The sequence below is a fragment of the Wasmannia auropunctata genome, unplaced genomic scaffold (assembly GCF_000956235.1).
Source record: "Wasmannia auropunctata unplaced genomic scaffold, wasmannia.A_1.0 LD336116.1, whole genome shotgun sequence".
Taxonomy (NCBI): Eukaryota; Metazoa; Arthropoda; class Insecta; order Hymenoptera; family Formicidae; genus Wasmannia; species Wasmannia auropunctata.
Window position 1 is genome coordinate 2,314,328 of NW_012026774.1, and position 70,754 is coordinate 2,385,081.

Consider the following 70,754-nt stretch of genomic DNA (forward strand, 5'->3'; position numbering starts at 1 on the left):
TGTATACCGGATGGGGCTTTCTATGCGTGCGCTGTATACCGATTATTAAATACTATCATCGTTCATTTTTGTTATACGGAAACGCTTGTTTCCCAATAACGGCGAAGTAACGAGCTTAACAGCCACCGTAGCAGCGATAAACTATCGGCGATCCTCGAGGCAAGAAGACCGCCCCCCTTCTTGCCTCGGCAACCTTTTGCCATGGCTTTCCCATTGGTCCTGCTCCCTTTCACCGTCTATACACGGATGGCACGAGCGAACCGTCTCATTAGTCGAGACCTTATATGGCGTTCAATTAAGATTTTTACCGGTGTTGGGTAGGTAAATCCACATAATGAACACGAGTTGGCGACTCGAGAGGAGGCGCGGCGGGGAGGAGAGGCCTTTATGGGCGCATACACGGAGAAAGTTAGGTACATAATGCATGGCCTGTCCAGCCTATTTTTTTGCGATCGACCGATTTTGTTTATTTGTTCGGCCGATGCGTTTCTCGGGATTCTGATCTAGAAATTCATCGCGCGAAAGTATTCAGATATAATTTTCCATGAATGTATAGAATTTTTTGTTTAACACCTGGCTTTTAAATTATATATTTTATGCTAAACATTTTGCCGCGCTTCTGGAGATTTTATTTTGATATACATATTTTATTTTATACTTATTATATATGTATTTTATTTTAATATAAAGTATAAAAATGCAGCAACGACTTTCCTATTTAATAAAATTGGAAAGCTTGGTAATTTCTTTCTAATAAATTTAATAAACGACTAAATTTTGTTAACGAACACGTGTAATTAATTGAGGCATTATTAGGAGCGACAGTGAGTTGTTTTATGTGGAGATTTCCACTAGGTCAGTAGTTGTAATTGGCATCTCGTCAAATATAATATTCATCCGTGCATTCGTGGTCTGTCCTCTCCATATGACTCGCGATCCGGCACTTGCTCTTGTTCCCATCCACAGACTCGCGTTAAGTCCACGAGCCATGATCGGCTTAAACTCCATTCTCAATGTCTCGCGACGGTAATCTCAAGACGAAGTTTATCTTACTGCGCTATGCATATAACGACGGACACAATAGGATGCGCTATTCATGCTCGGAAGATTAAAAACATTAACTAAATTTATTGCAAGTTTCAGCATTCGCTGCGATTCTAAAATACTGCGAGCATTATGTACTAAGGAAAGAGGAAGCTAATATTTCCTGGCTGCGATTTAGGAAAGATTTATATTTTACAAAGTAACGTAAAAATTATTTTTTTTTGTTTTCACTTTTTTCCATCTACATTACGCTTTTTCATTATGAAGTTTTTTAAATAGACTCATCTACTGTATTATAGTTGCATAATACTGGTTCGTAGAATTTTCATGATGTTAAGCATTAAATATAATATTACTTAGAGCGCGTATATTTAATGAAATTCCACACTTTATGCACACTCACACACACTTTAGATCATATGCTCTGCCATACGCGCTTTACACGTTGGCCACTTCTCTTTTTCCCATGGATTGTTGTGTCCAGGCTTGCGCTTCGAGTTTCGATTCGTGTTTCAACAAACTTTACTTGATAGTCGAGGTTACACGTTTTCTCCGGCGGTGCCCCCGTTAGCCTCCGACAAAAGCGTCGGTCTCTAACTATTATTCGAGAACGTAGCGCGTTCAACCCGTCTCCCGGTCAAAATCATGTAGATGTATGTGTGTGCATGCGTGTGTGTTTATTTTATTATATATATACATATATACATACATATATATATATATATATATATATATATATGAAGCTATTACATATAGTAGAAAAGCAATTGGTGCGTTTGATCTATCGTCTCTCCCCTTCACTGTCAGCCTCCACACCAATCGCAAACTGTCGATTGCCATTCCTGCCCTCTCCGCGCCGTTTCCGCCATAACGTATATATACATCCCGGGCGATTTATTGACTTAGGTACTAATATGTACTTAGGTACATGTTAGGTACCGAGACCTACGGCAAACGCGTCGCAGCCTCTCGATGTTGCCTCCCGACGCACTTTCCGAGTTCCGAGTAACAGGCTGACGCGAAGGAAGCGGAAGCTTTGCGCGATCCGTGCAATGCTCATCTCTGCCTCTCGTTCTCCCCCCTCCCCTTCCCTCCCTCCCTCCTCTTGTGTGTATGTGTGTGCGCTCCGACTTAATGACTGAAACGGATACTGACTAACGACTACAAGGATGAAAGTCGGCGCGGAACGCTCGTCTCGCGTTCGCCCGCCTTACTCGTCGCGAGCAATCTGATATCACGAATTATCATGCGTTATTGCGTCGCATGTCGGCAAACTCCGTCGACGTCTTTACTTATATTCGCATCTCGGCTCCGCGTGCGTTTTACGCGGAAGACCGATCGATCATCGCCGTCTTACCGACTATCTCGGCCGCTCTAATTTCTCGCGTATGCGTTTGACTTGAACGCTTCCCCTGCCCTCCCCCCCCCCTCCGATTTAATTGAAAGGAAACTGAAAGAGCACGTTGTTAATCAGCTTTAAGGTCGAGGTAAGCACGATTTTCCAATACTCGTGGTATATACGCTGGTCTAGTCTTGGTTACAATTGAAGAGTTTATCTTCAATTTATTTTATTTTACGTTCCATAACTTTTTCAGGAAAATTTCGTAACGCGTAAATTAGTTGTCTTTTTTATATGAGTTTAGAATTGTTTTAGAACAATTTTTCAATATATAGATTGAAATATTTCACGATACAACCGAGGCATATAAAAGATTCGTCTTAAAAGATATATTCGTCAATATGAATACATCCTCTTAAAAGGTTTAAATCATGAATTTCTCAGCTCCCATCAATCTTCCAGCTACTGCCACATAATTCGCTATTTTTGTCACTATGTGCATTATATGTTTTTTTTTTATGGATTTAGAATTGCTTTAAAACAATTTCTTTACAACGTACAAAATGTGAAATATTTTAAGAAATACGATACAACCGAGGCTGTAACAGTAAAAGATTCGTCAATATGGATACATCTTCTTAAAAGGTTTAAATCGTGAATTCCATCGTGTAGCTCCCATTAATCTTTTAATTTCTGCGATATCATTTATTACTTTTGTCACCATGTGGATTATTTGCATTATTTGTTTTTTTAATATAAGTTTAAAATTGCTTCAGATATACCGAATATTTCGACTATCGATTTAATTGTATGGATTGTGAAATATTTTACGAAAAATTATACAACCGGGGCATGTCTTAAAAGATTTGTCAATATGAATACATTCTCTTAAAAGGTTTAAATCATAAATTTCTCAGCAAGCTTCCATCAATCTTTCTGCGACAGCATTTAGCATTTTCCTCACTACGTGCATTAGATCAGGAATACTAAACGCGTCTACGCGAGAGCATCGTTTACTTGCGCGATACAGCTTAATTCCCGAGCGTAGCCGAAAATCGATCACAAATTAGCTGCCAATGCGGCTCCCTCCGCTCTCCTCGCCACATGCACTTCCTCCTCTCCGCATGTATCAGCCAATATTTCATCCATCTAATGCACACTCTGCGCTCTCTCTCTCTCTCTCTCTCTCTCTCTCTCTCTCTCTCTCTCTGTCTCTCGCGATTCGACTAAGTTTCCGTTAGAAGCTAAGCGCGACGCCGCAATGCACAAACCACCCCGGAACGGAACGGAACGGAATTAATAACAGTAGAATTATTAAATAAGAAAAAGTTGCCTCTCTCCTATGTTTCCTTGGTGTACACGCTAGCTTCTCTCCGCATGGGTCCGCAAAATCTTGCGAAAGTACGAACGAGCGATAGTTAGTCACCGCGACTTGAATATTCATAGGTAAGGGGGATTGCCGAGGGACGCCCGCGCCGCGTCGCGCCGCGCCGCGCCGTGTGCGCGCTCCGTCCCTCGACGAGGGTTTATATTCATGAAAAGTCTGAAAAGCTTCGGTGGACATTACGCAATTTTAATACGTCGCCCTAGCTTCTACAAGAGAGATAGAAGGAGAGAGAGAGAGAGAGAGAGAGGACGGTGACTCCGAAAGAGCGAGGCGAATCTCCATGCACTACGGCGGCTTTGCTCCGTAAATCCGTATTACAAATTACGCGAAAGCACAGTATTAAACCTCGCTCGTTTTGGAATCTGCACTCTCTTTCTCTCTCTCTCTGCATTAGTATTTTATTTTTGTGTTTTAAATTTTATACATATATACGCCGAATATGCCATTTTTTCGCGGAACGTACATTTTTTGATAGGGGAGCCGCGTTTGTATCAGAGGTATTCGGTATTTCGGAAATCGGGCGAATCGATGATTTGGCGTGAAAAAGCTATGGGGAGAGAACAACAACGCGAAAAATAAATACCGTTATGTAACGCGGTGAAGCTCCTCTGTGAAAATATGACGGTAGAGCTGACAGATTCAATCTCGGGCTTTATCGCGTTTGTAAGGAGTGCGCACGTTAGAAATCGTTTTCCTCTCGCACTACGTCATTTCGAAGAATTATTTTTGGACATAAAGCGAGAGCGCGCATTCACTCGGAGAGATAAGCCGGGTTCTTTTTTTTTCTTTCATCATTAAAAGCCGTTCTACCTTCCTTCTTTCTTTTTTTCTTTTGCTTTTTTCGACCGATAGAATTTATTCGACAGCTTTTATCGGAATTTCCATTCAGTTAGACGGAGAGAGGCGTTCGTTGCGCGCGCGCACGCTCACTCTCATTCGTCATTCCTTTCATTAGCCATGATAAAGACGTTAAACGCCGGAGTTGTAGCCGCGTAGTAATTGCGGGAAGACGGCTGTCCCGGTATGTTGTTTTAACCGGACCCCATCTCTAATCTCTCTCGTTCTCGTCTTTCTTCTGTCCGACACAGTACGTCTTCGTGGTGATGGCGGTGCTCGTCCTGGAGGCCGGGGTCGGCGCGTTGGCGCGCCTCTACGAGGAGCAGGTTGGCCCCGAATTGAAGATGAATCTGAACCGCACCTTCCTCGAGAACTATTCTGTGCGATCCCGGGAGACCGCGGCCATCGACCAGATGCAGAGAGAGGTAAGAATCGAGTCTCCCTCCCTCCGTCCCGTATCTGCCGAGACATTTCTTATCCGCGTTTCTCAAACCGGGCCCGTGTATACGCCGCCGCGTTCGCGCTCGAAGAGTCAAACAATTGCGAACGAAATAGGACGTGCCAACCGGTATTCGCGCGATATCGCGAATACCGGTGGCACATTCTGGTCTCTCTCTCCTCGATATCAATTTTCCTCCCCTTCGTTGTCATTTTTATTCCCGTTGCATCTCTGCAGCTATAACGCGAACCCCTCCCCATTCCCCGCCCCAAGTAACGTTTTCGATGGTGCTTCACCGTTGCGGTGTTACCCAGAAATACGCAATATGATACCGAGGCGTCGAGTGTTTGCTGAAAACGTTTCGTATGGCTTGTCAATACGTAACACGATCGTCGTAGTGTGCAAATAGAGAGGACGTTCCCGAATCCGTCCGAGCGATTCTACTAATCAGTAGATATAACACGGCGAGCCAATTCGCACGAACGAGAGTTTCCCATGGCAGAAATATCTGATCCCTTCGATTAATTTAATTTAATTCGAATCGGTGTTCGTCATTGTTTTTTTCTTTTCTTTTTACGGTACGATGAGCGGCTCGTGCTTTTACACGGCATTTCCTTGATTGGAAGTAAGCCACACCCGCGTCATCTCGGGAGTTGTTCGACGTTAATTTACGAATGCAGTCGAAATGGCTCGGCAGCAGCAACGGCGGCGACGGCGGCGGCGGCTTTTGTGTGCCCGCGATATCACGCGGCAGGCGGACTTTTATTTATGTCCTCCGCCGACGATGGCACTCTCTTACGAGGACCTTACAATAGTAAATCATCGTTATCGCGTCGCGGAACAGTTTCCGCCCATTCGCTATAAATCGATTAGTGCCAGCAGCGAGCGGCTCGGCGGCTGGAAAAACTTCGCGGTTTCGTCTCATACTTTCTCGCGAGAGACGCGGCGCGAAGCGACGACGACGACGTCTTCCTTCCGAATGCGCTCGCGCGGCGTTTTCGCCGCGGGGCGGGGAGGATCCGAACGAAGATTTACCGTTGCCGGATCGAAGTTGTTCGTAATCGTAGGATTAAGTCCTGTGCTCGTTATATTTGCAGGATTATAAAATCGACGCGCGGGGATTATGCCGACCGCGTGCAATATTGCCCCCTCGTTTCAAAGGGACGGCTACCCCCGTCCTCCGTGTAGGAAATTAATCGCATGCGCGCGCTGTCTAGATCCACTTTATGCCGAGTGTACAGCAGCATCTTGATTTGGATCGGACTTGTAAGCGCGCCCTCGCGCACACGTGATGCGATTTACGGTGCCGATAATGGCGCGGCTGGCGAAGCTAAGTCGCTCCCGCTGCACCCATTGCCCCTGATAAATCGAGCCTCGCAATTTCAACCCTTCCGTCGGATCCCATTGGCCGCGCGACCGGAGGATTTTCGTTTCCATTTCTTCGCGCGGTGCACGCGACGGCGTTAACCCCTCGCATGCTCCTCTCCGTCCCCGCTTTCCTCCCGCCCGCCCGCCGAAATTGGCAAAACCGTCGGGCACATGCGGGAAATTCAGGATCCGCATTTTATTTATACACAGAGGATCTACGTGTATACAAGCATTTCATTCCGTTCGGGAAATCGAGTTTTACCGCGACAACCGCTCGGGAATTTTTAAGGCGACTCCGCGGAACGGAAATAAGTGTCTCGCATATACATGCATCTATATTTGGTGAACGCGCACGCGAAAATCATTTTGATACATCTCCCATGGAATATTCACTTAAAAATTTATTGATCTCCGCGCGTATTTCTCCATGCGTTTCTCTCTGTGCTCCCTTTAATTTGGATTTTATCTCATCATCGAGGGCAAAATCGAACGATTCTCTTATTTACGAAATCACGTTGTTACATGTTAAGCGAGCAAACCCGACACATTTTCTTGTTTGAATAAAGTACGCGCATCCTTCACGCGGTTTTTACGCAGTAACTTTTAGAACGAGATTTAGTACGTCGCACCTGATGTATGTACGTAAATGAATACACGTCTACGCGTCCAAATGCATTTTCGTGCCCTTTTTCCGAAGAAGAGGTTTCTTCTTTTCGAGCGTTGCGGGATCGAAAGAACCATCCGAGGCATCCATTCCAGAGGAGGGTAAACGGTCTCCGGAGGGTAAATAATTGGCCGCGGTCGTAAATGGTTGCAGCAAATGCTGCGAGTTCATCAAATATCTCTCTTCGATGTTTGTTTCTTATTCTCTCAATTTACTTGGTAAAACGAAATTTTTTTAAAAAAGGAGAGTTATTACAGCATTGGCCAAGCGTAAAACGCTCCTCACAAATTGACGTAAACTGTATTCTATATCTGGCCAAAAATAAATTAAAAACCAGTTAGTAAAATAAAATTCTTATTAAAAATAAGAAAACTAACGTTTAATTTTATAATATACAATTTTAATATTTTGCTGGTCCTCGTTTGGCTTTTATGATCGTCTTTTCCAAGAAAATGCAATAAATTAAAGGTACTTACTTATTGCATTATTGACTATGTATTTATATTTCGAAAATTATATCAAGATTTGTGTTGCAAAACATGGCTATTTAATAGAGAGATGAGGAAACGTCTCACGCTATCTCTTCTGTAGATATAGTCTAGCCTCCAGATTAGTCTAGTGCCTCCAAGACGACACAACCGGGACGGCCGAATTATGTGTGTTCAGGAAGGAAGGCAAAATTCGTTGACCGTAACGCCTGTGCACGTGTAAAGGATCCGTAGAAGTGTTTATCGCGACTAATGGTTCCGGCGCGCGATGAATCCCGCGGGATTACGTGCCCGCATTAAAGTTACCATTTAACTTGCTGCCGCCGCCGGAACACGTTTCTCACCTCCATTAATCTGCTCCCCCCTCTCCTCTCCTTCCCCTCTCGGCCCTCCCATCCCTCCTCTGTGACCCTCCACGCTCTCAATGACTCCGCGATGCGCCCCGGCGTATAACGCGTCCCGCTATCGTTATTATCGTACGCGGCTATTATCGTTGCTATCGCCGCTATCATCACGCGTTCTCCCCTTCCTGCCTTATATATATATCGCGTATACTTTATTGCGCACGTCGTAAACGGAACTGGAGAATAAGAAAGATGGGCCCGTGTCGTTACAAAACACAGCAAACTCTTAATGCAGTTTAAAAGCTCGTTACTTTCTTCTTTGGTACGTGATTTTTATAAAAAGTTTTATTTGTCATCGACACGTCGTCAAAAAAATACGCAGGTGTTATATACTTCATTATCGGAAGTATCGTATTTTTTAATGCATTCTTCTATGAAGATTTAATTCAATTTAATTTATAATTCAATTCGATTTAATTTAATTTAAAGTTACAAAATTTTTAATTATTGAACTCCCCTTTTTCCCCTTTTTCGCGGAGTAATTAAAAATTTCTTCAATAAAAACGGCTGAGAGGGAAAATTTACATAACGGAAGCGTAGCGCGAAAACTATTCGTCCCTGCTTTCTCCCTCCCAATATTATCGTGAGAGACATTATTATTGAAATTTGCAGTTCAAATGCTGCGGTGCCTTGAGATTCGAGGACTGGCTCGTGAGCGAGTGGCATAAGGACGAGGAGGTCCTCAAGAATGGCAGCGTCGTACCTGACAGCTGCTGCAAGACGCCAACGCTACTTTGCGGGAAAAGGGATCATCCCTCCAATATTCAGTACACGGTATGTCTGCCGCGGTTTCAAACTCCTCCTGCTTTCTCCTGCTGATTATCAGACGCGACATTAGCCTGTATTGAATGCCGTCCAATTTATTTTTTTTTTTTAGAAAGAAAGTTGTGAATCTCTCCCTAAAATATAATATTATTGTAAGATATTAAAAATAAAAAATTGTATTTTTACAATTTGCGAATTTGTATTTTTAACTTTACAATATCTGGCCATATTCTTGGACGCAGGGATTTTTTGATAAAAAGGGCCATTTTTATTTTTACATATCTAAAGTATAAGTAAGTCTCTTTCGTTTGTATGCCATGCTTTTAAACAATGAATTTGACACACGTCAAAAATTTTTAATGATCTCAGACTAATCTCGTCTCTGAGATCGCGCGCTACAGAAAAACAACTATGAAGAGAGAAGTAGGAATAGCAAATAAGCATGGCAAACACGATTTTAATTTCTAAACTCATCACAAATTCTAGACAGCACTCAGTGATAGTTAGATCACAATATAATTATAATATATAAATCTAATCCCCCCCTCAATAAATTGTCAAAAAATATGATGCGTATAATATAATATAGTAAGGGACTGTAATTTTTTGGAACAAATAAGCTTCCGTCCTATTAGCGAGAGAGTAGTTTTTAATATAACACCGGATCTCTATCATTTCAGGGCTGCATTTATAAGTTCCTGGAGACGACGAAGGACCACCTGATAATTCTGGGCGCCGTCGGACTCGGTCTGTCGGTCCTCGAGCTCTTCGGCATTGTTCTCGGCTCTTGCCTTTATATAAAGCTCAGGCACGACTTTGATGACTGAGAATTGCTTCAATGCCCCGAGGGCAACAACAACGGCCAGTCGTGGTGCAGATACATGCAGAACAATCCGGAGACCGTTTGATCGTCGGAGTAGGGGCGGGAGGACGCGCGATTACAGCCGCGGGATCGTACGGATGAAAGGGAACCGTCCACGACCGCGGGCCCTCGTTCGCCGCTCCCTCCTCCCCCCCTACGCGCTCAGAAAGGTATCAACAAGTGAAAACGGTGTGGCAACGATAAAGAAACCGAAGACGCCGTCTTCGTCGCTCGTTGCCTCTCGCTTCCCGCGGACTTTGCGCGAATTACGGACAATCGAAGAGGGAAGCGAAAGTTCAAAGGTAAAAACAAGGTAAATTGTAGAAAAAGAAAGAGAATCGACCCGACGTCTCGGAGTCGCGGTCTGAAGGCGCAAAGGCGCGCCTCTGATCGTTGAATACTTGCGCAACGGAGTTGGATTTAAGACCGCGTCGTTATCCGCATTGCCGGCGATATTAAATAGATCCTTACGAAGACGGGTGCCATTACGAGATTTCAAAGAAATGAGAAAAATCGGAAATGCGCGGTATCACGAAGATTGCTTCTCTCGAAATCGATCGGCTTCGTTCGTGCCTTCGTAATGATTTATCTCGCAATGGGGCTCTACGCCGCGTCTTCGTTGTATGTATATTCGTCTCGGAATTTCCACGAGCGGCAAAAATGCCGACGGGTTTTAAATCCGGCTTTAGTGCCTTCTCAAAGTTCTTGCGTTCCCACGCGAGAGATTACAAAGAACGAATGAGCCACACTTTTGATAAACGCACGAACGCGCGTGGGCGCGCATTCGCGGTATAACGCAGGACCAGTATAATTATCCCGAGTATGTATCTCCCTCGCGATCGGCGCGGGCCGATCGGCTGGCGCGACTCCACGACTAGCCGAAAACCTTTGTAGTTGTCTCGCTGTCAATATGACGTTTGAATATTTTCTGTGGTATTTTCTCCCGAACAAAAAAGAGAAAAAAAAACGAGGATCCTTTTTTATAGCGCATCGTCAGCTCGTTGACGTTAATCATACGTAGCTCTACTAATCTCCGCCGCCTCAAAAACGGAGCGCGGCGTTAATATTTTACAAAATATCGGCGATATATCTCGCACGAGCGCGCGAAGGCGCTGTTCGACTCCACTCGATACTGCCACTTGCAAATTTGCACAATTTTCAATCGCGATCCGGAGCACCGATTGCATCGTTGTAAGAGCCATGACAAAAAAAAACCGAAACTCTCGCGCGTCGAGGGAGAAGCCACGCGACTGCGTCTTCTCCAGCGTAACCAAAAAAAAAAGAAGAAAAAGGATCTGATCGAGTCGAGTTAATGTCAATTTTCACTGCGATCGGATCATCGAGTTTTAGCTTGCGTCTCTATTTTTTTTCTCTTGGCTCGCGTTGACGGATAAATAATCGAAAGATGCCGTGAACACGATGACGGGATCGATCTGTGTATCCGTGCAGCGAAGACAAGGCGAAAATCGACTTGAAACTAGAACTATAAGTAAACAGTGCCTTGATGATATTGTTAAGCACAGAGATATTTTAGAGTACACACGTAAAAAAAAAAAGAGAGAGAAAGGAGAGAAAAAAAAGACGTCGAGGCGGTGTAAATTGTTAAAGAGGAACCATCGAGAGAGAATGGAAAGGAGAGACTTTAGCGTGTAACAAATTTCACACACATACACAAGCAGCATGTATATATCCGTTGCTTCGCAAATGAGTACAAGCCTTTGCACATTATTTATGATAAACGCTTTCGTCCGCGTAAAAAAAAGAAGAACGAGAGCGCGCCGCTCGAATCGGCAATTGTAAGCTATATCTACATACAGAAATTTTCTCGCCGGCCTACGCGCCGACGACAGGTTCCCCCCCGTTCTCTGCCCTATCGTGTATCCCCGCGCGCGTTACGAATTTTGATACGCAATTTATTTCGCGATCACGACGCGACGGCCGCGATCGTTGGCGATCGAAATCTTGCAATTGCGGATTCCACCGACGTTCTCGCGCGCTCAAGAAAGTCCAAAACATATTTTACTACTGTACCAGGCGCGTCATACGTTATTTTAATCGTAATATTATTGTCCTCTCTTTGCTATTATGTATACATATATTATCGACTATAGCGTCTAGGCGGACTTTATATATATTGTACATATCAAACGCTATTCTGTTACAAATAAATGTTTAAATCGTACCTTTAATGTTATTTAAATCCTTCTCCTTTGGAGTGTTGGCTGAACACATTCTTTGTACCCGGAATCGAGGCTCGAGTCGACGGGCATCGGTAAGTATTCAGAAAAGGGAACAATTATTCTCTAGAATATTTCTGTTTTTCAAGTACTTAATAACATTCACAATCAGTCTGCTCTTCTGCGCGATCGCGCGGAAGAGCTTCACGTGCGTTTGTCTCGTTCGACAGTGAAAGTCATTCCTCGAATGTCATCTCGGGGATTCCGCGTCGCTCGCGTATTGCACCATCGCTTCGAGGTGCGTCAATAGCATGTTGTCCCGCGTTCCAAGAGCGACGAACAGCCAGGCGAAGACCGCGAGCAAATCTTTCGATATCGTTACCTTCTGCCAGCCGTTCAGTTCCTCGAGGAAAGTTTCCTGCATCGTATTCTGAAAAGTCGATCGTACATATAAGAAACGCAAATAAAGAGTGTATCCCTCTCACGCATGTGTATCCCCTCGCTGGCGGTACGTCACGACGTACTTACGTTTGACCACGTTTCATTGATGCCACGATAATGTATTAAAGCTAACTGATCGTCCACCTTCGACGACGCATGGTGGAGTCCAAACGTTATCAGATAAAGCGGAATGGCGATCGCGGTTTTCGCGTGATCCGTGTAAATCTCGCGCAAGTGATCCGTATCGAGCCGCGCCAGATCGAATCTAGAACCGTCAATATCTTCCCTGAAGTTAACGATATTTAAACGCGAAATGTTATTAATATTAATGTTATGTATATCGAATCTCTTCCTTTTTAAACGTCAAACGTACTTATCGAAGATGGAGATGATACAGAGAGCGACTAAGAAGGAGAATATATTTGCATATATTTCGGAGAAAATTGAGTAATTCGACATGAATTCCATTGAAGTGTTAAAAAAGACATGAATCTGCAATCATAAATCAGATGATATTCTTTTTTTTTTTAATTGGTGTTATAAAATCTGTATTAGATCAAGAAATAGAAATTTTTCAGAGGAAAATTGAAAGGTTCCCTGGAAAATTGCACATCCAATATTTTTTAAATTTCACCACAGATTTCTCCACGTATTTAGCCAATGCACAAGCAACATTTTTTCCATTAAAATTTCCATCGTTTCATAAACACATTTCATAAAAATGATGATTGCAATGTTTTTCCAAGGGGCTCTCCAATTGAGGAAAAAAAATGTATACCATTATGAAATGCAGAAATGCCATCCCGCCCAAGAGACCCTGATAAACGAGACCTGTACACTTCCAAAATTTCTGCGCCGTGATTGCCACCTTTATAAGCGTGTAGGTCCGAGTCTCTGCGGAATCGCAGCCACCTCTACCTTTTGTTGCACGTGTCATATCATTTCCCAAAGCACGTCCCGATCCGCCAATTTTCACGGCGCTAAAGCCGCTTCTGCCTTGAATATAAATTGTGTCCGTAGTCAATTCCGGAAGCGGCATAGGTTCCTCGTATTTTGTACGCGCATTTTCTTGAGCCTTCTTCAGAATCTCGGTAATGGGCACCTCGTCGTCCGCTTGCGTTGGAAAATTATTAATTTTACGTTATAGATTTTACCTTCGCTCCTCGCAAACGTTAAACGTTTTCTCTAACGTGAATGCATGACCTTTTATAATGCATTAAAAATCAATTTTTGTAAAAATTTTATATACAATATATTGTTGCATAAATTCCGTCAAAATTGTGTGCCATTCAGTATAATACATTTCAATAGAGATTTCTTATAAACATACATTGTTAAAATGTTCTCATAAAATAAACATATTGCAATTTATTTACATATATATTTTGATACATTCTGTTTGCATATTCTCGATAAATGGAATAGCCCACTTGTTTTATTTAAAAAAAAAATTGTCAAGAGATGAAGAAGCCAGCCTTTATCGCGAAATAATTTATTCCTCTTCAACTGAATACTCTCAACTGCTTTAAAATTTAAATTCGCGATTAATCAATCGGGATATTTTAAGTAGATTGCAATGGAGAAGGATCTTCGGACGAATTCTTATCAATTTTTTGAGTTTGCCTATTCTTTAACGAGGACGTAAAGGATATTCTTTCTTTACCTCGGGAAACGTTCCTATTCCTTTTTCGTGATTTATCAGTGAGGCTATCTTCCCTGTCACTGTAGCGTCTCGCGGAAGATCCGGTATCTGTTCGATCGTGATCGTGATCCGCCGTGCGAGGTCGCGTCCCAAATTTTCGTCTTTCAGTCCGTTTACTGCGTTTCCTCCTTCTCCCGAGAGAACCCGACGCGATTCTTTTCTCGTTTGCGTGAACGTCGGAATAACGCGCCTTTCCGCGAGACGAGTATGACTCGATTTTGCGTGACTTATTATTGCCCTTAGCATCCGGTGACTCGGTCTCCGTGTCTTCGGTGTTATCTTGCCTCCGAGAAAAACCCTAAGATGTTGAATGATAAGCTCAATGATAATGTAACTTTTTATTTAAATATAATTACCTGGTGCTTCTCAATTTGAAATAATAAATAAGTTGGCAAATAAAATGCCAAGTATTTATCAAGTCAATTATTAATTAGGTCAATACGTCATACGATATTGCCCTGCTGTGTACTTCGACAGATGAATAAAACACATAACAACGCCAATCATTCATTCATTTTTAATTGAATATTAATTATATATAAATTTGCACGACTGCAAAACGGTTGCAATTTGTAATTCATGATTACATGTCTAATTAAATAATTACCAATTTTAATTAAAATTATCAATCGCGCTAATTACAAACGCTTGAAACTACTTTCGATTTTAATTTTCGCCCCAGTAAACAATACTGACTGTTTTGATTTCCCGGCCGTAGGGTCGGCTCAAATCTTCCGAGCTGGTCCAGCGCTTCTGTGACGGCGTGCTACCGCGTTTCACGTAGCTGTCGTTTTCCAAACCGCGAACGGAAGCTTCATCCTCGCTGTCATTTCGCTGAAGCTGTTCACCGATCGCTGTAGATCTTCGCTCACGAGAGGCCCGACTTCCGCGTGACATTTTAGGATGCTCCGTAACATCAATCGTTCAGCTGTCCTCCAGTCGATTCGCGACCATCTCGCGATTAATTTCAAATGCATACGCAAGTCCATACGAATTTTTTTTTTTTAAGTATCTGTACAACGCAAAACTATTGGCTACTGCAAGACTTCCCTTCAAGTGTGTTTAACAGTTCAACTTCGCAGTTGGTCACCGCAGAACCGACTGTCGTCCAGCCGTCCAGGTCCATTAAAGTATCGAGGTGTCCATAGTAACGCTTTGTTGTGATTACAAAGCTCATAGCGACCAGTTTAGTTAGTTTTAACTCATTCAAAGCGAATCAAGCGAGATATAGAGTGAGAATTTATATTTTAAGATACGAAGCGATTTAATAGCCATTTCTTGATTAAAACAACTAAAATTATTTCGTGACAAACGAAATAATTACTCTCATGATATGTACTTCGGCAATTTAAAATATTAAAGCAACAATGTGCACTTGTTTTTTTTTTAATATACTTTTTTCAAATCGATATCAATTTATCGAAAATGTTATTGTAATTATTATTAAATATTAAATTATTGATATATTAAGTTATCAAATAATTCAAATTCTTTTTGTGTTCTTATTCTTCACGCGTTCCCGATAATTTCAAAATGTGTTGCGTAAAGTCGAAATAATAAAAGATATTGGAATGCAAATATTTAACTGATCGAGTTTTAAGAGATAATGAACATTTTTGTAGATTGATATATCTAGATTGGCTATGCCATATGTATTCTTTAATCAATATTGCGATTGGCAATGTAAACACAGCTATGTGCTGCAAAACGTAAAAATATAAAACAATTTTTTAGATGTTATTTGTTGTTGCACAGTAAAGGATTCTTCATCTATCGAATTTCTCTAAAACAAATTCTATTCCCTATTCCATTTATCGAGAATGTATATATATGTAACAAAATATATATATACTGTATGTATATAAATTGCAATATTTTTATTTTACGAGACAGAACATTTTTATCATTATATGTTTAAGAAATTTCTATTGATTTATTATACTGAATGGTGTGTAGTAATTTCCACAAGATTTGTACAACATACATAAAATCTTTACAAAAATTGATTTTTGATCTAGTACTAAATACTAAATAAAATACAGGTTATATCCTATAACAAAAGCATCATTGCCTATTAAAATAATTTCTTATTCTTCATTAAAATAATTTACATCTAGTTTTATTTCGATTTAACTTAAGAAATTATATTAATAAGTTTTCATAGAATTTCTAGATCACAATGCCGTATTTCTGGATGATTTTTCTGAAAGTAAGAAAAATGAACATATCATTAATAATATTAAATTACTATAGATTTATATATTTACATGAAATATTACTTATATAACACTAATTATATATTTCATATATTATTATATAAAACGTACTCATTTACCTTTAATTTTAATTCTATTCTGTCGATTTCTCCGCCAAGCATGTCTACGATATTTTCGCCGTGTTTCAATAAAAACGCCTCTAACTCATCAATATTTTGCATACTTTTCACTTCCTACAATAACGATTCGATGTTTATTTATATACTACACACAATAAAGACAAAGATAAATTTCTTTCAAGAAATGTAAAATCTATACCTCCAACATTGCAATAAGATCGTGCTTATCTAAATAAGATCTTGTAAGTTCGCGTCCATCAAAATCCAGTTCGGCTTTATACCTCACTAAATTATTACCCATGTCAATGCCTTTCACGTCATGAATTGCACGGACCTGATATCATAAAAATTTTAAACTTTAAAAAGCAACATACAATACTACATAGCGATTGATTTTAAGATCGGTGTTACCATTATATCTGCCTCTAATTCAGCATTAATTTTATCGAGATTCTCTTGCGATATACTCCTTCCTATGAGTGCAGCAACGTTCGAGTAAATTATAAAAGACGCCACTCCACCGAGCAGACCACCAACCAGAAGCGAACCGATAGCGTCGAACATTGGATTTTCTAAATATGAGGTCAAGCCCATACATCCAGCTGCAACAATGACTCCAATCACCTGACGATATAAAGATCTCTCTGAATAAGATGCTAAGATATTTGAAAAAAAAAAAAAAAAAAAGAATAAAAAAATAATGACTTACAGCTGCAAAGTCTTCCATGAGCACGACATTTACAGACGGATCCTGTCCATCCAGAACAAACTGTTTCAAACTTTCTTTCTTTTCCTCTGCGCTTTTCTTTATGGAGTGTAATGCTATCATTAAGGTCGCCCCTTCGGACAGCAAGGACCCACCCAGGACAAAGTACGCCCAAAATAGAGAATCTAATGGCGCGGGAAAAAGAAGACCGTGAATTCCGTGATAGATGGAAAGACCCGTGCCGACGCAAAAGATTCCCACGCCCGATATCAATGAGGAAACGTACTTCATGTTCGTGTAACCGTACGGATGGTCAGGATTGGGATGCTGTAATTTGTACAAAACACAAATAAAGCTTGGAAGAGATTCCTTAAAAAAAAATTATTTGCATTAATTATTTTGCGTTTACCTGCACCGATTTATGAATGCCGTACGCTAGAATCAGTTGGTTAAAAGTATCCGCCGCAGAATGCACACATTCGGAAAACATACTGTGCGAGCCAGTGTACAACCAGGCGATCAACTTGCACACAAAATTACTAGCGTTTCTAAAGGAAAGGAAGAAATTAATTGAGGATAAATAGCTACACGATTGCGTGATACGCGTAAATTCAGTACGTACATAGCGATTGCAGTCAATACTACTTTGCCAGATCTTCCAAAAAGACCTTCTTTCTGAATGATTTCCGTCTTGCTGCCGATCTCCCGTCTATAGTCCCTCAATCTCCGTTTGACCGTAAAAACATCTGCGACGAAAAGCTTGTGTCTCAATCTTTGTACAAATTGATTTTATTCCACTAAGAGAATATACGAAAAGCTTATGTTTCAATCTTTGTGCCAATTAATTTTATTTTATTAAGAGAATATACGAAAAGCTTGTGTCTCAATCTTTGTATCAATTAATTTTATTCTGCTAAGAAAATATTCCTATCAAATTATATATCAAGATATATGTGAATGAACCTGTAAAATGGACAATCTTTGAGCACAGATATTCTTTGTCCTGAGAAGACATTCCTCTTTTACAGAAACAACCACTTTCGTGTCAAACAAGTAGATAAAATCACACGTGTGAGAATATGCATATTTACTTTGCTGATAGATCTTCCGCTCAACTTCCTTCTTCAAAAGTTCCTTTAACAAAGCCTCTCTAGAACCCCAGACTTCTAAGGCTCTACAAAAAGGCAGAACTTTAAAATATTCAAAGTTTCACACGCAAATAGAAATTCATTAAGTCGATTCTCTTACTTAGCCTCAACGTCTTTCCTCCAATACACCGTGATAGGCGGTTCAAATTCATACGGGGAACGTCTTTTTGTTTTGGGCAAAGTCTCCAGATCAGAAGGCTTCAATAAAAAGTCTGCCATAGCCCTTACGGGTGTAATAAAGTTACGTTCCAAAGAGGATGTCGATCTGTCAACTCTAACCTGCTTTTTTGCTACAAATCAGATTTATATTTTGAATTTAAGCCAAAATATTTATCGTTTTTCATTGTCCTCAATACAATAATTATAAGTTATTAATTATTATTTAATAGCTATTGTTATACCTTTTTTCGAGACAACATCATCTTTCGATGGTTCTTTAGATTCCACAGACTTTTCAATGAGCTTCTCCCTTTTCCCCGCTTGTCCCTTTCTCTCCTCCTTTTCCGATATAACTGGTTCAATGTCTAACACTCTCTCTTTCAATTTACCTAGCTTCTCCTCATTCAATTCTATTATTCTCTGCTGAACCTCCTCAACTAGTTTCGCATCAGACTTATCCTTATTAGACTTCGCATCGTTAGATGAAAATCTTGTCGCGTAAGTCCACCTGTATTCGCCGTGCCTGCCTACCTTTCTGTTAGCAAAAACCTTTTGGGAATTCGAAAACGTATGCACCTTGTGTCGCGTACCATACTTGGGCACTACTAAAATACTGGCGTGTCTCCTAACTAATCCAATTTGGAATATACACAATTGATCGGCACGATAACGACATGTTACGTTTCGAATAAAGTTCACCAAATTATGGGGCCGATGTAACATCCTTGTTTTCTCCCCTTTCTTCAAGCATACATCACTTAACCTATAAAGAAATGAATCGAAATATTGTCATTATAAAAAGATTCTTGATGGTCGTAAAATAATAAAGCAGAATAATGTTATCTTCGGAAATTGTTGAATCAACAATATAACAGAAAGATGTATACGATAATGTATTTGCATGTACAAATGAGAATGTTTATTACGTCAAAATATTCACCTTTTCCTTCTCAAGATCACTCACTACAGTAAATGCATTGTTAAACAGCTGCAAGATAATAAATTATCATTGTGAACAGACTAATTACAATTAATATGTTCTAAATCTAACGACAGAATGATAAACTGTCAATAATTATATTCGTCTCATGGACCGGACAGTGGACATGAAAAACGAAATACATACCGTTGCCGTAAGACATGACATCGTGGATATCGCTACGTAGTTCGTATTCATTTTCTCAGTTGGCGTTAGTGCGCCTGGAAGACTTAATTAAGTTATAGGAAGAGGCCGGCGTGGCGCCGCTCTCGTGCTCTTCCCTTATATACATGGGCATCTGTCAAACGGGAAATAAGGGAAAACATTGCACTCTGAATCATGGACGGTGGTCAATCAAAGGACACGGATGCGCAGTTTATATCCTTCCACGATTTCCCATCGATGAGCCATGCCGGCAACTCCGAGGGACAGCTGGCCAGCGGGGCCTCCGCTCATCAGCCCTTCAATAACCTCCCAAATGACTCGATGGGTATCGGTATTATAGAGGATTTACAAGGAATGCCCGATAAAACCGAAGGTCTGTTAATCGGTCTGGTTCTCGGAGAATCTCTGTTTTATGTTATATCGATAGGCAAGTGTTATTGCGATATAAACGGGAGCGTGTCGTTTCTCAGGTACCACCCAGCACAACTTCTGGACGATCGAGTATTATCAAAAGTTCTTCAACGTCAATACGAACGACGTGTTGGAGAGGCTGAAGCGGTCCATGATACCGCACGGTAGCGACAATTATCTCATAACGCACATAAGGCCAAATCCAGATTTGTACGGGCCCTTCTGGGTGTGTGTCACCCTGGTGTTCGCTATCGCGATCAGCGAGAACATAACGAACTATTTGCAGACCGCTAGCTCCATCAAGTATCACTGGAGATACGACTTCCATGTCGTGTCGTACGCGGCCACTTTTATATTTTTATATGCGTGGCTTCTACCGTTGGCTCTGTGGGGCGCGTTAAAATGGACCAACAGTTCGAGGAATACCGAAGAGGAATTGATTGAGGTTCGCTATTGAATATGTATTTTTTTGCTTTAATCTTTAATGTCCAATGTTAATCACTCATGTAAATCTTTGTTTTTTTTTTTCTAGTCTTATGCCATCCCAGGACTCTTAGAACTTTTGTGTCTATACGGATATTCCTTAAGCATTTATATCCCAGTAGCTTTTCTGTGGGTAATTCAAATTGGCTGGTTGCAGTGGAGTCTAGTCTTACTAGTGACGTTTTTATCTGGAGGAGTTTTACTACGTTCATTGTTACCAGTAATTGCAGGTAAGATAATATCACATAAGGCCTGTTCTTTGTGGCTGAACTAGTTTACACTTGTATTTAAAATGAAAGATATATATATATATATATATATATTTGAAGTTTGGCGAAAGCAAGAAGGAAAATTTTAGTACAGCGATAAAGAACAAGCCTATACTGTGTCTTTAAAATGTGTGTCATACTGTGTGTTAAAATGTATAGAAAATGCATGAAAGACAACTTAAGTCAGACAAGTTGAAACTATCAAGTGGAAACATCAAGTAAAATAATTGAATTTGATAATTGATTTTTCAGGGAGACATAGGATTATATACGTTATTGTAATTTTGGGTATGCATCTGCTGTTGGCAGCTGGTTTTATGCTACATTTCTTTCACGTGTCATCTAAGAGCACTGTGTCAGCGAACATGGTTGAATTGGTAGCATCCTCCACGCAGGCCAGTGTATTACATAAGATAGCACAAAGTAACAGTTCCGCCGTACCAGTACCGTCGACGGCATCTTGAAATATTTAAATGTGGATCTGATAAGAAATTATCTCCGAGGCTATCGAGAAACTTTGTCTCATTCATATATGTATATCGAATTTTATTGAAAATGCCCTCCCGGATTTATATATCAATCAAGATATGTACCGCACACGGCGCTAATCGTGTAGAAATAATAATTTATACTATAACTGTAAACTATAAGGTAAGGAATAAATAGCATAATTAGGCATGCATCTGTATGAAAACAAAACGATTTAATAATCCCGCTCCAGCTACGCGTCTGTGTTTTTCAGAATAATATTATTATATCAAGATGCTTCATTTACGTTTTCGTAAGATCGTTTGCTCAAAATAACTTTAATACATTGTGAACCACATTATATTTTTATTATTTTTTCTCTTTCGCGCTGGTATCTTGCTTATCGTCGGTCAGAGTAAATATCCTCATTTTATGCTTCCAATTCATGCAATGTTTTCTGATTATACGAGAAATCATCAAACGTGTTGAATAATAATTTCTACCACTTACCAATGATAAGAAAATTCCAGCGAACATTGTATGGATGATTGAGATGTGTGTCTATATTAACTCAATCGACATATCAATTATTCGTTTATTTCTATAAGTACTATTCGATACTGACTACTCGATACGCCTTGATGATGAGAAACTGGTTAAACATCATCTAAATCACTTCTATTCGACAATTGGATTTTTTATAAAACACCGGATTCTCTTAGCAACTATCACTCAGAAAAGACTCTACAGGAGTCTGAAAACTATGACGACGATGAGAAGACCAACGACAAATATTGTTCCCGTCAGCGTAACTCAGATCGACCCGCGCAGGGATCCAACGTTATAGATCGGTTTTATATTTTAGCAAAGCAAAAACATATCCTGAAAAATAACTTCTTAAAGGAGGAAGTGTTGGAGCACGTCCTCCGCGAGAGCGCATGTGGTAGTCAATCAGTCGTTTGCTCTTCGATGCATCGTAAACACTCGTCCGAGTTTTTTTTAGAAAAATTGTTAGAAATAGAGTTTACACGAATGTGAATTACCCGACTGTCTCGTTGCTAAATCCTCCTTGAAATTAACGAACTTAACAATCATATCCTGTCGAAGCACGCGACAACTTTTTTTTCTTTTTTTTTTCTTTTCGCGAAGTGAATCACGGGGTGCTCGACAACAAAGGTTGTTACACGGCTTACAGCTCGTGTTTGCAGCTAGCTCAACAATTTTGATCTGAACGTATTTACGAGATATTGCAGTCACAGCTTGCAAATAGGAACGATAATAATTAAGAAGTCTACAACGGTTTAACATCGAGTTGCCGAGTGTTCCGTTCCTTTCTCCTCTGTTCTATTAATTTTGGCATTACACTACCTCCCCTAATTTTCTTATGATCCCCAATAATACACTAGCACGTGCTCGAAATGCATCAGCGAAATAACGCTATCGTTTATTTACAATATAGGCCGTGTTCCGACCTATATACACTGCGAGTATTGAAAATCTATAGTAACGCGACATTCGCCGCTCCGGCGATCCAGCGATCGCGGAACGTGTGTCTTAACGCGTTAATGTATTACACATATACACATATTAAGACGTACCCTGGTTTTTAATCAATTGTTACAATATACGTATATAACATTTGCCTGCAAACAATGTGCTTGTTTTTATACAATATCGTCCCGCTTATACGCGCACAATCCGCAGGTATACAGCGAACCGACGTCGCGTAAAGTGAGTAAGTTCTTTACCAGCAAAAACTATCTATTTACGGATATATATGTTATATATATCCCATCAAACTCCTTTTTCTATTACAGTAATTTCAGATTGATTATTCAGTCGCATATTTAGTTATTAAATACCTACTCTGATTTATATGTATAACAAATGTATTAAACTCAAGACGCGAAACTTCGTAACGAAAAATAGACGACGCATTGCGCTACGTAGGATCTCAATTGACACGCAGTTCTGCATTAAATTTTTAATATAAAGTACAATTTAACGAAACTGCGGAAACTGTACAAATTAATCGTGAATTCATTATTCGTTTCTATAATTTATTCCCAGGTCTTTTAGGGCGTATACTTTTTCAGAAAAACATTTAATTAGCCTTGGTAAAAAAAATTCTCACATCTCACAATATTTTGAAGAATTTTTCATATTTAAAATTCATGAAGAATTCATTAAAAAAATATCTTAAATTTCTTCAGATTTTATAAGTTTTCTTTGGAAATTAAGTATAAGGGGAGATCTTGAAATATTTCAGAATTTACATACATATAAAGAATTTCAAAAAAAACTGCAGAGTTCAATATTTTTGAAGTGTCCAAATTCGTATTAAAAAATCTGAGAAATTTTTTAAAAAATTATAAAATTATAGAGAAATTGTAAAGTTATCAATTTAGATGTAGACATTTTTAAAAATTATGTAAAGAATTCTAGAAAGAAAAATTTTCACCAAGGTATGTTTGAATGGCGAATATATAGATCGACGGAAATAATTTTGCAAAACTTTCATTTTTATGCAAATTTGACACACACGCGTGTCCAAGGCTCGGCAAAACATCTACAGATTTTTACAAAGTTTTCAAAGCGCTGTGAACTTTCTCTGCTATTGCTTCTTGACTGCTGCCGGCTACACATAACATTTCGATTTGTTTATGCTAGTTTTTACGCATACAAAATTTGATAAGGTACAAGATTTGAAAAGGTCTATAGTTAAAAAAAAAATGCGAAATTGAAAAAAAATGCAGTAGTTGGGGAAATATTCAAAGCGAAAAAACTATTTTCTTTTTATTCTTCACCGAAAGTCCAGATATCCTCTGCATCGGGGAATCCAATCTTAATTAATTAAAAGCAAATTACTTCAGAAAAGTGATGTAATCGCGAATAGTATCAACGGTTCAAAAATCATACTTCGTTGAATAAATTTTTGATTTAGGAGACGTAGAAGGCGTTACAGGCGACAATCTCCGTATAATCTAATACAGGACTTAGCCGATACAAAGAGAAAAGTGGATATACATTGTTACATAGATTTCGTATTTTTCGAAGATCTACTGTCTCGTAAAGTCGATATCTGTGTTTTTGTTTTGCCAACACGTTTAATGTGTAGAGTAGAAATCTTACATCCTTACATCCTAAACGATGAAAAACTATGGAGCTTACAAAGAATGTATGTTACAAAGCTTAACATCCTACAGATCGGCCTCCCAAACGCGGTTTATCGTTTATCGCGTAAGTTATTAAATGCCCTACGACTTTATCAAAAATTCACAATCAGTATCATTCTATAGAAATTGAAAATAGGGCAGAAGGAAGGTATCATGGTAGAAAAATTGTGCCGCCTTGAAACCAGTATGAATCTATAATTGTCAAGCATTCCGTTGGAGTCTCGGTACACGGACGCGAGCGAGGATTGAGGGTGCTAAGCCACAGAATCATATTAGTCTAGAGTATCAAGATATTCGTTATTTAACGTCATGCGACACAGCACAGAGAGGTACAGAACGAAGCGAAGTTACGAGAACGCTGAGACACACACAAAGTATCGACTCTCTAATCGCTATGGTCACGTATTTATATCCGCGGCTACTGAATTCGATGCAGTGTCAAAAGGGACGATGCAGTATAAAAAGGGACGATTCGTGTTTCGACGTCTAAAGCAGACTCATCGTCTACCGTATTACAAACGCGAGGCTTCTTCTTTTTGATCGACGTCTCATTTTGATCACTTTCTTTCGGTGAAACGATTTACTTTGATTGCGGACTTAGACGTTATTACATAGAACAGGTACGTAAGAGTCAAAGAGTTTTCTTTTCTTTTACCACCCCTCCTATCTCTCTCCCTCTCCTTCTCGGAAAGCCTTCGTTCCGGAAATCGCTGCGTCGCTACGCTACCCGATTAGCATCCGGGAAAATGTGTTTGTGAGCGGTCGATTTTTCAAGCGCGACACAAGCTGACTTAGGCATATTTTTAATAATTGCTATTTTCAGTTCTTAAAAGTCGCGAATATCAAGATAATTGACGTTTTTACGTTGGAGCAAAAAATAAAAAATTTCGCAATTTTATGCCAAGCTCGAACTCCGACTCACTCCGCTCGGTTCTCTTCGTTGACAAAAAAAAAATGAGCAAAACGACGGCGTTTTTCCATCGTCAAAGAAAGCGCTTCCGTTTCGCGAACACGAAAAGAAAAACTTCGTGCAGAAGAAACACTAAAAAAATAATAAGGTAATGAAATACAGAATGTTTCACTTATTAATTCGACTTGAATCCTACTAACGGAGATTTAGAAGAGTAATCAAATGCGTGATTAAACTCGCGAAAGAAAAAAAAAGTGCTCTACTCGACTCAGCAAAAAAAAAAAACAATAATTCAGCGATTACAGGATATTTCGTTGGCGCAAAGCTGAATATTATCGGTGGAGACGGGAGCTCTTGCATACGCAATCGAGGAAACTTTTAAAGTTCAATTAAAAAAAAATTAAGATAAAAAGATAAGAGAGAGTGCGCTTAACACTACACAACTCAGTTCACAGATTGCCCGCAGGCATCCGCATTTATTTACGAACTAAGACACAGTGACGTCTGTTACCGCTGCGTGTACCCGATCATTGTTAATGGTGGGCATGCAATGTCCTGAAAAAAAATCATAATCGCGAGCATTGAAAACTACGACAATGTCCAAAAAAGAATTATAATCACGACATTTGAGAAGCGTGACAATGTCCCAAAAGCTTAGAAATGGGACGATGTCCTGAAAAATTATAGATCGAAATGAATAAATCGAGAAAATGTCTCTAAATATAAAAAAGAGTAAACAAAGGTAATTAGATAAAGGATATATTAACACATATATTAGATAAAAGATATTGATATATTAATATTAATATATAAAACTAAATAAATAGGTTTAAGTTGAAACTCCGCTTCGCGTGGAAATGGTTGTAAACCCTTCCAAAGCTTTGTTCCATATGGATTTATGACATTATGGGACATTGTCGTACTTTCCGTAGATTTCAGGACGTTACTTTTTCGGGACATTGCATGTCCACTTTGTTAATTAGTCAAATGTATATTTCTTTATTTTTCTTCTCACCCTTCTGCTCGATATACTCATTCTCTCCCTCACTTTCTCTCTCAATCTCTCTCTCACCCTCTCTCTCTCTCTCTCTCTCACGTATCGTTTACGTTGCGTAATAATTCGAATACATTTGCGCAACTCCGAACTACAACGGAGCCTCATCGATCACCTTAAGTATTAGTCTTTAGTTTGATTATTATACTACAGTAATATACAGAAAACCGTGGCTCGCACCGTGGCCGGCCGATCGCTCGACGCCCCGTTCGCCACTCCGCGCGCCGCGCCGTTCTGATCGACCCCGATCGGTCGGCGACCTTACATCCTGGTGAGGAATCACGCGACGTGCGGGCAAACGGCCGGGGCGGTTTGATCAATATATTCGATAATTACAATACAATTACTAAATGTAATCGGCTCGTGTTGTGTGTATTAAAATATAAATATCAAATGGACCTCTTGCGCCCACAGGATATATGCACCTTAATGTCGATGCGCGACTTAAAAAATTCAGAAACGCTCTCTATAGTCGTCACCGATTGTTAAAATCCCTATTATCGGAAGAGCGAGAAACTCGTGACCGCCGAAGAATGCTTCAAGACCCGTGGAACCTCGGTCTCTCTTTTCTCTTTCTTTTTTTTTATTTTATTTTTCATCCTTTGCAACGCGACTGCCGTTTCTCGACGGTCACGAGCTGCATCGCGACGAGATTAGAATTTTTTTTTTTTTTTTGGTAGCTTAGACATACGTTCGGTGTATTATTTTGTCAAATGTTGCGCCGCATCGATCGAGAGCCGGAATTTTCTCTTTATATAGAATTTCTCTTTCCGATACAGCACGTCGGATGTCGTTATCACTAATGTTACGCCAATCGTAAACAGGAAGAGTATGCAAACTCGAATTTTTATACCAGAGAAGTTTCGTTCGTCCCGATAGGTATCCGCCGTAACTTTCGCTTATTGTCAATGAAGAAGTAGACGACAATCCGTTCTCAGTCGATGCGACGGTATTAACAACGTGGCGGTCGGCGGCTCTTTCTCTACACTACGCATACTTTTTTTTTATTTTGTTAAACAATATGTTTCTCAGTACTAACATTCGTCTTGATGACATCGATTTCGACTTCGTGCGCAGAGTATTTCCGAGGCCAAACTAATTCTACGCTTTGTACTCTGGTCGACCTCCGGAATAATCCGTCGCACGTACACAAGCTTCGTTATGCAATATGTATAATATTTATAGTAGTGGATGTAATATTTATATAATATATATGCACGTATGTATATATATATATTTATTATCTATGTAGATGTACGTATATATAATTATATATATTTTATGTACATATATGTGTAATATATATATGTAAATATCTATAATTATATATACACATATCAATCGCACACACAATGCACACCTGTCGAGTGCCCAAGTACGGGTTGGCACGAATAATGAACCCCGAGAAAAGTAGACATTCAGCGATGTCGATGTCGCGATAACGCAAGGCACGCTCTACCTAAGTCTATTCTAAAGCCCTTAATTAGAATTCCTCTTTACTTTGTAATAGTAACTATGCCCTTGCTAAAGACGCTACTCTATGCTTTAACTTGCGCGTGTCCAATTGTTTTTATAATCGGAGAGCAACTCTCGAAAAAATTATGAAAACGCATTGCCAAATGAAGATGTAAATGTGCCAAATGTAAATTTTAAGACGCCAAATTTTGTATCAGCTCAATCAATAATTGTTGAAATGTACGATATATTGATTGTAATAACAGATCAGAATAGAATAACTTTTTCACGGAGGTGTACCTCGCGATTCGAATTCATCATACTTGATACAATAAGCACAAACAGCTGATTGTTCAATTTATTGCTGCAGCATAACAGCTGAAGCATAATTAGTATAGTAACATAATTCCATTCCGTGAAATTTGAAAATGACAATCGTGATAAGCGAACGGGTCGTTTACATTACGATACGCATGTACCAAAAAAAAAACCTAGGGCGAAAATGTTTAAATTGCTCGTCGGCTATCTGTGCTCAGACGTGACACACCGTTCCTGACACTACGACTTGTGTGCTGCCCTGTGTGTTAATGAACGGACCCGCAAAGGGAGTGGGCCACCACATACGCAAGCAGAGATGGTTCTTGGGTCAAGTTACAATACCTTGAAGGGCTTTGGAGAGCCCCGAAAGCTCAAAAACGCTCTATACACTTAGTAATCTTAGTTTAGAAACTTCACTTTACTCGCCACTTCGGACGATCAATTGGGGTTACTATATTCTTGGCGTATGCGTGTATATATATATATATATGTATATATATATATATATTGTGGTCCAAAGATCCACGTCGCTGGAAGAGCTAGAGAAACGCTGAACATTTCGTAATGTTAAATTTCATATGATAATTGTCACCGTTTCCAAACGCACGCGCCCCTAAATCTACCCGCAACGTAGATCCCTCGTGATGTGTTGTGTGATGTTTTGTTCGTGTAAGAGAAAGAGATTTGGCAGATAGTATATTATAATCGATGACTTTAACAATTTATTTATTCGGCAACGTCCTTGCATTTATGTGTGTATGTATGAATGTCGCGTATAACAATTATCGTATATATCGGTAATAATTCATTTAGTAAGGCAACGCTACGAAAATTCTTCCCTAAAAGAAGATTGACAGAGTTGAATACACGCGCAATCGTATAGAGAATTGTATTCGACGATATTTCTGATAATTGAGGCTCGCAGTCATTATGAATCGCGTTTAAATACTAAAAATCGCACACACCATGAGACTCGGTTATTTAAGATCTTCCTCGTAAAACAGATAAAACTTGAAATCAAACCAAAAGTTTATGCGCGATATAAATACAGGCCTGAATTGCTTCGTAAAATCAGTCTATCGAAAGTTGCAATGTCCCGCCAAATTAACTCGAGCAAGTAGATTTAGATGATAATTAGCTTTGTAAACATAAGAAATTTCGATTAACATGTTAAAGATTATCGAGTGTAATGTAATCGAAAAAATATAATTGATCGAGAGCTTAAACTAAAAGGAATTTACGGTAATCCGTACGGTGTAATGTCTCGAAATAAACACTTGTAATCACGATGCCGTTAGAACGACGCATCCAATAATTATGCAACTCGCGCGTTACTACTATCATCATAGTACAATTAAAAATACACGAAATAGACGTACATTTTTTTCTTACACACGGTACAAATACGTAGCGTAGACATATGCTTTGTCGATAGAGAACAGCAAGTTTCGGCTTACAATCGTATATAGAGGTCGAAATGCGACGAACACTTACATACATCTGCGCCTCTTCTACAATTTGTCCCGGCTTTACGCCTGATTATCCTTAATTTCAACGGCTAAGAGGAAACGTGCCTAAATGTAATAAGTAGTAAAGAAACGAATACTGTCCATTTCACACGAAGGGTGTAGTTAAAATACGAGCTTTGCACGCCGCTGGATACTAGAAGAGACAATAACGCTCTCGGTCCCACAACGTGTGTACCAAAAGTGTGGAGAGACTCGAAGGAGCGAAAAATAGCCTGCGTTTGTAAAAGAAAAAGGAGTCCCCTAATTACGCACCTCTCTTTTTGATTCTATAAATATGAGTGTAAAGATCAATCTCTCTGTCTGGTCCAATGCACGAACGATCCGGCGACTATAAGAGCTTAGAGGGGGGTAGGGGTGGGGGGTGCCGGATCGTCTTCTACGTTACGAGGAAGAAGGAGTCTAAAACGTTCGATTTGTAAAACACCAAATTCACTACCGACTCGGTGGAGAGAAATGTTTTCCGTACTAAAAAACCTGCCTAACTCGAGAGTTGCCTACGTTAGCCACGTAAAGATGAAACTCGTTAACGACCAGAGAATCTAAACAATCATGTGTCTACATACGCGGGTACTCTCTTTATCTCTCTCTCTCTCTCTCTCTCTCTCTCTCTCTCTCTTTTCACCTAATCTTTATAATACAGCATTATGCATAAATCGATAAACGTATATAGTACAAGTCCCACCGTTGATTATTATTTGCCGTTACACATTACCATAGTATAATAGTGAACATTAAGAACATCGAAGAACAGTCAGATAGTGAATCTCGTCACTTTCTACTTTATAATTGTCCCCGCGACAGACTATTTATTCTTGCTTCCCTAATCGGACTTCATTTATCTTAGTAATAGACAGCTTTTAGAAATTCCTGGTATGATCAACTTCAATAATTATATTCTGCGTTAGATCAAATTTTAAGCTCGCTCAAATTTCAAATGTAAATACTGCATTTTTAAAAACGTCTTATTTTTTTAACGGTAATTATTATATTCTAAATGTATAAATGTAATATTAGATTTACATGTATATTTTCTAACAAATTCAAAATTTAACTAGGATTATCAGTTTAAACGTTTTAAAAGATAATTGAATATATTCAAGTAGATTCCATTTGCAAGATAAAATGTGATGTTCAATAAAATTTGATAATTAACTGGAATTATCGGTGAAGCTGAAATTTAGCTAATAATTGTCTATATTTGTAAATGTGGTCCGATTACGACGAGCAAATAGAGACCGAGAACCTAAGAAAGAGAAACGTTCTATAACTTACGGAGTACAGTACAATATCAATCCTCTATTTAACTCCAAAAATATGTTATTCTTTCCTATACTTTATATATAGCTACTATATCTATCTCTCGTGAGAGTCAGTGTTACTTTGTTTACAATGATAATATAATTTTTATACGAACTGTCCGTATAACGCGATGAATATTATAGTCCTAACTCCACAATGAAATTGTAAGCCTGCCCCCTTATCCTATATTCTTTTTTTCATTTTTCTTTGCATTTCACCGTATTTACACGAATATCTTTCCCACGCTAAGCACACACCTCCAAGCGTTTCCCAATTTTGCATGATTCCATAAATAATCCGCAGCCTGTACACAAAAAAATACCGATCGTACGACCTGATCGCCCTCCTTCTCTCCCTCCCGATCCTTCCCCTCGTCGACAAATTCGTATATTGAGACTACCAATTTCTATAATTGCGTATTCAATATAAATCAAGCCTCATTTTTTCGGACGATCGTTCGCGTTACGTTAAATCTTTTTTTCTCTACCGGCGCGGAAATGACTTGGAGATTCTACGTTAAATAAATCTTATTATCGGACACACACAATCTCATCACTTTTTAGGCACTACACCTAAGACTAATATATCACTCCCCCACCACGGATGCAATAAGAAAAACATATGTACATATTCCAATACGGATTAAAAGAACTAGATACCTATCTCTAACATGTGTTATTTATACTAACGAAAGGAGTAAACGTTACAATTACGCGCGACCGCGTATATGTGTACGCGAGCGGATAAATAATTACTTTTATTTACTCTCGTTTCTAGAAGATCGACGCCTATTTAGACGATTTAAGTGGATAAATCTGATTCTTGTATCACGGGAAAAAATTCACCAGTTACACAATTCTAACATGAAATAGTCTAATAGTTTTTGAACCACAGAACACGTACGTTAAATTTCTTGTACATTTTAAATGATACTTCAAAGATTGCCGAAATGACGAAAGAAAACATCCGTGAAAGTTCGTGTAATATAGCTTAGACTTCGGAATTAAGAAAACGGAATCGCGTTGTATCGCGTATCGCCCTGTCGGTCATCATGAATTACTTTTACTGCAGCAACGTACGATCTCCCTCCCGCGTTTAATCATTGTGTTAATATTAGGATACTCCTACATACTTTATATCTCGCGATATATATATATATATATATATATATATATGTATATATTATAAATGTATATATAATATATACACATATATATACATATGTACATATAATATATACATATATGTATATATTATATTTGCATGTATAATATATACATATCTATACAATGTATACATATATATACATGTATATATATATATATATATATATATATATATGATTGGGCACGCGAGAGAACCCGTTAAAAGTTAACTGCGCACGACTATCAGCGTTATAATAAAATATCACAACTATATAGAACCATTGATACAGTTACGGTATCTTTTACTTAACTTTCCACACAGCGTTTTATAGCGTCTCTACTTCTTTTTACTTAGATAATTTATTCATGAGTGTAGTGTGTGTATGTATGTGTGTATATGTGTGACATATGTGTGAGCGTATTTTCTTTTTCTTATTTACAATGTATATATGCGTTAAAATAACCGTGAATGCGTAACATGACTCGGAGCACGCATTGACCGACGATCGACTCCGGAAACTCAGACAACATATCGATACGTCAATACGAAAATCAGGTCGACCTAAGTAAATGGTCCGTGCGCGTTTTTGTACCCTTAAAATATGTCGATATGTCACCCGCCTAAAATGCATGTTCACCCACTCTGTCCACTACCACGTGTCTCCTTCTTTACACGTGGACGATGCCTGACGGAAACGATAAACGTTAATATAACTACAATCATCCATCCGATCCTCTCGGTGCTATTCCTCGAAATCTCTGTCGTCAGTCAAGACCTGCTCGTGAAGAAAAAACGTGACTAAAATCGTTGTCGATCTAGTAATACGCGCGAACCTATATGCGTGGGAGGATGACGAGAAAGATGGGGGATGAAACTTATCGCTATCGCAGTGGTATGACTACTCGTCTTACGCGCATGTATCGTGCGTGCGACAAACACGCACGTCCTATACGCACGTCTGACGTGTTGGGAGAGATGAAACCTAAGGATATGACTCGTGTTCATTCCTCTCACGACTCACGTGGAGGACGGTTATACGGTGGTTTCTTTTTCCCTTTTTTTTCCATTTTTATAATGCGACGCGAGTATCTCTACTGTCATACGTGGAAGCATGTATGTAATGTTAATGTATGTATATGTACAATTCGGGCGCGGACCGATCCGTTATGCCGAGAAACCGAGAGAAGTGGATACCAAACACGTAGCAAATCGATTATGATGATTGCGATGCTTCATACTGATACGTCATAGCGCGCTCAGTCTATGTCGAAGAAAAAGAAGAACGGACTTCCCTCTCTACCTATCCCTTTCTTTTTTTCCCCATTACAAGTTATAATTACCCAGTGTAAATACGATTATTCGTTAAACAGGCACATCGAGTTGGTTAAATATTTCTTTTTTTTTGTTTGTTTCTTCCGTGTACAATGTGTACAAACATATTAATTGCGTATACGAAAGGGCAAATCGCTCAATCTTAAGACAAGGGGAGTTAAACTGCGTAACTGTAGAAAAGAAGAAGAAGTGAAGAAGAAGAAACGAAGAAGTCTATAGGGTTTTGCTTTTGCCGAAGCAAGTTCGGCATCGTTAGATTACGTCGATTCGTCTGATGCCTCTCGATATAAAGGCACTCGAGAGATTTGCGAGGCTATCATGGACCCGATAGCCGTAACGGCCCTGCTCTATAAGTTAAATATAGTTAAATTGCAGCTGTATATCGTTTGTCGCTTACTTATTGTATCGCGTAAAGGGCTCTCTTCTCATTGATACCGGTAACATGTTTAAAACTCCATTACACCTACACTACACTTGTATATCTTTATATATCTATGTTCTATAATTTTCTCCTCTCTCTCTCTCTCTCTCTCACTCACTCACTCACTCTCTTTCTCGCTTTTACGCTTTCGCTCTCCCTTCCACTCACATTCTACGTGTAAAATATCTCTAATTAAACTCTGGACGTGAATCACTCTCTAAACAACATACCGCAATGAATCCCATATACGCCGAATATTACCGTTACAAACTTTCTATACATTTATATTAATAGAATTAGCGAAACAATGCCTATAAGCGTTATTTCCATTAAATCACGAAATACATATATTAGCAGTTGCGTATAACGACGCCGGTACCTGAAAAAATGACGTGCGTACCGCGTCTATCATATACCGCCTGAGAATGATAGTGTGAAAAAATCATTGATGTGTAAGATGTCGATTGTAGTTCAGAAAATGCAATAAGGAAGAACATGATTGAACGAGAAAAATGTAAATTGCAAAACCTCGTTTTATGAAAACTATTTATAAATAGAATTGCGCTCCCTCCCATCCCTCCCACGTATCATTATTATTACATCTATATACGCGGAAAAATGAAATATGCGAGTTTGTGATATCCGCGAGAAATTCTTTATCGTAAGACCCATTATGATACTTTATTGCTGTTTGGCATACATTTCTTTCACAGAATGCTTTTCCTTGTCTCTCTTTCCCTCCCCAGCATTCAGGAAGAGATCACTCTACTCTGTACTCTGAAAACAGAAACCATCATTTGCTCTCATTTCTTTTTTCTCTTTTTCATCGATTTATGCAGTGTAATTCTTGATTCGTACATGTTTCTCTTGCCAAAATGCAAAGCGTTAATGCAAAAAAAATATATATATATTCACATGAGGTCGTTAAACTTATATACAATTTATGAATATTTCGAAATTTTAATAATAATTTCGCGTTTCAAAGCTTAAGGCATGCTTGCCCTCTCTGTGTAATACGTTATTTATACAATTTAGAACGAAATATATTAGACATAAGAACAATGATGGCTAGCTAATGACAATGATAATGGGGATGATAACGAGTACGATGGCGATGAAAATGATAAGATGAGTTCGACGATGATGTAAAGTAATAATCTAAGAATAATAAATAATGAGACTGTTCCAAAAAAGGCACGTCAAAGCTTTTTGTCGATTCGGATGTCGTGCAATCACCTTAATAAATTCGTGACACGAATTCTAAATTCCTTTCTTATTTCTGACGAGTATACTCCTATACCTACGACAACCCGAATAATCCTACTCGAAGAAGTTTGGAATATGCGATACAACTAAATAATGTTACGTGTGGCCGTATGTACGTGTATACGTGTACACGGGCACGCGCGCACGCGCGTGTGTGTGTACATGTGTGTACGGTGTATTAACGTATACTTGAATAACACGCTACAAACTACAAAGAATAATGTGGCTACCTCGTTAGTCTTGAGTGCCCGTTATGAATAAAATATCGTAAAAGATAGAGCGTTACATCCCTTAGCGATATTCTTAATGTAATCGAAAAATTCCACGAGCAAGAACAGAAAAAAAGGAACACTACTACAACAACGGAAAAGGGAAACCTAAATTCGCTAAAATGATTTTGTTAAGGAGCATTAAAAACAAGATACTCGCGCGCGATATGTCCTGCGACATATCATAAAGAAATGCAGACTCACTACGCGGTTAAATTAAATCGCTATTGTAAATCGCATATGAAGGATGTTTCGTTAATAACAGTTTCCACGCGCACGTGGACCCGACATTGCCACTACATGCGTATATCGTCTATCGTCGATATTAATGTTCCCGATCTGTTTAAGTCACATATCAGTTCCATATATATATATAGATATATGTATATATATGTATGTACAATAGAGAGAGAGAGAGAAACCATACGTATGGGCCTTAAGCAGATCGGGACAATTCGATAGAAAATTTTGGTCTGTACAATGTCCTTATAAACTCTACCGTTTCCGTAATAAAACTTCGGTGTCTCTGGAAACTTACGAAATTTAAAGCATGCCGCGTACATCGAGATACATGTGTCTCTTTGAATTAAGAAAAAAAAAGGAAAAAGAAATGTGCCAGATGAGAGACTTCGTTCGGGAGCGCGCTATCAGGATTATTGAGCTCATCCTATTTTTATGCTCGTTAGAAATAAGAATAAAATGTGATGCAACAGCGCTGATAGCACGCTCCCTGAACGTAGCCTACTTGAGAAATCAGGATACCAATCGTATAATATATGTGTTTGATAGGGCGAAACGTGAAAAATTTCTCCAATAATTTCAATGATAAAAATTTTCACTTTTCACATTTCCGTCCTGGGGAAAGTTCGGTACACGATCGGTACCCCGTTCACGTACAATCGCGTGTCAAAGTAGGAGTCTTTCTCCTTCGATTTCTTTCCTTCTTATGAAATCGTCACAGTAAGACGATGGAATTGTTTCAGATACACAAGAGACGTAACAAACATATACAAAGAGATCTAGTTACACTGACCGTGATCTCGTGTCTCGTTTCCTACGAGAGCGGTCGGAAGGGAGTGGTCGCTGCTTACATATAGGACGGATTGTCAAAATTTGTTTGCCTTAATGCACCCCTGCTCTCTGTGCTCTTTTCGGCAAACTCGTTCGATCGTGAATGTATGTGTTGTGTGTATTTCGTGCCACTGATCATATTCGCAAAATCGCAGCGGTTCGGACGCTCCCTACCCGCTCACTTTATTAGCCAAGCGCACGAAAACGAGGAAAATCTGCACGACACCTTACTTTCATCGTTCCATTTGATTCGATTACACGTTCGCTGAATTGGCACGAGCGGCTCGTAAGTTCCCAGAAAATCGTACAATTACTCGTTAGTTATTTGTTCGTACACAACTCTTATCCACGGCTCGACGGGAATAATTTATTCAGTAAACCATAAACTGGAAGGTTGGTATTGGTGTTTGGCTGGCGAAAGCGGGGCCAATCCGTAAACGGCTGTAGGCTGCATATGCGCAGGCAACGGATGTGCTGCGTGACTCGCCAGTAACGGTCTGGCCGAGCTGTGATGAGCTGGCGGTGGCAACGCTCGACTAGAATCATATAACGTTAATGGAGACGAGCTGTAAAAAACGGGATAACAAACATTAGAAAGTCTCCATAAAGCTCTAAAAAAAGAAAATTATAAATTTTTTTCTTATAATATAGATATTCATCATTGTTGAATTCACACATAGCATATCTCAGGGTAAACTCAGGAAATGAAAAACTTTGACAAAATTCTACATTTCAAGTTTTCTACCAGCAGGATCTCGATGTTTGTTATCAAATAAAAAATTCTCAATGATATTTCGTTTCATATATACATTAAGTATTAATACATTGAGAATTTTTAGCTTATTTATTTAAATATAATTCACTTACAACGAAGGATATTCTTTCATCGTAAATTTAAATAAATAAGCTAAAAATACTTAATTGTATTAATATATATGAAGTGAACTTTGTGTCACGCGAGCATTTATGATTGAGGTTTAATTTTAACAATCATTTTAACATTCTGCATATCAGAATGATGTAATCGAGTAATCGAAAAGTATAGGAAATAAACATCGATTTCTTGCGAATTCGCGCTCCTTATTAACCGCATGCCACAAAACGTAACGTTTTATGAAAGAAAGAACTCGCAATCGTAACTACTTTGAGGTCATAGATGACGTAAATTGAACGCCAGAACAAAGGTGTAAAAGATGGGTGTAAGACATGCGTGCATGAAATAGTTCTCTAGTTACCCACCCGGGTGTGAATCCCTGATACGTGGGCACTTGTTGCTGCTGGATAGCGGTAGCAGCCTGCGATGGTGCCGCAGTAACGTACACAGGAGGCGGCACCGCGTGGGCTCTCGAGCGCACGTGAGCGTATTCCTGGTAGAGGGGCTGTCCCAGGTGCTGGGCACTTCCTATCACAGGCCCGCCGGCGGGACTCCTACCACCGCCACTGCCGCCGGGACTCAGATGAGCCGGATGCCCGTGATGACTGTGGGTATGACCCGGATGGGCTGCCGTACCTACTACCTGGCTCTGCCTACAAAACCCATGCATGCACGTAGCAAGCGCCGATTATTCGATGAGAACCATGCTCCGCCGCACTATGTAGTATCGCGTCGCAAAAATCGTTCTAGAGTTCGTCCCATAATTATGGTACATGCCTCAATTAAAAGACGCGGATGATCATGCCGAGGAAGAACGGATTCTCACCTATATTGATGCACAGGATTGGCCACCACCCACTTCTGATGGTCTCTCGAGTGAGCAGCCGGTGGTTGAACATATTCATGCTTGTACTCGGCTCGCTTCCCAGGCCAGGACACTCGTTTGTCCGTGCCGGTCGTGTACACGATATGCTGCTCTTGGAGGTGAGGATGCGCACTACTCGTAGTCACATACTGCAATAAGGGGTTATGGATATTATAGACGTCAAATAAAAAACTATTTATCTTATAATTTATATTATAAACAAACATTTATCAAAGAAAATAAAAAAAAATAAGAAAAAAAAACTATTGTTACACACGGCTTTTTCCCCCTTCTTCCTACCTCCCCCTTCTCTATCACTGCTCTTGCTGCTCTTTGTGATTTAGCGATTCCAAGAAAATCGTGAATAAAAATGTATAAAGAAATTAGACGAGGGGGTACAGGAGGGATATTAGAAATCTAAGTCTACCTGATAGGTCGGTGGCTCTTTGCAAGCTGGCGCGTGACACGGATGTGGAGCAAGGTACTCGACACCGGGCTCTGGCTTTGTTGCAACGTTCACCATGTTACATTCAGATTGCACCTTCGCCAACAGCCGCTTCTTTTGTGACTGAGAGGAATATCCCGAGCTACTGCAACAAAAATACAGGAAAAGTTAATTAAGAAGTTTAGCAATTGTACACACTTTAGGAATTAATTCGGGAATTATTAAGTAGAATAAAAAAATAATCTAATTTAACCTATTAAAAAAATGCTGAAAGGAAGGACGAAACTCCACAATGTCGCTGTTTTAAGAACAATTTATATGCGATGGATATGTGTGCGTGCATAATTGATATAGTAGTGTGTAGTGATGTTTATTACTACAGCAATGTCGCATGCACACTCGTCAATTCAAATCGTACTTTCCTTTGTAAGTTTATTTCTTTTGTAAGTTTCAAAATAACAAACTCAAGATCTTAAAATATTCTTATGCATTATTCAAATGTGGATTGATATTTATACTTTGATTATACACTGAATCATTTATGTGGTAACAGGAAACAGTAAATGCAAAACTTTTTCATATCATTTTGTGTCTCTCCATTTGCATATTTTCTCTCATTTTGGAGAAGGATTTTATATTCTGCACAAATGAAAAAAAAAGCAAAAAATACAAATTGTATATTTGATCAGTATTATATACGACTGCAGCATCCTCTTAAAAATAAGAGAATATGATTTTGAGAGTTATTGATGAATTAATTTATTAACAGATTCCTCTCGCAGATATCTCGCCGACATCGACGTCATCATTGAACGCTCACCTGCTAATATGATGTTGTTGTTGCGGCTCGTGTTTAATTAACTGCGTGGTCTGCTGATGCTGCGAGTGTTGCGGCAGATATAAATGGGCATGCGTGCGGCTTGGGCTGGCTTCGCCGTCGCTGTCGCCAACAGTGACACAGCTAATGACATTCTTGCGTTGCGTTCGATGTGACGACGAGCTGCTATGCGTCACATGCCCGTGCTGCTGACTGTTCGCGTGCGTTGAGTGTTGCATCGGCTGTACAACGCGCGGCGTCGATTGAGTGCTGCAAATTCAAGGAGAAGGACTTTTTTATTCAGAGCCATCGAGGCGGTTATCGTCGCGTGTTTCAACCATTGGCAAGTTAACGCTGCATCCATGAAATATCGCATGCTAAAGATGATTTGCAACGGAATTATTTATTAAGTGACGTAGCTTTGTGTTAGTCTACAGTTGTTTCACACCAAGCTCCGCAACCGGATCCCTAAACAGCCCGTATCTATCCCGTGATAAAAACCAAGTAAATTGAATCGTTCAAAAAACAAATTTTATAATATATTTGTTTATGCCAAGGATACAATATAAATATGACTCGTGAAAATCTCTACAATCCGTCATAAATCTGTTATTTTTTCCGAAGCAAAGCGTACGTTAGGTAAAAATTGATTTTGAATGACTTAGCAACAAAGTATCGAAATGAAAAGTAGGAAATGAATCTTATCTTTTGTGAATCAATCTGTTAACTGCATATTCTCGACGAGACTTAATTAATTATCATTAATCACATAACACCGCCATATTACATTAATATACCTTCGTATGACTTCTTCACGGACAGGACGTCCGTCGCCCGACAGGCGAGTTGCCAAACTTTGACAGGCGCTGCACTGACGGTCTCCACAGCTGTCAATGATACCATGCGTGATTCTACTACCAACTATTGACTAATAAATACGCGTGCTTAACTGAATATTTTTTACAAAAAGATAATCTGCCAAAAAAGTCTGCTAACATTTTAAATATATATATTCTTAATGTTTTCTAAAATTTGCCTATTGAGAAGATTGATTTGCAAATTTAAATATTGGCAAATACAAGTTTTCGTAAATGCTACAGATACGCGAAAAAAAATTTACACCAGTTATTACATTTTACATGTATACGAATAAATGAGAATCAAATCTGAATTCTACGAAATTATATCAGTTCCAATCTCTACTTGAAACTAAAAGTCTAAAGTCTAAAAATTGAAAATAAAAATATCCTAAACTACAATAAAATGTCGTATTTTTGATATACTAATTTATAATATGTATACTGGGGCTGTAGGCATTCGGTATAACACTCACCATTTTCCAGGTGCCTCATCTTCACTATCACTAATCGTGATAACGGAAACGGCTGGCGAAGGCGTGTCATCAATCGTGATGGTCTGCTGTCGCACGGATGCGACTGGCTGATGCTCCACGTTATGACTACTACTATGTTTGCTACTGTGATGATGAGATTGCACCGATTGCTCCTGCCAGTGGCTGCTCGGCGAGTGTCGTCGCATGCTACTTGGCGGCGTGCTCTCCTTGACTCGTTTCTTCACTGGACTCAGTTGCTGCGTCTCTTTCTTATGTTCATGTCTATGCTGAGTCTGCTGAGGTACCGTCACATGATGCTGATGATGTTTGGTGACGGTGCGCTTGCCCCAGCTCTGCGACGGATGCTCGACGAGTGCGCTAGCATTGTAAACTTCCGTGACAGGAAATACCGGCCTCTGATCCTTCCCCAAAACAAGGGAGATTAATTAAAAACTGAATTTTCAAACTTTACGATGCGTAAAACGTTAGGGAGAGTGCTTTAGAGAACGCAGCGATAAATGTGGAAAATATCGATGTAGCGACGTAAAGTATCACAAAAGGAGAAAGAAAAGCTACACGCAGATATTGACAAATTTTAATTTTACTTTGAATATTACGAGCAGTTTATTGACAAGTGCTACCTGTAGAATAGCAGAACTGTCGACGATGAGAGGCCTTCCCCAATCCCCGGTATCGCTGAGCAGCGGTTGTTGAATATGTTGTGGTGGCAACTGCTGCCACGCAGATGGTACGATTGCTGCCATCTGACGACTTCCACCGGGCCAAGATGTCTGTACAGCATTCTATGATGATCATAAATGTATATCAAAACACGCGAGACCATTTTACGGTCATTCGGAGGTGAACATTGTTTTACTTACGGTAAGCAACATTTGCCGACCAGTCTCGACCATAGACACGGGAACTGCAGCGTATTGCTGCTGGGCAGCTACAGCCGCCGCGGCCACAGCTTGCTGCGATATAATGGACGATTGTATCTGCAGAGGTGCTTGTTGCGCTTGCGGGGGCTGTGAAACAAACCGCTATTAAAGGCTACTCATTCCGGTAATAAAAACTAATTAGCGGTAATTGCTCACACATGATAATTATTCTTACTTGAGCAACAACCACGTGCTTCGCAGGACTTGGCATAGTCTGATAGCCGTGTGGTGGACACAATATGCCAGGTACCAGTTGATGCGGAAAATCGTGAACGCCACTTCGTCCGCTGTTGGATCCGCTGGACGAACCGCTATATTGTGTTGCCCGTCGACTACTGTTACTATATATTTGGTACTGAAATTGGAAAACATAAAAAATATAAGAACCAATAGTTTTTAAAAGAAATTAAAAGAGGAGTGACACCGTGTAAAAGATATTGACTCGTAGTCGGCAGATCTCGAGTTCGAGCCCGACCATCACATATACATCTTTCATAAGAGATTGATTATAAAGTTAAAAAAGATTTGAGTAAAACATAATACTGTAATCCTGTTTCGGAAATAATAAATATATACACATATAAATAGATAAAAAAAATTATATAAACCTACCAGATTGTCATATCCTGTTTGCGCGGTGCGATGCTCTCTGACTAATCGCTGCACTTGATTAGACAGTTGGTTGTTGAAGGTGAGAGTCACCGCACTGCCATTAGTAGTCGGTACAAAATTGGCTACTAAAGACGTTGGTGGAGGTGGCTGAGGCGCCGGCGGAGCCTGATGATGTGCAGGACTCGCAGTGAAGTCTCCCGCGCGCCTGCAAACCTCCATCATTTGGACGGAAGCTTTAACGTTGTTACAATGCGCGTAGTCGACTAGATGCGCCAGAGTAACAAACGCATGGTTCAGTGCCTCGCCGGGTGTAATACGGCGCTCCTTTAATCCAAAGGACAATTGTGAGAAAAATTCCAAGTACACGAAAAAAAAATCTTATTTTTTCCCCTTAATTAATATTCTTTGACCGCCCTGTGGTGCAAATTTAGACCATGGATTTTTTTTCTTAATTGTTTTTCTGAAACATCATTAAACGTAAATCAATTTTTCACTTTTAATTATTTTGAATCGGTTTTTATACCCTCGCCAGATTTTTTCCTTTCTTAAAAAAGACTAATGATTGAAATTGATTAATTCGAAATCGAGTTACAAATCGGCAAAGATCGATGGTGCAAATTTACATCTGTACTGACGGTGCCCTTGCCCAAGTAACACTCGACGATAAGATCGAGATAATGTCATCTTGACTAAAACTTGACGAAAGTTTCATCGAATTTTATGTCAATTTGACGTCAGTGTGACATTGTTACTTGGGTGATACCCTCCGCCAGATGTGTGCTCTTGAAAAGTTAAGAGCATCAATTAGATATTACTACCTGGTCCATTGTAAGCATTCTCTTCAAGAGATCAATAAACTCCCGCCTGTCCGCTTTCTCTGGCAAGAGTTGTCCGCCGTCCAAATCAGTCGGTACATTAACCTGACCGATATCGTCAAGGCAATTAAAAATATATTTTCTCGCTTCCTTGGATTTGATACCAGTCTCTGCCTCGTGTTCTTCTGGTGTCTTTAATCGCCAAAACGGATATGTACCTGGAAAATACACGTGGAATTTGTAAGAAAAAGCTCCCCGCTACTCGGTATCATTAGTGTCTGCATCAATTTACGTACTGTCCATGTCCCGGTAAAAGAATTTTGTTGTTTTGCTGGCGTTGTTCAGCATATGCTCCGTCGGTAGGCCCTGCGTTTGACTTATATATCGAATCTGATCGTACTCGGAACTGCCCGGGTATAAAGGCCATCCCAGAAACAACTCCGCAACCACACAGCCGAGCGACCACATATCTATCGCTTCACAATACGGAAGTCCCAGTATGATCTCGGGCGCGCGGTAGTATCGTGATTGAAGATAGGTGTTACAGACGGCTTTGGACACGTGCGAGGCTGATCCGAAATCAATGACTTTCACTCGATAGGGCTGACGCATCGGATCCACCAGCATAATGTTCTCCGGTTTCAAATCGGCATGTATCAATCCTAATTGCTGCGAAGATAAAGGCATTTGCCACGTTAATTCTCAATGTCAATCCAAGTGACCGAATGACATAAGAGCAACCGACTATAATGATATTGTACCTTCAGTTTCAATAGCGCGGTCAATACTTGTTGGAGAATGGGCCTGATGTATTTGAGAGGTAGGGGCGAAAATTTATTCTGCTTCAAGAAATCGTAGAGGTTTTGCTCCAGCATTTCGAATACCAAGCAGGTATGCGACTTGTGCTGGAAGCACTCGTAGGCGCGCACGAAATTGAACTCATCCGCATTTTCCTGACTAAGTCGAGACAGGATGGAGACCTGCAAATACGTCATTCAACCATGATAAATTGCCCGATGTAATACAGAATATATAATATCCAGTCGACGAGTTTCCAGTTTACGAATTATTAGATCGCGCGTCTCTTTCTAATAATTGCGTGCGTACCTCAATCTGACCTTGGCGCGCATACGATGGATGGTTCTTTAGAATTTTGATGGCTACTATGTCGCTTGTCCCTTTTTTCCAACATTTTACGACCTGCAAGAAATCAATTTGTCAATTTAGCCCGCTTTAATAGGGGGAGGAATATACAATTTAAAATATAAAAAGAATTTGTATTTCTTACCTGCCCGAAAGTACCTCTGCCGAGAAATTCGAGGACCTCATACTGGTTGGTCATGGAGTAGAGAACTTCGTGCTGCACCAAATGATAGTCCCCGTCGCCCTGGGGATTGCTGCTGCCACCGCCGTTGGCCGCGTTGGCCACTTGCTTGCTATGCGCCGTCATGCTTGCCTGCTTGCTGTGCTGTTGCTGCTGTTGTTGCTGCAGCTGCTGTTGCTGTTGGGTATGGTGCTGCGACACTACAGTACTGCCGACCACATTCGCGTTGGCGGAGTGAACTGCCAGGCCGTCACCATTACCTTCCCTCGACCAAGTTTTTCTCTGTAGGAGGAGTATATCTTTTACAAAAATATTTGGGCATTAAGAGGTCGCCGTAGATGGTAGAGCACGGAGGAGCGGCATATCAAGTTGGGTGGTTGGAAGAATGATAAAACGAGAGCAATCGCGCCGTGGAGCAACGTGCCTCTCGATACACAGGCCCTCGACAACAACTCGTACATCTCCGGACAAAAAAAAAACGCTGCAGAGGTGCGAACTACCTGTGACGGACGATCCCAGAAGCCGGAGATTTTCCGCGTCGGCGTCGACGCGAAGGAGAGCTTCGATCGCCACCGATTGCGTGATTCGCATTCGCGCGCCGTTGGAGATCAATTAACGGACGCGTGCCTGTGGAGCGAACGCTATGTATCGCATACATCCCGCGCGTTCGTGCGTTATACGTGAACAACGGGCGCCGTGAATCAAACGCCCGCTCGTCAATCGCGGGAGGATCCAGGGAAACGATCGCGCGCGCGCGCTCTCCCTCTCTCTCTTTCTCCTCTTTCTCGATCATCGGCGAAATGACCGTCCGCCCGGTTCCCCCGGCGTGCCGCCGATCCCCGGTGACGCCGCGCATGACCGCGATTCCACGAATCCGGCAGAATTTCGCGGACGTCACGCGGACGATACGTGCGTGTTCGCGATATCCGCGCGCGATGGCCGGTATGAAATATGTAATGGGAGCCTTGAAAGAGCGCGCAATCGATAGTTAACTACGCCATACGGGAACGTTATCTACGTCGCCGACTACGCGCGCGTCCGTGACACCCCGCGACGTTTCGCAACCGATAGGCAACCGAAACACAATCGCCGCGGCCCCGCAATTATCGTCGCCGCCGGTGCGCCGCGGCGCGTCGGATCGGATGCACGCGCACGCGGCACACGATCGTTAGGGGAGACCGGTCGAAGATCGTTCCGGGCTGGAGGAAGAGGCGGAGGGCGACCGAGCGAGAAGGAGGAAAGAATCTTTATGGCTTCGAGGAATCGGATTATTCGCGCTGAGGCCTCTTCCTCGGGGCCTCCGTCAACGATACCGATACACCCGCTTCCGGATGGCAACAAACTCTCCCCGGTGCGCCTGAACGCGCGGATGCGTGCTCTCCGTTCCGGGTAGAGCCAGTCTCGTGTCTTCGACGACGAATATTTTTTTCCTCTTTTAATAAATAAAAGCGACGTCGCGGAGTTGGCGGTCGCCTATATGATTCGGTCGAGGATTCTCGAATCGATCGGCGGTTCGTATACGCGAGAGGATGACGTATAGATGTATGTACAAAGCGCCGCGAATATATCGAGGCTCGTTTGTAGTGGTATTCATAAAGTTAGTTCCCGGTAATAGACGTCACTTTCCCACGACGTTGCGCCGTACGGTCGCGAATCGGAGAATTAACAAGCGTCAAGGAAATTGTGATACCTCCCCTGTCATTAGAAGCTCGTTACCGCTCGGACGTACGCGGTGTTTTGCTGCAAACGCTAAATCAAATGCGCGATGAGAATGCGCGCACGGGGACCAACTCGAGGACTTTGTCGATCGTTTCGGAGCATCACGGGATATCGACGTGCATGCCAAATAGATTCGATTGCTGGCTATTTCCCGGGTAGAAATTTGGTCCGGTATATGTTGGATTCAGTTCGCGCCGGATCAGGCCCAAATACATCTCTTGGAGTACACCAGATTGGAGTATATCCGGTAATTACTTTGGTCTTTTTCATATATCGGACAAAAACAAAAAATTGAATAACTTTAAAAAAAAAATTATTTTTAATAAAACACAATTTTTAAATGTTTGACACTATTCATATCTATTTATATTTTATGCCCAACTCTCGGCCCTGATTTCTATCGGATTGTGTGCCGTTTAAATGGACAAATTAAATGGATGCGCGGTCGATCTAGAACCTCGACTCCAAAGCTCGAACACGAGTCTCAGCGTTGCAACAGAGAGACGGCGAGAGCCGTGCGACGTAACGCCGCGCGGTGCGGCGCGGCGCGGCGCGGCACGGCGCAATGGCAACATTACAAAACGTTTTGTATATCGCGAACGGCGGAGTGAGAACGTTTCGAGAAACACTTGTATCGTGAGCACAATGAATCAGCGAAAACATCGCGACATACGTAGCTGCGAACCGTGCGATATTACCGAATCGACATCGAGTCACGACTGCGACGTGAAACTTTGTTGGAGAGATAGGAGCGCGAGAGGACGTACCGAGAATGATGTCGCGTCAGACGAGACATTAGCGTGATTCTTAAGCGTTAAGCTTAGACGTGCCACGCACACCAGACGAAAAAAAAAAAAACAGATTCACGTCGAGCCTTGCGAGGTCTCGGGATTAGCCTCCAGTCGCCGATTAATCCTATTGTATAACGGCTATAAACGCGGAGAGCGATCCTATTGAACGATCGTCGTGATGCGACTGTCGGAGAGACGCGGCCGAGAGATCGGTAAGATGCAACGCGGACGAGCGAGTCGAACGACACGCGAACGAGACGCGAACGGACGGTACAGTATCTTCTCGCTACAATCCCGTAGATCTCATGCCTTTCCCTTTCGCCCCGGCTTGCGGCAAGAGGCATCAGTTGCGAAGCGGAGAAGTATCACGACTTGCCGAACGCGATCTCAGTTAGAACGACCTAAACTCACGGCCTGCGCCGTATAACGTATGCCAATAAGCGGTTAGCGGCCATTAAGTTTTATTTGTCGAAGCGCTAAAGAGAGGATGGCGCGACACACGTATATAGCGAGACCGCGGAGGTGAGTTCCCGTCCCCTGTCCGCTCTCCATTAAGGAGAATTACGGAAAACTAACGACGGAACGCGTCACCGTAGTTATTCCCGTTCTTGTAATAACACGTATACGAGCGCACCGGCTAACAGTCGGTGCCCAAGAGGGTAACGGAGCAACGGCGAAACGACAACAAGCTGCTGCGGAACACGAAACCACGCAAACAAATGACATTGAGACATTGCGGATTGTTTGCTCATTGTGCACACTACGCGCCGCACTAGGAGAAAAAAAATATACAAGAATGCGCGTTTAGCGAAAATATGGACAAACATTGATAAAAACAAAAAAAAAAGCTGAAAGGAAAAAAAAGAAGAGAGAGGAGAGGAAGAAGGAGACTAGTCAGACATTGTTAACATCGTTAAAAAGTCGAACTTCTGAAAAAGGCGATGAAACTCGAAGTGCGAATCTCTAATTTTAATTCTCTAATTTTGATCCTCAGCCCCTGCGCGATTCAACGTTACACACGATCTTTAGATCTGTACTAGACACAAGAGGAGTATAGAAGTCAACGAGCCAGATTTAGCGTGTTGGATGCGTAGACACGTGAAGGAATACGAGGAAGAGAGGGGGAGGGAGGAGGTGACCGTAGAACAATTATAAGCGGCGACAGGAACGGCGAAAGAAACGTAAGAAAGCGGCATCAAACCAACCTTCTGGCCACAGCGTTGGTACGTGTCTAAGAGCTTGATCGTCGAGGCTCGTACCAGGGTCTGCTGGTTCGGGCTACTCTTCTGCAGCGCATTATTGTTGTGCAGCGAGCTAAACGCGGTATTAGCACCGTTCACGGAGTACCGTTGCTGCAGACCGGTATTGTCCAATTGGTTATAGTCGCTGGTCGATTGGACCAATGCGTGCTGGATCACCGGCTGGCTCACGTTGTAATCCAACTTGCGCTTCTTACTGGGGTGGTGAACGGTGTTGTTACTGCTGCTGCTGCTGCTGCTGCTGCTGCTGCCGTTGACGCTACTCGTCTGCTGTGTTTGGATGAACATGTCACACATTCCCTGCAATCAGAAAGTAACGGCCTCGTTAACGCCGAACGCGGCGGGTTCCATTTAATTTCTTTACGGCGCGAAAATTTTTATTTTCGCTGTAACACTGCATTTCGCTTATTGCTCCGATATTGGTTTCCCCTATAGACAGAGATTTAACTGTTAAAAGAATAGCAACACAAAAGCTTACGTTTTTACAAAATGTTCTCTCGTATCGCCCGAAAAACTAAAACGACATCGATTGCGTTAAATATTCGAGTAGCGACACCATTCCCTCGGACATTTGAAAGACACCTCAAGCACAAAAGTGTGAGTCGCCATGGCGGGAAGAAATACCGCGGAGAACACAAAAAGTAAGGCCAACGACCATGAATATTTTAAAGTCTCCTTCGCCGACGTGTGTCCACGTCGTCGGTTTGGGTCAGTGATTCTCAAAGAGCCTGTCGCCAGATATCATATTTCTACGGGCGCGAACGGACCGTTCGGAGCGGCGCTTCCACATTTTTTTATTCAATAAATATGACCTGTTCGCGACGGGCGTTTGCGAGGAGCAAACAATTTCCACGGGACTTACCGGTTAACCATCTCGGAGAACAGTCTTTTATCCTCTCCTACCTATAGTCGACGTATAACTGAGAATTCTCGACGCTCGCGTCTAGGCTATTAGCCGCTCTTATCATGCGGATACATTAACGTTTTACATTTCGAAACAACCTGTCGGTGCGTTTCGGGACTCTCTATTTTAAGAACTTCTTAGGCCTCTTCAGCCTATCGCGGAAAATCGTAAATCTCGACGCGCGAGAGATATGCGCGCGCCACCATGTCCTACATTGAAAATTATTGCTTTCATACGCGAAAAATGAAGACCGGTATATCGCGCAAGACGACCCACAAAGAATGAGCGCTTCGCCCGAAACGTTTATCGCGCTTCCATTGGAGCGCGGCCGATTTTCGACATTAATCAAATTCGACGTCAAGTCAGCGGAATTCGGATTAATCGTGGCTTAATGATTCAATGTCGCAAGGTTCCCCCCAAATTACGGCGGCGTGCGATACCCATTTTCGCGTTCGCTATCAACACACGCCGTAATTCCATCTGATCGCGCTCAGATACGTAGTATTGCACAATGCGCCTGTGACTCATAGTCAGAGTTGCCGCCCGAATAATACCGGGCGTACAAAAACGACCGATCGATCGCAATCCCGCAGTGTCTCGGGAAACACAGCGCGGTTTCAATTCTACCCTCTCGGGCTCTCCCGCCCTTCCTCAATCTATCTATCCTATCGGCACGCATCTCATTCTCTCTCTCTCTCTTCCTCCCTCTCTCTCTCGCTCTCTCTTCACCGTTCTCGCCATCATTTACCCGCGTGCGCGACGTGCTCTAATTATAGTGCTGACTGTCAGAAATGCTGGTCGGCATTATGAACGATCTACGGTACCACGAGGTACAGTTACGTTTAAGTTAACCGGCTCGACACCCGTCAGATCCTAACAAAGTGGTGCAAACAAGTAGTACGACCGTGCCGGTCGCCTGGCGAACCATAAAAAAAAATTGATCTCAGTATCTCACCTTGGTGCAGGGTTACGGAAAGACGTACTCCTCGCGTTCTCCATCTCAATCCGAGTATTTAAAAAAAAACTAGACTAGTTGAAGAGATTATAATAACTGTATTACATTCAATGTCCAACGTTGGAACGTCGTTTAATTATACATATTTATCATTACGTGCTTTTACAGAATCAACTCTCAAGTACAGAATAAATACGACTTTTACGAGAAATAAAAAACGAGGTTTGCGCGTGACGTATACGCGTAACGATATATTATCCGTATATTTTGCTCGACGTCGCATAAAGCGGGGCGTATACGGGAACGTATACGAACGCAAATGGAGATCGCGGTAATCCGTTTCAGCGAAATAATAAGCGCGGCAACGGGTAACTCCGTAAAACGCTCGTCGGGAATGCGTTCGGGGTAATTCATCAGACCGCGTCACGGTGACTCAGCCCCTCGAGTAAAAGTAACGAAACTTTGCGTCACCCTGTAGCGACCCTCCCCCGCCCCCCCGCGCGCCCGTAACCGACCGTGTATGTGGCGCGGCGCGGCGCGCGCGTTCGCGTGTTATACGTATAGCGGGGTACGTATAGGTATGCACACCGCGCCGCGCTTATATTCCGCGCGATGAGTCAAGCCGATCGATTGATGAACGGGGAAAATCCGAGCTTGTGCTCGCCCGAACGGCGTAAACTTTCCTGGCGAAATTGCGAGGTAGCCAAGTTAACTGCAACGAAATCCGAGTGTCAAGCCGTCGCGTCCAGGCCGTCTTGACGCACTCGCGTCAAGACTGCGTCAAGACTACAAGGTGATGCGAAAGTACGCAACGCGACGGCAACAGTATGTCGGGGCAGTTCTATCTGCATTGTTTTTCAAAACAGTATATACAAGTTTTATTATTTTTCTGTTTTTCCCTCAAAACTTTTGGAAATTATTCAAAAGCGGAGGCGGAGCCGTGTGTGTATGTGCGCAGAAACGTGTTTTTCATTTTTTTTTACAATAAATAAATAACTCAAACAGATTCACTGCTTCTTTCAAAATTTTTGAAATTTATCTTCAATTCGATAAAAATTCATCTCTAGCCTTTTCGTATGTAAAGACTTACGCGTCGCTTTCCGCAGAACTTTTAAAACATCCTGTAGAGATATATTCAATGCTACTTGCGTTTTATGACGAGTGAACGTATACAAATAATACGTTAATCTCTCGCTGGACATGACGATAGATTTACAATGTGGGCGTTAATATTTTTCGAAAATCGTTACACGGGATATTTAGCAATACCGAATGGCGCGCCGTCCGCGGCTCGCCTGTCGTGCGGCTTCGGATTCCCGGCAGTGCACTCCGATGAATATCGCAAAAAGAGAGAACGCCTGGCAGGGAGAGAAAACTGAAAAGAGCGCGCCTAAGTTTATCTTTAGAAAAACACCCCGCGATGGTCGCTAGGAAAAACCGCCGCCTACGATGTATGATAAAAAAAAAGGTTATCCATTTTTAAGGGTGTCACTTTTCTAGGTTGCTGCCACGTGAATGCGTAGGTAGGGCTTAATAATAGGACGCCGCAAAATCAGCGGGGAGAGGCAGCGCCTCATACGGTATTCGCGGCGTGCCGCGTAATAACGCGGTGCGTATATATACGTGTACGTTTATTCGCGTATTTCCGAGAAGCACGCGGAATTCCTACGGCATTCACGCGAAAAGCACGTAAAGAAGAAGAAAAAAAGGATTTATCTCCGCACACTTTCCGCTCGTTCGTAATAAAAAAAAAGAAAAAGAAAAATCGTTTATCCTAGCTCTCCCCCCGTGACATCGAGTTTTTCGTCCGCGTCCTCCGGCACGGCAGCGGCAGATAACAACTGGACGGCGATCGTATTACACATCTGGAAGAGACGTCGTAATCGCACGTTATCTCACGTGACCGTAAGTAAGAGACCAGAAGTAAGAGCGTAAAGATTCGCAGCGGTCGTGCACCGGTGACCGGTCATTCACTGATGCATCCACCCCGCGTACATTGATAGCACATAATCAATATATGTACCCGCGGCACATCTGCGAGAGAAAAGTCGCTTTTAAAGGTGACTCGAGCGGAGCGGCGAGCGTGTGTATATACGCGATGCGGTAGCGCGTGTCGTCCGCGTGAGGCGGAAATATCGATATTCGCGTGAGTATCACCATCATCGGCACCGCAACGGCGCGACGCAATGCAACGCAACGCGACGCGACGCGACGCAACGCAAATGTAAACGATCGCGATGCGACGCGACTGAAATCAAACACGTGACGCGGCAGAGTCGCGCCGTGTGGCGTCTCACATAATCGCGAACCATTATATTAAATTCATCGCGCTACACGCCGCGGAGCGCGGCTTAACCCCTCGACCGTCGTAAATTAGGCGTCTAGCTATCGGCGACCATAAACGTCCGACGTTACGCACCGTATTTACAACCGGCAATCCTCTCCTCGCGAGCGCGCACGGACAAAAAAGTTCGCCGACAAATTGAACGTTCGTGCGTTCATTTGCGCAACGCGCACGCGAAACGGCATCGGCCAACAATCGAGGGAGCGCGCGCGGAGCGTGTGTAATCCTTCTGCGAACCCCGAGCGCGCGGGCGACGCGGCCGTAAATATACGCGCGCCTAAATGCAAATGTGACCGCGTAATGTAATCCCCAGTGGTTCCACCGGGTCGTCCGATAAAGACCGCGACGCGCGCGATCGCCCAGTAAGTACGCGCCCCAAATCGTCTTAAAAGTCCGCGCGTTTGCTTCCAAGAAACAGAATTGCACGCGTTATCTACGGAAAGCTGCGGACTTTGCAGTATGTAACCCGCGTTGAAAAAAAAAAGATACGGACGTAAAACGGTTTAGAGATAAGACTTTAATTACATCTTTAAAAGACTGGCGCGCGCTCTCGGCTTTTCCTCGTGGATATACGCTCCAGGTTTCTAACTTCTTCTTCTTCAATCATTTAAACATTTCACAAGAGAACTGACGCTCTCGACTAGAGAACGTAGAAACGGGTTGCGATAATTCGAAATGTTCTATTTTCGGAAAGCGCGGCCGGCGCTTCATTAAAGCCTAATCGAAGCCGTCTCGCGTGAACGAGCAGATATCGTTGTATCGCAGGCGCGAGGCGGTGCCGAGGCAGCGGCGCGCGGCGATGGCGGCAGCGACTTTTGTGTCTTTCGCATTTGCCGTGCACATCGCGCCGCGCCGCGCCGCGCCGGTTAAAGGTCTGTATTCATCGATATATCGTCTCCGCGAAGTCTAATTATAATTTTTACGTAAATCCACCCTTGCGCAAATAAACGTGCGTTCACGCGGAAATAAATCGCGTACCGGCTCGTTGTTATTATTACGCAAGGTGCACGCCGGCGAGGCGGGAGGCGAGCGCGTTGTCTTTTCGTGGAAGACGAGAAGCGCCGATAGCGTCGATGGCGATTAAGCAATTGTTACACGGATTAACACACAATGGGGAACGCCACGCGCCGCGTCCTTATGACGTCAATCCTGTCGAAAAAGAACACGCGCTTCCTATATTCGAGACGGCAAAATACGCGAAAGGACTCGCGCACTCGTCTTGACATACATTTTTTCTCTCCTTCATTTCTTTAACGAACGAAAAAAGATCCTCCGCGCTCACTCGCTCGTTTTCCCATTTACGGTATAATTCGGCGTTCTCGCATTCGCGGTGCGCGTCGTGTGTGCCCGATCGAACACGCTTTACATCGCGCGATTTTGTGTGCGACGAGACCCCGCTCGTCCCGACCGAACGATATTTATATATCGATCAAACTGCTCCTTCGGACGAAATGGAAGGACAGCCGCCCCCTCGCAACAGGAGAGAGAGAGAAAAAGAGGGAAAGAGAGAGAAGACACTTTCGTCGACGTATATTTGCTGCGATGGTTTTCGAGCGAAGGCGGCCACGGACCATCGCGCGGACGAGGGAAGAGCTAAGAAAACCCTCCACCCGCGTGGGTAATAATGGCCTGCCTGCCGAGTCGGCATGAGTTAACGTGGAATATTGCGGGAGGGGAAACATTACGTCGCGGCGCGTCATTACCGTCCCGAAAAGGATATCCTTCTCCTCCGCTGAGCTTCTAGGGCGTATCAAGGATACGAGGATACAATTTACTACCATTTCCACGTTCTGCAACAATTTCGACATCTCGTCTCTCTGTCAAAAGAATTTTTTACGCTTTCTCGCAAATCGCTGCCTGGGAATCGAAACATCGGAATCCGCACTTTCGCGTAACAAAGGCAAATCGACACACACGCAGAGAGAGAGAGAGAGAGAGAGAGAGAGAGAGATATTTTAGCCTATAAAATAAAATATAAAATCTCCGCGTACAGGCGCGGGAGAGAAAGAGTTTCTATATTATACAATACAAGTAACGAGAATTTGTTGAAAACAATTACTCTCGTGGCGTTAACAACATTAGTGCAATCGATAATTGCGCCACACGTTAAACGATATAATCTAATCGAATGTAATTAAATCGGGCGTCGAGCTAAAAATCTAGTATCGAGTGTCTTTCACGAGAATGTGCACTTTTCAACACGCGTTGAAGCAAAATTGGCGCGATTAACAGTTTGGACGGTCGCCAATAATGGCCTTAGATAGACTTATGTAAAATTCGTGGTAAAATGCATTTCCCCCGGCGACGTGACGTGTCACCGCGCTTAACAGCCGGTGCAACGTGCCGCCGCGCCGGGCATGAGTGCATGCGTGTGCGTGCAAGATAGGTTTGACGCACACTCACACATGCTCACGCCGCACCGGTGCCCCATGGAGAACAGCCTGCACAAAAATGCCTGCTCTAACGGACAGGCAACATCCTGAACTGCCCGCACATGTAGGTATAGTGCAATCGTGTATACTAAGGTCCGTTCGAAAAAGACTGAAAGAAAGGAAGAAAGCGAGCGAGCGAGCGAGCGAGAGAGAGAGAGAGAGAGAGAGAGAGAGAGAAAGAAAAGGAATGAAAGGTCAAGCTGACAATGAACTGAAAAAAGAGGGACTTGAAAAAAGGACTGGAAAACATCGTACATATATCATTACATTTCTTACGATCCATTTTTTGTTAGTAAACTTCAAAAAAGTAAATCATTGACGTCCGCAATCGGAAAACAAAAACTCGCAAATAAAATGTTGAAATTTTTAACAATGCTTCTCGAGCGCGCGTCTATATGCTCTGTTATTGCGTGCTTTTATTTTAATCCGATGTCTTTCGGCCTTTGGACGGCTTCCCAGTTTTTATGACACGTACGTTCTTTTCTTAACTTTCAGTGCACACAGTGATTTTCCAGTTCTTTACAATGAGAGCCATTCGTGTGTTTTTGTAAAGGATCTGAATTGATTTTCATCGCTTTCACAAGTATACAAAAATTATTAAATTAGTCATACATATTTCAACATTTTTAGAAAGTTTTTGTAAGGTGTATTGAAAAAAAATTGTATCTTAATGTTATAATTAATTACAGCCGACACGAATGACCCAATTCGTGTGTATTAAAGATTAATCAATAAAAAGAACAAATACAAAACACAATGAATAAATGTGCATATTTTATGCTCTGTTTTTTAGCTATTCATTATATTAATTACACTGTGCCGATACTCGATTGTTACATAAATGCGCGTAACACATTCTAAAATAACTAAAAAAAAAAACAGCGTACTTTGGATATTCATTTGAAAAGTAATGTAAAATAAAGGGAAAAAAAACGTAGTGCGCATTGTCGTAGAACGAACGTAGGATACAGCACGGTCATTCGAAGCACTTTCCCCAATTGTGTAGTAGACTTAATACGTATTCAAAACAGCCCGTGTATAGATATTGAATACTCGGCTATTACCTGTGATTTCAGGTAATGGCCCCGAGCGAAAGGCCTCCGGCTATAATTTTGCGTATCTGCCCCTTCGTCAGGCGGAAACGAAAAATCATATACAGCTCGGAACGAGGGTACGTAGTCGTTTTTGTCATACCCGCCTTTCTCTCCGGGGATCAAGTAGGATCGAGACTTCTCGGGGATTAAGGAGGATTTCCATACGGGTCGCAGCATCATCAACGTCGGCCCGATTGCCAGTGGAAATTAGCACGCGTATGCAGATTAGGTGAAAAGGCGTATACCAAGCTAAAGTGGAATATCGAAATAACGGTCGTGTAACGATTTAATTCAGTATAGAGAGCTCGCTTTAATTCGAAAGCCCGCGAACGAGATTCTCCATGAGCCAGCCACGCGTGTATTCGCATTATTTTCCAAATGGCGGGGGCCCGCCGCATCGCAGTCGGGCGAGCCGCGTTTGCGAAATACGCAACATACGAAGTTTGCAACGAGCACCAAAGTTCCAAACATCGCGCTCGTAATTTCGAAATGTGGCACACGCACACGACAAAAAAATTCCGCGCCTCATGGCTGGCTCATATCTCGCGCGCGTGCGACTCCGTTGGAATCCGTTCGCATTATCACGTCGTATCTGATATTCGTCTCTCGGGGATCGCGACAAGAAAAAAAAACGTGCCAGCGAACGAGTAAGAGCACAATAAAATTGCCGTTTCGGCAATCAGCGGGCGCGACAAAGCAGATATGTACACTCGTCTTCGCGCGGTTTTATTCCGCGCTCTACTCGGAGATATTCGATTTTGCACGCTTCAGGAATAAGGTAGCAAATAGCGATTCGTGTTACAAGTGATAATCAAAAGTCTCCGCATTATTTTCTTTGCCGCGTGGCTGCGTCCGATCGACATTTGGCGACAGCGAGCCGTCTCTCTTTCTCTCTCTCTCTTTCTCTCGCTCGTTCGGGTGTGCGAAACAACTTTGTTTTCCCCCTACGCTTTTAACGCGGGTGAGAGAGAGCCCGACGGGCACGACGAGCTGCCAAAACCCGAGGCGAATTACGAAACGTAAGCCGCCGGCCGGCCGAGCGAATCGATAAGCCCTTACCGAATTCAGGCCTGCCTCCTCGCGAAATTGCTAATTACGGCACCCCGGCCAGGGCGCTCCCCCGATGCGCGTTACGGCGCGCACCGGGCGAGACCGGACTGAAAGACCCGGGGACTACCGTCGTCCAGGACAATGGCCATCGTCGAAAACGAAGGGCGACGGGCTCTCCATGTTAATGGCCAGGTACAGGGAGATACATATACCCGCATCGGAGAGCGCACGGTCGGGTCGGAGCGCACTGGTTGCGCCCGTGTGCTCCGATGGAAACTACCCAGCCCCGCGCGCGCATATACGGGGTGTGCCCAAAAATCCAACACACACACACACATACACACCCACACACACACACACGCGCGCGCGTGCATCGCCGGGGATATATGTATATCGGAGAGGTTTCTCGTCGTGTCGATACGGCCGCGGCCGAGATTCGATCGGCGGAGAGTTGTCCGACTGTACCGTGACGGTGACGAAACCGTCGAGCGTGTACACACACACACACACATACACATGCACTACCGCTCAAAGAAGCATTTGCCCATTCTATTTTTCTTAATCAAATGAAAAAGAGTGAATTTCTATTTTCTTTTCTAGTCTTCTAGAATTTCTATAGATGTTACGAAAAATGCTTCTTTGGCTCAAAATTTTGTGTTCTATCCAACGCTTATTTGCTGCTACAACAACGATACAATTCAAAAAGCAAAGTTTTTCAGAAAACTAAATTTCATTACGTTTCGAATCATTAAAATTTTATAATATTGATTTCGAAATGCATATTTTGGTATTACAATAACTGATTGTAGAGGAATAAAAGTATAGTCTTTCTTTTTTCCTTTATGTTTTCGTTCTTTTTCCGCAGGCAACTAAAAACAACAATTTTTTTTAGTTATCATCGTTATTGCGGCAAATGCGTGAGCGATATGTAAAAAAAAAAATAGCAGAGTTAAAATGAAATTTAGACATAACAGAGACACGTACAAAAATCGGAATGGCAAATACTTTCGAGCGTTAGTATGCATATATGTATATGGGAGGAGAACAAATATTACACGGAGGTATCCACCGCGCGTGAGCTTCGATATATTTTTGCCAGGACTATAACTTTCGAACGGCGATACGTAGACGTGCCAACTCGACGCTCGTGCGTCCGTACGTGCGTGCGTGAGTTTGCGCATGCATGTCGCATGTCTTATACGTGCGCGTTACTCGGGTTTAACAACCATCGTCAACGGACGTACGTTATAAGGCCCCGATGAGGACAACGTACCGAGCACCGGCAATCGCGAGCGATAGCGTGACGGCGAGGAAATCGCGATCCAGAAAGACGTCCGCGACGCGACGCGACGCGACGCGACGCGGCTGGTTACCGGTCGACCGGCGAGCGACAGATGGTTTCGAGAGGAGAGTACTCGATCGAACGTAAAAAAAAAAAAACGCGACGTAAAACGACAAAATATACGGCGTCACGGTAATCGGATTTTCCCGCGAGAACGGCAACGACCGAGGGATTCCACTGATTCTCCAGACGGCCGGAATCCGTCTCGCTCGCGATATATATTTGCGATTTTATCGTCGCGGGCTTCGCGACGTTCCCTCGAGGTGCAGCGGCAACGCGGACGATCGGTTACGCGGTCGTGATCGAGCGAGACGGGAAGCGAGCGAGGCGGAAACCGTGTCAGCTCGCGGCGCGGTGATTCGCGTTTTAAGGCGCAGAGCCGAACTCTTATAATCATACCCGCACCCGTGGAAAAGTCTAACAATATAAATAAGTCCCGATGGGCATTCTCTCGATGACGCTTCACGACTGGGTTGTTCATGCGCCCGCCATCTCGATTTCCGCGGCGAATATTTACGTAAGAAAGTGCGACGCGGCGAGGGGTACTCGCGCGTGGAAGGAAACGGACGCGGGTTGCGACGCTGTGGAAAACTGGTGTTGCTGGCGATTTGAAATTCGACGTCGCGCCGGGTTTCTGTATTCGAAATCATTTCCGCCGCGCCGGTCAGTACATTTCCATGCGGGAAAAAAACTGATTTAAAAAAATATACAACAGAAACTGACGCATATCTCTTAATAATTATCTCTGATTAAGTGATAAATGGTAGAGGGGGGAGGGAAGCGGGAGGGAGAAGAAAAGGCAGGAGCAGCGACAAAAACGGTGAATAATTCATGACGTCGATGGCAGAAGTTTCTTAACGCAGTTTACGCCCATTTCGACAACGCGACGCGTACAGAGGGAAATGCTTCGCGATTTCTAGGTTACGTCGAAACCGATCGACTTGCAGGGAGAGTCCGTCGATGTTTCCAAGCTACCAGGTTGCCACCGGTCGTCCCGCGGAAGCCGCATCGTGGCCGTTTTCGCGACACGGCTACCCTCGGAGCCGCGTTTGTCGCGCTCTCGCCCGTCTCCGGCGAGCGCGGGAGGCGCGAGAAAGCGTTCGGGAGAGCGGAGCGGAGAGAGATCCAGGGAGATACTCCGATTCCTCCGAGGAGAGTGCAATTGAGAGCGAGAAATTCCATCGCTCTCGGCCGAGCCGAAAGACCGGCGTATCTCGTTCCTCGTGTGGATCGCGGTTCGCCTCGTTCCGGGTGAAATAAATAACTGTAATGCATCGCGACGCTTTTCGGCCGGATCGGGTTGCTCGCGGACGACATTCAAAAATAAGACCCGCGCGCGTCGACGTGCCGGGAGGGGAATGCCACCGCGCCACTCACGACGACGACGACGACGATAATGAGTCCCCCGCAGTTTTGGAGGTTAGGTCGGCCTCCGGTCGGCTCGGGCGCGACAGATGTTTTCCAGGGTTTCGGTTTCCGATTCCGCGATTGTACGGCACGCATGTATAGAATAGGAGAGCCATAGTTAGGAGAGCTATTCAATCGACGGGACGGAGCCTGGTACGGGGGAAAGTGCGGACCGACAAAGTGCAGGCACTGATAGACTGCCAGCCACACGCAGACGTATGCCGAGGGGGGGAAGAGAAAGAGAGAGAGAGAGAGAGACGGGAATACGCGGACCTTTCGCCCGCGAGGAAGGGAGAAAGAGAGAAAGAGAGAGCGTGAGATACGCGTTGTCTCGGCTAGGTTGTTATCGCGAAGTTCTGAAGACCCACGACCGACGTCACTGAAGAAGATACCCAGGATGAGGAGGAGACTCTTAACTTGTTTACACTTTTCGTACATATACGCGCGCCACGGCGTGCGCGTACGTGTACGTGTATTTTTGCTCGGTAACGACGGTGCTGGTAGAGTCCACGTATGGGCTCGCACGCTCGCTCGCTCGCTCGTTGGCCGTTAGCGTCGAACGCGCACACCGTGTATAGCGTGTGGCAAAGCCAGGAACGGACATTTCACTCCGCTCCGTCCTGTCACGGCATGGGTGCGGGTCGTCGACGAGGCTCCGAAGTATACTCGCCCCCGGAGTCCGGAGTATATTACTCCGAAAAAGCGAACGAGATGAAAAAGAGAATCGGAGCAGGCGGATGAACAAACGATTCGTGGAAAATTTGTCTCCCAACGGAGATGGACAAGTCGTAGAAAAATATAAAGAAATTCATCGCGAGAAGAGAGACGACGAGCGAAAAACGGCAAAGAGAAACTCACCCGAGGAACACACATACACACGTACAAACATACACATATATACACATATACTCCGCTCACCTTCTCGCTTCTTGGCCAGTGTCTCTCTCTTTAGGGACGGGCCCGACGGTCACGTAGCCGCATGTTCCGCTTATCCGCGGGCTGTCTGTACCCCCGTCCGGTTTGTCGGCCTCCCGTCAGCGACATACAGCCATCTTGCGTAGCGACTGGTCTGGCTCGTCGCGCGGACGCCTTCGGTGCGGTGGCCCCCGGCGAGAGCGACTGAGAGAGGAGCGACGGCGACGACGGCGACGACGGCGGCGGCGCGCTGCGGTGGGGGGCAGGAGCGGCCGCTGCTGCCGTCGGGCGGCACGTCGCGGGCGGACGGGCGAGCGAGAAACGACGACGGCGGCGACGACGACGACGATCGCGCCGCCTGATGACGATGCGCGGCCGGTAGGACGGAGCGAGACGACGACGACGACAACGACGAGGACGACGAGGACGAGACGCGGCCCCGCCGTTCAAGTGCGTGTCGCACCAACACGCGCGCACACCACCACTGCCGCTGTCGCCGCCGGGCCGGCGTGCACGCAACACGCAGCGGCGCGTTCCTCCTCACCTCTGCGGCCGCACGATCGCTCACCGAAGTACCATCGGAGCGCCTCCGCGCCGTCACCGCGCCACTAATGTTGTCACTGTCACCGTTTACTACCACTGCTGCTGCCGTCGTCGTTGTCGCCGCCACCGCCGCCGTCGTCACCGCCGCCGCCGCCGCCGCCGCCGCTGTTACGGGCTACTATCGCCACCGACGTGCACGGCACTGCGCCAGCAGCTTTACGGTTTTCGCCACTTTTCCACACGTTCCGTCCCCATCACGTATACGGTGGCCGTTTGTCCGCGTCGCGCGTGTTCGTCAACGTTTGTACGTTTCGCGTGTTGCGCGGGGGAGACTTGCTCCTACGCGATGCGGCGACACGTCGTCCTATTTCCGAGCCGTCCTGTCTCTCGATCGGCTCCGATCATACGGTATCCCTACGTAACTCCCTTTCTGCTTTCTTTCCTACACGCACACATATACACACACGCACACACGGTCGCGGTCTTTCTCTCGCTATTCTGTTCTTGTTCCTTCTTCCGCCTATTACTCGTATATGTCGCCGCGACGCAGTCGCCACTGTCAAACCGTTGCGAACCGCGCTCCACCACGCACTAACCGCGACCGCGATCGCTGGATGGAGTCAACTGCCGCGTGACGGGACGCGGCGGTCGGCAATTTCCGTCGCCCCGTCACGAATCCGCCGCAGTGCCGGTCGAAACACGGGCGTCCGCGGCACCCCGCCGGTGGCCTCTAATCGAAACTGCGGCGAAGTCACGAGATCGCGACTCGCACCCCTCCCCCCTCGCCGTCGTTCGGGTTAGGAAAGGATCGTATTTTGCAACGATGCATCCGGCCGTTTCGCTGACAATTGCATTTCCTCGATTCGAAAAATCGAAAGATCGACGGAAAACACGCGACCTTTCCTCGACCGCGCGACGGATTTCTTTTTTTCCTCCTCTCGCTTCGCGATGAACCGAGCCGCGATCGATGATTTCCCGAAAATTGCCTCGCGCGTAAACAAGAGCATTTTTAACTCATATATGTGTATGTATGTATATGTCGTATATACCCTCGTGATAAGTAGCTAAAATTGCTTGGTTATTTGAATAGGAATCCGGAAGTTTTCGTTGAATTTCACGAACCCCACGATCCGAGCGATCACGCAAGAATTTTTCAGATGTTTCATATCGACGTAATCTCAATTTATCTCATCTTTACGTTTGCTCTCAGCCGCGATACGCGCAAAACGCGTGAGGATAATAAAGGAGAAATCTGCGGATTTATGCCACGTCCATGTATTATAATCTATTATTATTGTTTTTATAATCGCGCCTTATCTTTCGTCACTCGTCGTTTTCGACGCGTGGATACCTTCTGATTTCCATTTAAATTGCGTCTTCGGTTAAATCTAAACGTGCGTATAGGAGTGCAAAATTGGGGAGTGCGACCGTGACAAAAATTTCGACGATATCTCGACGGTTCGATTCTTACGAATCCAAAGTTACGCGAGAGGAAAGCGTCGCGGTTCGAGATCTACGGCCAGCTTTTCTCCGCCCAGCGAGAATACGGATTTTAGCTCGATGTTTTTACGGTTCGTTCATCAATGCTGTCGGATCTTCGCAATGCTAGCTTCGACGTCACTATATAGAGCACGAGCGTAACAGTTTCCACCGTCGGTGGTTTCCATTCTCCTTTCGTGCCGCACCGTGTCGAGCGGACCGAGTCGTGCCGTGCCGCGCCGGGCTGATTCACGTACGTAAAGAGTATGAAAACAATAGGAATAGGCCTGTGTCGGGGCCAGACCGCCCAGATTTATAATAAGCGCTGGGACCGGAGTGAGAACAGGTAACAATTTCACGCGCGTCCTTAAGCACTTTCACGCGATTAAAATCATCAGGCTGACGGTTAAAAAAAAAACCTCGGAGCTTAAACAATTATACAACGAATCGACGAGAAACTGCGTCTCTCGGGCTGTACAAATATGTTTGGCTAAATATAACGGACACACGGTTTTTATGCCCGCTCCCGCGTGGACGTGATTTATAATAATATATATGATGACGTTACTCTCCGAGAGTTCTTTTGCGAAAAACTTCTTTCCTGCTGCGCAACGCGGACGGTGTATTTAAAAACAGGCTTCGCGATTTAGTATGTAATATTAAACTGAACACAGGGGCAATCGATCGTCACGAGGCGAAAAAATTCCACTCGCCTCGATGCTCGTAAAAGAAGGGAAACCAACGAGAGAGGCCAATAAATAAATCATAGATTTTATACTAGATTTCATACACATAAACATTAAAAAATAATAAATGTTGTCTGAAAACATAATGGACGTTTCCTTCTTTACATTGTCTGTTATATGTTAATAGAAACTGATTCTTGAACTTATTATTGTTTCATAGTCATACAATCGTGATTGTTTTATATGAGCTTTTAGTAGCCAAACCGATTAAATGAATGTAGAACAAAGTTGTAAATTGTGTGTCCTGGTACTGAAATTAAGAAATTTAGAAAAAGTAGAATGATTCGGTTTAACTTCTGATGTTATTCATTTCTACAACGTAGATTAACTTTAATCTCGATTTAACTTACTTTTTCTTTTTTAGTTTTAAGAATTAGAAAAAATAAATAAAAAATTCAACTGAGATTAAAGTTGTTTTACATTGGTAAAAATTTCTTATAGAAATTTAATTAATACTGGAAGGTAATGATTAATTACTTATTTTGAGTATTCAATAAAAGCACTGAACAGCAGTGCCTTTAATACTCAATAGATTTGAATTAATCAATAAATTTGAGTATGCTGAACTAAACAACAGTGCTTTTAATAATTTCCAATATTAAATTGTATTTCTGCGAGAGACAAGAAGCTCAGGGATTCTTTTTCGGTTTATATCTAAAATCATCTTTTCGATAATGACGTAATTTCGCATCTCCGTTCGGCCGTATACTTGCCGCCACATTACGCACCGTGAGAAGTGACAATATAATAAGAAGAAATCTCGAATCGCGACTCGCGCCCGCGTCGCGGAATATCTTCCCGTCTATGAGCCAAGTGAAACCGGATCTTCGAGAGAGAACGCGGCGTGTTGGTGCCAATATAAAGACAGCCGGCGCGAAATACTTCTAATTCGGTGCACGCCGGAACCGTGCGGAACACAGTGCGACACACACACACACACACATACACACACACACACACATACACACACACACACACACACACACATACACACACACACTCTCTCTCTCTCTCTCTCTCTGACCCCGCCCGTGAATAATTTTAGGCAATTTAAACCGTGAGCCATTTCAACAATCCGTGACAATTGGTATTTCGACCACAATAACGATTTCTATCGACGAATCTCAAATTTTCTATATCCGATTTCAAATAAACAAAACTTATTGAAAATTAGATGAACAGGAAATAACATGGAAAAATGAACACTTTGTTAAATCCTTCTTCTTTTTAAGTTTTCTAATGGTTTTTCAACAAAAACTATTTTTAAGTACATAAAAGATCTTTTTCCATAGATCCCAAAAGGATTTCCGAAGTTTTTATGTCGAAACTATGAGCTTAGATAATCAAGTCATCATTTATGTATACTTCTCACTATTGTATTTTTCACTATGGAACGACAATAGGTTCATTGGACAAAAGAAAAATAAAATAAAAGAATAGCGAAAATAAAGAAACATTTTTAGTACTAATTTATTCATTTTATTTTTCTGAAAAAGATTCTTTTTTATCTTTCTACTTCTCTTTTATTCCATGAACCTATTGTCTTTAAGAAACTGTGTAATTTTTCAATTTTAAGAAATCGTGGATTTTTCACTTTCGAACTTTTACTAGTAGGATTTTACTTTTTTTCAAGGTCCGTTGGTACGCAAAATCTCTTATGTGCGAAGAAAATTATATTTCAAGCATTATTTGCATCGATCGACGTATTTAATCGCGCAACGAGATATTGCTATCTCACGTTTGTATTTTATCGCCCGCGCCGTAAGATTCTGACGCGCAAGAAGCTACGCCGAATCAATATGTTTACAAAAGCGATACATTCGACTTTTGAACACGTTGTCAAAACGCGCGAAGATTTTACTTGCAAGATTGAGACATCAAGAGTAAGATTCATTTACGCAATTATCAAGATATTAGTAGTTACATGCAGTGAAATACTCGGGTTTCTTTCCAATTAAAAAAAAAAGCATTATGCTAAACTCGTCTCTCTCTCTCTCTCTATCTCTCTCTCTCTCTCTCTCTCTCTTTCGCTCTCTCAATTTCTCTATCTTCTCTATCGTCGTCGAAGCGCTAGCCCACAAACTCATCGGCGCGCATCCGCCTTGCAACTTTCAATCGCAAGACAATTCCGCTCGACCGGAGCAAGCGATAATTAGCGCGGCGCGACACCAGGGTGTACCCTAAGATTTTCCGCGTGTCACTAGGTCACCGTACCTGGTGTCTTATGTGCGTGAGGACACAGCTGAATACAGATCGCTCTCTAAATATCGGAGTGCCTGGACGGTCGCGTTCAGCAGCCGTCCATCGTGTTCCCAAAGTATGGCCAGGAACGTAGCTAGCTAGCTTGATACAGTCGAGAAAAACCGAACGAAATCACACGATTTCGCTCGTAAATTCAGCGAATCCTCGATCGCGGTATAAAGCGGCAATCACTTTGCCTACGTCGGGAATCATCGCTGATGTATCGCGCGATATTCAGCGTGGATGAATCGCTTGTTTTTGACAATATATTCTCACAAGTAAACCTCTGATTGTGAGTAATATATGCTCCGACTTTCAAATTTGGCACAAATATAGAACTACGAAAAATATTTCATCCATGTCTTTCCATTTTTGTCCATAAGCGGTTTTAAAGTTAGTCCTTTCAGTTTTATTATATCTCTATAAATAGAATGTTAATATATAAAAAACAAAATTTAATACAAGATACAGCAGTTTTTTGGATCTGATTACGAATACAAAATCAGCAAAATTATTCGCTTAAACAAAAAAATGATGAAATACAGTACAGATATTTATATGTTATAAAAGTTATTCGACTAAATGATTATAAACATGGCATTACATTTTTTGTAAAATAAATTGTTTTAAATAATTTGAACAATAATTTTAAATGAAATGAGTAACATGGTTGAAAAAAAAGTATCTTGTAGCGACATAAGTTATAATTTATGGAAAGACATGGCTGAAATATTCATTCATAAATGTCTTCTACATTTGTGTCAAATTAAAAAAAAATCGGAGTGTATCACTTGGATAGGTTTGCTTGTAGTGGGAAATTTGCGAATTGTTGGTGCACAAAAAACGGTTGATTCAGTCTTTCTCTCCTTTTCCTTCTTCGTTTCTACTTTTCTACTTCATTCTTTTTCCCAGTGTTCATCCCGTTTTGTTCCTCATCTCTCCTTTCTCTTCCCTTCTCCTTCCTCTCCCCTCTCAACCCCTCCCCCCTCCTCTCTCCAGCCTCTTTCCCTTTCTTCATAATACGGAACGAGTTTCCAGCGATTCAATGCCTTGGTCTCGCAAATGTGAAAGTACATTACTGCGGGCTCTGAAAGTTGTTTTGCTCGAAGGTTTACTTCTCGAACGGCCCTGGACCGTTCACTGAGAAAAGAGTCTCGCAAAAGAGTGTAGTGCGCAGGGAAAAATCACGAAAAAGAAGGAATTAGAATAAAGAGAGGAAACATTTTTTTTCATTGAAATTGCGCTCGACACAAATCGCCGACGACAGAGCGACGAAAAGATCGGCACCGGGCGAGAAAGGAAGGCGAGTATGAATCGCCAATTTGTCATTCAATTTCGTCCAAGCTGTGTTAAAATTTAATTGTACAATAGACGGATCAGAATGTATATATTAGGTAAACATATCCCTCTCCTCATCTTTATACTTTTTTCTCGTCGTTGTATTTACTAGTCTAAATTTTGTTTCTTAACCTCGACCCCCTACACAATTTTGCGTTATCGTTCGCTTTATCGTCTCCTTCCCCCCTTCCACTCGTGTGATCACACGTGTCTGTCCTCTCGAGACCATTTCTCTTCCGCGCCGTCACTCCATCACCTCTTCTCGACCGGATTGTATTTCTGTTATCCGTTAGTGCGTCATCAACGCATGTGCAGCGGTCCTCATATACGTGAGGAAAAGCGTGCAGAAGTGCGTCACACCATGCGCGATATAATTGAGGGTATAATTAACAAACTATATAAGAATTTCAAATCCAAAATAAATTACAACGTACGTTACGAGTCTATTTTATTCAAGATGCGAAGAATTTTTTTCGATTTAAGCAAGGAAGCGAATCGTTGGCTGTATTCAGCAAGAAAAGCAGCTTTGCAACTGCTTTGTAAGATTCTTTGATATAATTGATCTGTATGTATATTTAGATCTAGTGAAGAACTTTAAGAGCAAGAATTAATTGTAAAAAAAATTTTACAATTATTGCAAAGCTGTTTTTTCTGCTGAATGCAGCCATTGCTTCAACGAAAGGTAATATAAAAAAATATTGAACTTATACGACCTTCCCGGAAACAAAACCCTTAAGAGGGTTTATGCAATAATAGACACATCCTTGTAAGCATATCTCTCAAATCAACATAAGGTTTCGGTAGATATATGTATATATAGATCTATTAGGCTTTACTCGTGCGCGAAATACTTAATTATTTTACTAATAGAGACGGAGGAGGGAAGGGGGCCGAATTCAATTCACCGTATTTTCATTCCCATTTTCGTCTATAGCATTTCTTCACAGTACAATTATATTATATTTTTTTGTGTTTGCGATTGTCGTGGTTTCCGCGCTTCATAAGCCAGGAAGTCATTTATCTGTTTCCTCGCAAGCATATTACACGGCTTTCGAATATCGCTTTTTCCTTCTTTATGTCGATTATTTTCTTTATTTATTCTTAGCAGTTGCGTGTGCGCGTTAAAAACGCGCGTGATTATCGGTTTATATGAAACAAGAATACTTTCCATCGAACTCTGATCGTGCAGGATAATCTATTTATCGTTATCACGTAATAATATCTCTTGCTTTTGATATATAATATATGTATGTACACACATAAATATACAAGGTACTAAATGGTAAAGTGCTCGTAGACAGGTAGAGTGGATTAAATTTAATCGAAAAGTCCTGTACCATTTTGTATAATTGTCTCAACAGTTTATGAGATATTAAATATTAATAAAGATCAACCGAATAAGCGCAACCCACAGCCAAATGCAATCGAGCGACGAGATACGAGTGATACGACCGCTCGACATTGCTATAGGCAACGAGAACTTGTTTATTATAATGAGATTGCTTAGCAGTGAATAATAACGCTGAAAACGTTATAAACCGTGTTTTATTTAAGTATTATTTATTTATTTATTTTTGCAGACCTACTGTTATACCTTTCAAGTTTCCTAAGAAAAAAAGCAGAAAACTACTACATCTACTACTACAAAAGAGTCTCCAACAATTGAGGCGTCCAACAATGACATTTTATTGAGAGGTATAAAGGATCTCAAGTTCGAATCTCACTCTATTAACTCTATGTGCCTTGATTTTATAAGAAAATTGGAAATTTGAAATGCTATGAATAAAAGATGTATAAAAAAGAGGCGATAAAATGGTAACCCGAGAATTCATATTTCAATAAGAAGAGTCTCCAAGAATTTTTAAAAGAGAATTCTTCTCCAAAAAAGAGTTTTAAAAAATAGTATTAATTACTTCAAATTTCATATTTGTCTAAACAATGAATAATCGCGTAGTTTAAAATCCATGCATTGACACAATGAATAAAAAAATTAATTTATCCAATTTATTAAAACAATTTATAAAAGGTATTAAAACTTACAAAAGATTCGGCGCTCACGACATCTCGTTGATTCCACGGATAATCTCTCGGTACCAGAAACTCTAATTCCAGAAATTCGTACAGCATCGAACTTTCTGGATTCGACGAACATCTCGGTACGAGTTTCGGTTCCACAAATATACTTTCACAATTCCATGAAACTTCTTGATTTTTAATCGATAAATCCAAAGGAATCTGTATTATAGCACGATTATCTCTTGAATTTAGCCTTTTACATCTCAATCTGGGGTGCGACAGCAACTTGCATTGTTCTTGCACTTCTTCACAACTCTGCTTTGCCACACTCATTTTTATGATTTCTGAAGTTGTTCTTATAGTATACTGAAATAACATTTGTTTCTACATTACTTTTACACTATTATTTACACGTATTCATTACTTGAAGCAACTTAGTAAGAGAGTTTAATAAAAAGATCAAGAGTATAATTCTTGGTCTATCTCACCAAACTGAAGTTTTAAATGCACTGCACGCTAGTACAGTCGATTTTCTATCAAACATGGTGTTTTATGTTATATTCGGAAAAACTATCTCAGATCTCACCATACTAAAAGCGTACGTATGAAGCGTACACTCTTCTAGTCTAGCAAGAACTGATCAGAATCGAGAAACTAACTCCTATATTCTAAAATTCTCTAGAATTTTCCTTTTTGGACTTTGAGCTTCAACAGACAATAAAGAAGTGGAAAGGAGAAACTTGACAAATAACCATAAAACTAACCTGAGAAAAAGGCCTTTTATATCTATTCAAGTACACAAATCAGTAACAGCCAATGTTCTAAGGCAGGTTATATACCTGAGCAAGAATTTTCTACTTATTCTATTTTTAAGAATCGTCAGCAAACTAGCAAATTTTAATATCAAAGCATTTTAAGCGTGCTATTTCCAATAATGTATAAATAATAAATGTATTAATACATTTATAAATAAAAATAAATGTATTAAATAATTAATAATACATTTATTTGTAAATAAATATTTTTAATTATCGTTTTTTTCAACTCCCATGCGATCGACTAATGAAAACTACGAAGATCACAACGGGGAAGATACTCTCTGTTACGATCCGCGAGAGGTATCCCCTCAATGAAATCGCAAGGGAAGACTCTACCCAGGAGTACGATACTGGTACGGGAACGGAAACCGACGGGGCATAGAACGAGGCTCACTGCAGGAGTCCGGCTAGCCATCGTCTAAAGAAAACTCTGAGAGCCTTACGGATCTGCTAATACGAAAAATTAATTACCTACGATTCCTACGAATTTTGATCCCGTTACCAATCAGGATATATGTCGCGATTTGCGCTAGGAGGGATAGTGTTAATCACACACATAATGAGCCCGATTAAGTGAAGATCTTTTAATAAAATAATTCTTTCCGTTCCGTTTCATTTTATTAACTTAAATTTAATCTAAAAATATATCGGTTTTAACGTTAAATTCTAGATCAGCGTTTTACTTTACGCAATGTGTGTCATTTGCAGAATATTAATTATTAATTATTAATTATTACAACCAGATTATTTTCCATCCTGCACGCCAAGTGTATCGCAGTTAAAATCAAGTGAACTGCATATATCGTAAATGCAAACGTCCCAATTTTGCATTACCAAACATCATATCGAATGTAAATAAGATATTTCCAATTGCAATTCAATGAATCGAGATATTTCTATAATATGATAGGTTCAACGAATAATAAATAGCAGCGGATTAACGCTTAAGTTTCGAGACAATTTTTTCCCGTTTCGGCCGGCTTTCAATTTAATCGAACGTAATAACTTCGTATAGCATACAACTGAGTCGACAAGGCACACAGGGGATA

General features: G+C 42.1%; 6 protein-coding genes across 13 annotated transcripts in view; 2 read left to right on the plus strand and 4 right to left on the minus strand.

The window, feature by feature from the left end:
• LOC105462585 (CD151 antigen-like) overlaps nt 1–11,141 on the plus strand; it is a 107,750-nt gene extending 96,609 nt beyond the window's left edge. Inside the window, exons 5-7 of the mRNA XM_011709292.1 lie at nt 4,859–5,032; nt 8,583–8,744; nt 9,416–11,141. Of these exons, the coding sequence (XP_011707594.1) occupies nt 4,859–5,032; nt 8,583–8,744; nt 9,416–9,562 (483 nt within the window). The 3' untranslated portion in view covers nt 9,563–11,141. The remainder of the gene's footprint in view (nt 1–4,858; nt 5,033–8,582; nt 8,745–9,415) is intronic.
• Nucleotides 11,142–11,620: 479 nt separating this feature from the next.
• LOC105462595 lies at nt 11,621–15,276 on the minus strand. Its single transcript, XM_011709300.1, has 6 exons — nt 14,614–15,276; nt 13,879–14,215; nt 12,994–13,328; nt 12,589–12,707; nt 12,303–12,480; nt 11,621–12,204 (listed from the first exon to the last, which is right to left on the minus strand). The coding sequence occupies exons 1-6, from the start codon at nt 14,812–14,814 to the stop codon at nt 12,025–12,027; spliced, it is 1,350 nt and encodes a 449-aa protein (XP_011707602.1). The 5' UTR covers nt 14,815–15,276; the 3' UTR covers nt 11,621–12,024.
• A 550-nt stretch (nt 15,277–15,826) lies between these two features.
• Nucleotides 15,827–19,480, minus strand: LOC105462600 (zinc transporter 9). Of its 2 annotated transcripts, XM_011709313.1 has the most exons (12): nt 19,392–19,480; nt 19,206–19,253; nt 18,508–19,028; nt 18,207–18,396; nt 18,050–18,132; nt 17,581–17,704; nt 17,368–17,506; nt 16,962–17,285; nt 16,664–16,876; nt 16,452–16,586; nt 16,253–16,366; nt 15,827–16,120 (listed from the first exon to the last, which is right to left on the minus strand). In XM_011709313.1, exons 3-12 carry the CDS (start codon nt 18,986–18,988, stop codon nt 16,076–16,078), a joined length of 1,848 nt encoding a protein of 615 aa, XP_011707615.1. In that variant the 5' UTR covers nt 18,989–19,028; nt 19,206–19,253; nt 19,392–19,480; the 3' UTR covers nt 15,827–16,075. The 2 variants fall into 2 exon arrangements, with proteins under 2 accessions (XP_011707615.1, XP_011707607.1); XM_011709305.1 differs by lacking the exon at nt 19,392–19,480 and having other exon boundaries at nt 19,206–19,385.
• A 9-nt stretch (nt 19,481–19,489) lies between these two features.
• Nucleotides 19,490–25,411, plus strand: LOC105462612 (protein YIPF1). Its single transcript, XM_011709323.1, has 4 exons — nt 19,490–19,782; nt 19,880–20,265; nt 20,353–20,533; nt 20,825–25,411. Exons 1-4 carry the CDS (start codon nt 19,584–19,586, stop codon nt 21,034–21,036), a joined length of 978 nt encoding a protein of 325 aa, XP_011707625.1. The 5' UTR covers nt 19,490–19,583; the 3' UTR covers nt 21,037–25,411.
• A 7,581-nt stretch (nt 25,412–32,992) lies between these two features.
• Nucleotides 32,993–60,740, minus strand: LOC105462620 (homeodomain-interacting protein kinase 2). 7 transcript variants are annotated; one of them, XM_011709360.1, is made up of 18 exons: nt 60,528–60,740; nt 48,028–48,381; nt 44,277–44,594; nt 44,096–44,188; nt 43,750–43,968; nt 43,285–43,657; nt 42,992–43,206; nt 42,174–42,497; nt 41,737–41,916; nt 41,502–41,648; nt 41,262–41,423; nt 40,621–41,036; nt 40,085–40,174; nt 39,291–39,557; nt 38,453–38,615; nt 37,987–38,174; nt 37,526–37,813; nt 32,993–36,852 (listed from the first exon to the last, which is right to left on the minus strand). In XM_011709360.1, the coding sequence occupies exons 2-18, from the start codon at nt 48,376–48,378 to the stop codon at nt 36,654–36,656; spliced, it is 3,993 nt and encodes a 1,330-aa protein (XP_011707662.1). In that variant the 5' UTR covers nt 48,379–48,381; nt 60,528–60,740; the 3' UTR covers nt 32,993–36,653. The 7 variants fall into 7 exon arrangements, with proteins under 7 accessions (XP_011707662.1, XP_011707637.1, XP_011707653.1 ...); XM_011709335.1 differs by having other exon boundaries at nt 41,502–41,663; XM_011709351.1 differs by having other exon boundaries at nt 41,262–41,411; nt 41,502–41,663; nt 42,989–43,206.
• Nucleotides 60,741–69,091: 8,351 nt separating this feature from the next.
• The window catches only part of LOC105462658 (putative protein arginine N-methyltransferase 9), a 16,178-nt gene continuing 14,515 nt past the window's right edge, over nt 69,092–70,754 (minus strand). The window contains exon 8 of the mRNA XM_011709453.1: nt 69,092–69,253. Within this exon, the coding sequence (XP_011707755.1) occupies nt 69,195–69,253 (59 nt within the window). The 3' untranslated portion in view covers nt 69,092–69,194. The remainder of the gene's footprint in view (nt 69,254–70,754) is intronic.

What these genes read in the sequence shown, in the direction of transcription:
- LOC105462595 (XM_011709300.1), bottom strand. Translation starts at nt 14,814, where the DNA reads ATGTCACGCGGAAGTCGGGCCTCTCGTGAGCGAAGATCTACAGCGATC. An exon ending in CATTTCTGCATTTCATAATG is followed by an intron (nt 12,708 to 12,993) that starts GTATACATTTTT and finishes TTATGATTGCAG; the next exon opens with ATTCATGTCTTTTTTAACAC. An exon ending in TCAATGAAACGTGGTCAAAC is followed by an intron (nt 12,205 to 12,302) that starts GTAAGTACGTCG and finishes TCGACTTTTCAG; the next exon opens with AATACGATGCAGGAAACTTT.
- LOC105462600 (XM_011709313.1), bottom strand. Translation starts at nt 18,988, where the DNA reads ATGTTACATCGGCCCCATAATTTGGTGAACTTTATTCGAAACGTAACA. An exon ending in TGATGTTGTCTCGAAAAAAG is followed by an intron (nt 18,397 to 18,507) that starts GTATAACAATAG and finishes TCTGATTTGTAG; the next exon opens with CAAAAAAGCAGGTTAGAGTT. An exon ending in AATTAGAGGCAGATATAATG is followed by an intron (nt 16,587 to 16,663) that starts GTAACACCGATC and finishes TTATGATATCAG; the next exon opens with GTCCGTGCAATTCATGACGT.
- LOC105462612 (XM_011709323.1), top strand. Translation starts at nt 19,584, where the DNA reads ATGGACGGTGGTCAATCAAAGGACACGGATGCGCAGTTTATATCCTTC. An exon ending in AATGCCCGATAAAACCGAAG is followed by an intron (nt 19,783 to 19,879) that starts GTCTGTTAATCG and finishes GTCGTTTCTCAG; the next exon opens with GTACCACCCAGCACAACTTC. An exon ending in CCGAAGAGGAATTGATTGAG is followed by an intron (nt 20,266 to 20,352) that starts GTTCGCTATTGA and finishes TTTTTTTTCTAG; the next exon opens with TCTTATGCCATCCCAGGACT.
- LOC105462620 (XM_011709335.1), bottom strand. Translation starts at nt 48,378, where the DNA reads ATGTGTGACATGTTCATCCAAACACAGCAGACGAGTAGCGTCAACGGC. An exon ending in ACCAACGCTGTGGCCAGAAG is followed by an intron (nt 44,595 to 48,027) that starts GTTGGTTTGATG and finishes CTCCTCCTACAG; the next exon opens with AGAAAAACTTGGTCGAGGGA. An exon ending in AATCCTGTGCATCAATATAG is followed by an intron (nt 37,814 to 37,986) that starts GTGAGAATCCGT and finishes TGGGTTTTGTAG; the next exon opens with GCAGAGCCAGGTAGTAGGTA.